This window comes from Gymnodraco acuticeps, unplaced genomic scaffold, assembly GCF_902827175.1.
Source record: "Gymnodraco acuticeps unplaced genomic scaffold, fGymAcu1.1, whole genome shotgun sequence".
Classification (NCBI taxonomy): Eukaryota; Metazoa; Chordata; class Actinopteri; order Perciformes; family Bathydraconidae; genus Gymnodraco; species Gymnodraco acuticeps.
The window spans coordinates 168,259-229,206 of NW_022991451.1; the positions used below are offsets into that span (position 1 = coordinate 168,259).

The 60,948-nt window shown below is 41.9% G+C and overlaps 2 protein-coding genes across 3 annotated transcripts in view; both read left to right on the forward strand.

Annotated features, from left to right (window-relative positions):
• LOC117532940 overlaps positions 1-11,849 on the forward strand; it is a 12,835-nt gene extending 986 nt beyond the window's left edge. The window contains exons 2-9 of one of the 2 annotated variants that reach the window (XM_034196554.1): positions 4,697-5,323; positions 6,407-6,519; positions 7,437-7,540; positions 7,704-7,878; positions 7,969-8,077; positions 9,131-9,216; positions 9,365-9,435; positions 10,075-11,849. In XM_034196554.1, the coding sequence (XP_034052445.1) occupies positions 4,856-5,323; positions 6,407-6,519; positions 7,437-7,540; positions 7,704-7,878; positions 7,969-8,077; positions 9,131-9,216; positions 9,365-9,435; positions 10,075-11,465 (2,517 nt within the window). In that variant the 5' untranslated portion in view covers positions 4,697-4,855 and the 3' untranslated portion in view covers positions 11,466-11,849. The remainder of the gene's footprint in view (positions 1-4,696; positions 5,324-6,406; positions 6,520-7,436; positions 7,541-7,703; positions 7,879-7,968; positions 8,078-9,130; positions 9,217-9,364; positions 9,436-10,074) is intronic. The other variant, XM_034196556.1, reaches the window with a different exon arrangement.
• A 22,786-nt stretch (positions 11,850-34,635) lies between these two features.
• Positions 34,636-59,142, forward strand: LOC117532927 (dolichyl-diphosphooligosaccharide--protein glycosyltransferase subunit STT3B-like). Its single transcript, XM_034196528.1, has 16 exons — positions 34,636-34,916; positions 44,427-44,535; positions 44,918-45,205; positions 45,486-45,551; positions 46,282-46,381; positions 47,115-47,213; positions 47,754-47,900; positions 49,252-49,300; positions 50,012-50,166; positions 51,070-51,281; positions 53,572-53,759; positions 54,381-54,552; positions 55,571-55,744; positions 55,919-56,032; positions 56,224-56,430; positions 56,841-59,142. Exons 1-16 carry the CDS (start codon positions 34,636-34,638, stop codon positions 56,919-56,921), a joined length of 2,442 nt encoding a protein of 813 aa, XP_034052419.1. The 3' UTR covers positions 56,922-59,142.
• The last annotated feature ends 1,806 nt before the right edge of the window (positions 59,143-60,948 follow it).

Here is a 60,948-nt window from a genome sequence, read left to right on the forward strand (position 1 = left end):
GTGGTTTGCAATTCGCCCAGCCACTGGGGCACTTTTTCCCCCCAGGATAGTACCACCTCTCTAGCAGGCACTACAAATGGGGGTAAAAGTTCCCGGCACTAAGTACTCCTTTTGGTGTGAACATAAGGGGTACTAACGGAACTAAAGGGGAAAGGTACGGGGAAAAGCACTCCGGGGTGAACGCGCCGAAGCCTGAAAATAAAAAATCAACCAGATTAATATTTCTTTAAACCTGACATGACTAGAATAGATAGTAAGTAAGTACATCTGTACAGGAAGACAAGTTAAGGGATAGAGGAGAAACGATTATGGTATAATTACAGAGCCTGTCAATTTATAAATTGAGGAAATCAATGTTAGTCTATTAACCAAAGTGCAGCCATCTAATAATGTACTATCTGTTATTAAAGATCAGAGGAGTCAATCCGGAATAAAAATAAAGAAGCAAAGAGATTGTAGAACAGTGAGAAGGAAAAAAGCTTGGTATGTCAATTCATTACATTGCGAGTATTTTTCGTTGTTGTGAAAAAAAATGTGCCCCCTCTGATTTTTTAACAGCCCCCTCAGTCATTTCATCCTGGAGCCGGGCCTGATTTAGCTGAGTATCTCGGTAGCTAAGCTCCCCCCCTCTTTTGTTTTTAAAGCTGAGGACCCAGAATCAGCACTTTACTAACAGGGCTGAAATAGAGGGGTATGAGGCAAGGCTTTAGAATGGGTGATCTGTTTGGTATTTTCATCAAAACACTCTGGACATGTTTTTTTTATAATGTTGTATATATCTGAGACCCATAATATATGCCTACAAATAGTGTAATAGGAGATCTTTAATCGCTTTCATAAGGAATACCTCTCACAGCTGCTGGAGTAAAAGTCTGGAGGGAATGCACGTCATTTGAGACTGCATTCATCCTCAGTCTAATGGTTTACCCTTTACCTCACTGCCAGGCATATAGTGCTTAAATCAGTTGGGGTTCTGGACACATTTTACTGGGGGGGGCCGTGATGGGGCCAATCATTTCATGAGAGGGGGCCATTTAATGCAGGAAGAAGGAGATTTTAACATGTTTAGTAAAATACCATTATTGTTTTTTGATTTAGTAACAGAGTTTGTGTCAATTACTTTGTTTTTCAGAATCAGAATCGGTTTAATTATCAAGTTTACACTTACAATTGTTTTTTTTTGTTACTTTAACCCAAGATGCAGAACACTTAGTTTGGGGTAATAAATACGTTATGTATGAAGCCAAACTTTGTTTTTTATTTCCTAATATTTGTTGCGATTTGTTTTAGTCACAACATTTGTTTCAGTAACTTACTTATTACATTACATTACTGAAACAAACAAATCCCTGTTAACTTTGGCCTAGGTTACAGCACAGTAAGTTATTATTTTACATGAATTGCATTATCATAGATGTATTCTTTTGGAGGGGGGCCACAGGGAGTCCAAGCTCCTTGTCAAAAAAACTAAAATATTTTACTGTTAGTGTTCCTAATCAATGCGCAAACTGTAGTGCATTTGGTATTGAAGAACAACATATCCTGTGACTAGTCGACATAAGGATTCTTTAAGAAAAATGTCAACAGAGGAAAGACTGGTTTTAGGCTCTAACAATCACATTATTACTGACACATGAAGAGAAGGGAACTCGATAAAATAGGTTCTGCATAATGTTTTCAATTTTTTACTAGATGGGATGGAATTGTGTTGGAGCAACACGTTCTCACTCCCAACCCGTCACACTTTGACGGACGGTCACGGCCCCTCCCCGTCACGGAATTACGGACAGGGTACCCCTTGAGAGTCAGTTTTCAACGGGCAGGGCGTCCCATAGACCTTCATATATCTCCCATAGCGTTGATAATAGACGCCATGAGAACGCTCCCCGACGGTCGGTTGTTATTGTCAATATTAATATAATAATTATTTATTTTTTAATAGTCACACACTCGATTTCGCCGATTTTCTTGTTGCCGCAGCTGGTCGACACCTCTTTTAGCAGAAACAAAGGCTACATGCATGTATTAAATCGATGTTAATCCATGTGTGTGGTTGTGGAATTAATGGACGTGCCGTTGTCCGTTACAAACTCTTCAACTACAACCCTAATTATATTTTAAAACATTTTAGAAGGCCTCACGAAATACTTTAATGTAAATTAAAATATAAATGTGAAGGGATGTGTGTGATGTGCTTACTCAAATGAAGAAGCATTTCAGTGCAGAAGAGACTTCAGAAGTAATCTTCCTCTGAAAGTGGAGAGGACACTGAGGGTCCGGCCCACCATCCACCACCACGGGGGGCTTTCTTCTCACAATCTGTGAGGACACCCTGGTTTTCCCCAGCTCCTGGGAGAACGACCTCCGTTCTTCTCTGTCCCCTCACTGTGGGCCGGACCCTCAGTGTCCTCTCCACTTTCAGAGGAAGGGTCAGAGGAACTCAAAGAAATGCTGGACTCCAGAGAGCATTCAGTGTCAGACCCCCCCTCGAACCTTGTGTCTTCTTCAGATGAATCCTGCAGCTCGCTGGCAGAAGAAGGCTGCAAGATTACTTCTGAAGTCTCTTCTGCACTGAAATGCTTCTTCATTATAGTTCCTTCTCTTTGCTCCAGGTCTTTCTCCTTCTCTGCTCACTAATGAAATAAACCCTTGGTCAAACTGCATGTTTATCTTTGGCAGCCAGGTGCATAAACACACTAACAATTGTTTTTTGTTTTTGAGTAATCAAGCGCCTCTTCAAAGACACATCAAATACATCCCTCAGAAGATGGCCTTGTTTTACCCATGAAATGATCTGTGCACGCTTACAGATTTTTATTTTTTTTACACACACACACCACACACACACACACACACACACACACACACACACACACACACACACACACACACACACACACACACACTGTTAGAGATTTGGAGGGATAACTGGTCCGCTTTTCAAATCTCCGCGCGTTCCTATGAAGCTGGTTATAATACAGGAAGGAATCCATATCTACAAAGTAACCGTTAACAATAATCTACTTTAATGGCAATATGACAATGCAATACAATCATTACAATACAACATGATATATTACAGTTATATTGCAATGCTTAAGGAGTAATGCCGGCTTACTCCTGCTCTAGTCCGCATACTACAGAGCTACTTTCACCCGAGGGCAGCATGTGAAGAAGAGGCCGAACGCCAGGGATCCACTGGATATATACCAGAGTAAGAAGGAGGGGTTTGGTGTTAGGTCAGCTGGTCATCTTTTCAGGTCATCTCATTGGGAGACGCAACGCTGGCCAGCAGGAAACCAAACAGGCTCACTTTACAACAAAAGGTCTCAAGGCCTGCATACCTACACCTCCCCCACAGAGCAATAAAACCCTGTTTACTCCAACCAGCCCAGAATGTTTATAGCCATTTGTAGTCCTTACATTTATGAAAGGATAAAACAGAGAAATCAATATAAAACACAAACACAGGTATTGTTTGAACAGTATTCACTTAACTGCTACTGTTGATAACCACCAAGAGAAACCCAAGAGACCTCTCTAATATCACAACCACTGTAGCTCGTTCTAAGTTGAATGCAATCAGGACATGCTCTCACCTTCCCCCATCTTCCTTTGTCCTCAAAACACCATGTCAACAGGCCCAATGCAGCTCACAGTTTACCCAAATTTATTCCCATTTTAAAGCTTATCCATAGTTTGCTAACATGAATAAAGTACAAAGATATACTCTACAACACCACACACACACACCACACACACACACCACACACACACACACACACACACACACACACCACCACACACACACACACACACACCACACACACACACACACACACACACATCACACACACACACACACACACACACACACACACACACACACACACACACACCACACACACACATCACACACACACACACACACACCACACACACACCACCACACACACACACACACACACACACACACACACACACCACACCACACCACACACACACACACACCACACACACACACACACACCCACACACACACACACACACACACCTCTCGGGGGCCCCCCTAAAAATGTAAGAATGCCATGCATCGGCCTACAGTGGGAAAAATGGTTTTAATCTGTTGGAATAGAGTAGAAATATCAAATATCACTACTTTTCTTCTAAATGAAATGCTGACATTACAAAATACATGGTTTTATACTGCAATGGCATTGAGATAAAAAAATGTGGTCTGAATGGAAGTCAATGAGGCATTTTTGAGAGAAGTGAAATCATTAAAATAATGAAACAGGCATTTAAAGGGTTAACATCCTGACAATTATTGAATGTTTAGTAGTTTTGAGTACGTTAGAAGTTGTTTAAGTGATTCATGAAAAAAAAAAGTAAAAAGAAATATTGATGTATGATGATTTAATAGCAGTTTTTTGGGGCATGTACATTTTTGCCACGAAGGTGTCCAGAGGGTGCAAAATGCATCACGAGAGTATACAAAACATCTAAGAGTAAACGACATTGGATTTAAAAAATGTGACTCAAAAGAAGACTTCGTGCAATAACCCATGCCAAAAGCTGTAACACAGCTGAAATGATAACCAAATAAAATTTAAAAAAGTCAGAAAAAATGTACAAAAATGCCCGAGGAGGGCACAAGGGCAGATCGCAGACCATATAACATTGTTTGTGATTGTAGCCCAGCTGCGTGTGATCCAATCAGCAGCAGGTGCAGCAGCAGGTGTGATAATGAAGGTGAGATAATGAAGGTGAGATAATGAAGGTGAGTTCAGAGTGAGATCAGACTACTTGGCTCTCCCGTCGCAGCACTCCAGCACGAGCTCCACACACCCGCATCATGTCGGTGTTCGCGTGGCTTCTTTGGATTGTGTTTCGTGGTACTCTAGGAGGTCCGGTTCAGCACGCGACATGGTCGGAAGGGGCAGACCTACATTCGGTACAGACACCACAGCATGAAGCCACGAACCCTTCGTTCTACCACCTGCCCATGTTCCAGCATGCACTGAGGCCACTTGTATCCCCGGAGCTGTTTCGTCCGGTCCTTCAGAAGAGCCCACTGCCCACCGGACTGAATGCTCTACTGTTCCCGCAAGCGAGAATACAGCACAGCCTCACGGGGACGGGGTCACGCGCTGTGCACGTCTGGTGCGGGTTCGATGATATCTCTGTGCGCGTCGACCGCCTCCATCTGCGCACGTGGACCGATCCATCGCTGTTTCGACTCGGCTCGTGCCCGGTCAGCAGGGTCAGCCCCCGCTTTCTCTACTTCCACCACAGACTGACCGACTGCGGCGGAGAGCCTCAGGTGGGAACACCTGACAGCATCATTACTTCGTGAAACAATACAGCAATATTATTGAAACATTACCTCCAACATCAGTGACACATTACAGTAACATTATTTAAACATTATAATAACATTAACAACATATTCTCAATGTTAGTGAAACATTATCATAACGTTACCAATATTATAACATTGCTGCAACACCACAACAGTATCATAACATTGCAACATTATTTAACAGAATTAATGAAACATTACAGCAACAATACCATAACATTATAGCAACATCACCTGTTCATGAATGAAACATTACCATAACATTATCATAACATTACAGCAACACGTTTTCAAGAAAGAAGCATTACCTTATCATAACAGTACTGCAACATTACCATGGTACAAGTAATGGTACAATGTACATTTACTCTAGTGCTGTACTTAAATGCAGGTAGACTGTACTGTGCCTTAGTATTTTATTTACAGCCACTTTATACTTCTACTCCACTGCAAATTAAAGGAAAATCTTGTACTTCACTACATTTATCTTACAGCTTTAGTTACTTTACAAATGTACTTCATTGCATACAAATATAACAAATGTCTTACCATTACCAGTTGCACAGTAAATACTGCCTACCCTTATACAGACATCTATTTAATGGTTTAAGTTTACTGAATTAATTAAAGATAATTGTCTCCTAGACTTCTTTACAATTTGACTAATTTATTGCAACCAGTGGAATTGCCCCTTGCTGTAAAATCTCACCGATGCAGACTGCCATAAAAAGAACTGTTTAAGAACAGCAAATCATATTATGCTGAATCATCAGCTTCTAAAATAAAGTAAGTGCTTAATTTTTATAATTCTAAAGTGGTCCTGCTGTTTAAACAATCAATCGTCGTAGAACAGCGTTGGTTTTAACATGGTGAAGCTCAACTACAAAATGTTCATAAGCTTGTTCAATCAACGATTGAGGCTGTTGCATTTTTAAATAACATTAGGCCTTAAGAATCCAGAATGAAATATGGTGTAGATGGATTGAAATGGCTTTAAATGTAGATGGAATGAATTCCTATTGAAAATGTCTTACTGTCTCCCAGGTTGTTGGCGGCCAGCTGGTGTACAGCTATGTGCTGTGCTATACTCCACCTCAGCAAGGCTACGTCATCAGAGTCGTACCACTTAACTTCCCTATCTATTGCAATTACAACAGGTAACTTCAGGACCTTCCACAGCATTTAAAGAAGTATGTTTTATCCTGTCACCACTCTGACCAAGAAAATCATCAAGGCTCATGTGTCTTAGGAGATGAGGAGGTTTCTACACATCTTTTATTGGACTTGCAAACAGAATAACATGTTTGATGCATAAAGCTCCTAATTTAAACATGAAGTGATTGTTGAATGGAGCAGACTTAAACTGACTTGTTGGAAAATAATATCTGGAAAAGAACTGGAAGGACCAGGATCTGATCATCTACTCTTTGGTGTGTGCTTGGTACATGTGCCTGGTACCTATACAAAAGTAATTGCAATTTAAATCATTTAGCCCTACCTACTAACTAAGTTTGTGAAGCAATCTGTGGTAGTGTCACTAGTTTTCTTCTGTATCGGCTTGATGCATATTTGATCTCTCTTTCAGTTTGTGTCTGATGTGTGGAAAGGGCCAGCATCTTCATTTATGCTTAGTGAATGAATGGCTGCTGAGCCACTGCATGAGAAACACCATTGTGTGCAGCGCATATTAGTCTTCTGGGAAAAACAGTTAGATCTCTAGATGATTTCCCCCTTTGTGACAACTGTACGGGTGTCAATTTTGATATCACTCATCAGATTTAATTTGTATCGATGATTAAAGTTATGGATTATGAGGGATGTGGCAGTGTTGGTGACAGGTGGGTGCTGTCTCAGGTTACGTGCTGTCTGTTCTGCTGTGTCCCTCGGGCGCCTCGCCTTCACCACCAATCCCTATTATTATTATTATTATTATTATTATTATGTGCATATTTTATATAGACATTGGTGGAAAGTGTTGGTTTAACCTTCTTGCAGTATCTTGGCATGTAATGTGGCTTTTTATCAGCCTCTGGTGGAATATATCTCATATTAAAATCCTCTTTGTCTGTCTCAGGTTCCATTACGCCTACCAAGTTGGCTTCAGACCTCAAATTCAACACACAACCTTAATGAAGAGCATCAGGAGTAAACTCAGCTACAGCCTTACTGTCTGCAATGGTAAGACACCTACAGAATAAAAAGTGTTTGTTATTATTTGCACAATATGACATGTCCGCTGTAAATATCTGAATTCAACAGTTGACATCAAGTGCTCAAAGTCTACACTGTCATTCTGATATTAATCGGCATATTGGTCTTGTCTGCATGTGTGTTTTAACAGCCCAGGGAGAGCCCGTCCCATCAGGCCATTGGTTCTTTTTAGGGGAGCCGGTTTATTTTGTTGCCCAGGCAGCAGCTCTGTTTGCTGGGGAGAGGCTTTATGTGGACTCCTGCTATGCCACAAGCTCCAGCGACCCACACAGTGAGCACAGAGCGGACATCATTACTAACTATGGGTGAGTCTCTAGTAAGGACACAGGTAGTTTACCGTCATTGTTTGTCACTCTACATGTCCTGATTGATTCGTGCTTTCATTTTTGATGCAGCTGCATGCCAGACAGCAGGAGGGTGGGCAGCAGCTCCCGCTTCCTGCTGGGAGGGGGCAGTGTGCTGAAGTTCTCTGTGGATGCATTTCTCTTCAGAGAACTCTCACAGGTAAGACCAATTTAAGTGTTTTTGCTGAGTTTAGGGTAGTATACATTTTAAGGTTAACATTTATTTATTGAAATATGAAAATAGTTTTTCTACTCTCAAAATAATGGGTACTGTTCATCCAGTGAATAACATGCACTTTTTCTGATTAACTGTAATATGTAAAACATCCCCCCACCTACACACTTAGTTGGCTGACCTTTACAGAATAATATTATTTTTGTAATCAAGTCTACACCCAAAACATTTGGGCCCCTGTAAAATGGTTATTGTAAATGACTATTATACCGTGAATGTAGTGTAAAATATTGTACATAATTTGTCAAAGCATGTGAAATGATGGGTGGAGCTGGTTGATGGAGCCTGCTTTAGAACCCACTTATGCTGATACATTCTTTGTGTGCTGAATGATATAATCAGTTCCTGCTTTAGGAGCTTATTTTACAGCAATGAAGTATCTCCATGTGTAATGCACTGTCGCATGCTTCCTTCAGTCTGTCCACTTTTGTCTTGGGTCAGGGCACTTATCTTCACCTTCCCATATCTACTGTCTAATGAGCACCAAGAATAGTTTTGCTATCACTGACTCTTTTTATATCGCTATTTCCGTGTAGCCCACTTTCTAAGAGTGTGATCATGGGCCTACGTGAGTAGGCACACACTCCAAGACCAAGTCTGTAGGATGTTGATGTGAACTTCCTTTACGTGGCTCCGAGAGATTACTCATACAGTACTGAATGTATCGGACCGATGTATCATCGCTTTAACTTGTATCGGTGTAATCTTTATTTTATAGTCTGAACCTTCTCAAATCATGTGCATAAAGGTCACAATGACTTGAGTTATTTTACAGATGAACAATGATTATGTAATTTTACCATTACATTAGGGCATCCTTTTACCAGAATCTGAAGACTGAAGACTAAGATAGCTATTGAAGAAGTGCTGGAAGGATCCTGCAAGCTGCACAGTACATACCTTAATGACATGTTAACTAAACTAGTGGATCTATAAACCCAGCAGTAACTTTATAATCTGCTGTGTGTCTGATTGTAGGTGCTGTACCTCCACTGTTCAATATCAGTCGGTCTCACCACTTCCTACTCCTCAAAGTCCTGCAGCTACGACCAGGCTGCTGGCAGGTGAGCAACGCTATTAACATAAACCACTTCAAGTGTAACGCAGTTAAATCAGAGTGATCATTACATGTAAATCAGTGTGGCAATATATTTGGTGTGAATTCAGTGGTTGATTGTGTGTTTGCATGTGCACTGATGTTTGTGTGTGCAGGTGGGAGGAGCTGACGGCCGCAGCCTCAGTGTGCTCCTGCTGTGACTCCATGTGTGGCAACATACACCAATGTAAGTTCTGGAAACAAATTTCTCCAAATCACATAACTGAAGATAAGTTAACACATCAGTGATTATGTGCAATGAAATAATAACACATTATTTTGCATTGTAGATACGACTTGGTCATTGATCTATGATAAAGGTTTTATTGTCATATGCACAGTAGCTACAGTGTAGTTAAGGCAATGAAAATCTTCACTTCCAGTCTACATAAATATATATAACACAGAATACATAAAAAACTGTGTAAAAAGAAACCTAATTAAAATAAAAAGTTGCAAGTGACCAATGTGCAAGTAATGCAGGAGAAGTAGACTATATACATGTCAAATAGACTAAGATTAGCTAAGAACAGAATGTACAATTAAATACTATACAATACTGCTTATTGTAACAATACATTTATATTTGAAATGCAAACCGAATGATGCTTAAGGTTATGAAGGCACTTCCCAGAGCTCATGAGTTTAGCAGTCTTATGGCCTGTGGGATGAAGCTGTCCCTGAGTCTGGTGGTTTTAGTCCTGATGCTGCGGCACCGCCTGCTACACGGCAGCAGACAGAGCAGTTTGTTGGTGGTGTGATGGGGGTTGTTGAATGACAGTATTGCTGTTTAATCTCTGGCTTTATGTTCTCCTGCTTCTCTAAGCAGCTAACAAGAACACAGTCAGCAGTCCAGGCTTGCTCATCAGACAAAGAAGTGAAGTGAAACCAAGGGGGAAGGAGATGTCTTTTCAAGCAGAGAAGACAAGAGACTGGGAAGATCCAGAAGAGAAGCTGGAAGAGGAAAAAGATGAGAACCATAAGGAAGTCCAGACTTTTCCACAGGAGACGGAGGAGGAAGAAGCCAGTCCTAAGAAGACTAATGAGACAAAAGCATGGAGAACAAGTGATGTAGTCACTCAGGAGGAGGAGGAGGAGGAGGAGGACGACGTGGGAGAGACGGAGGTGGTGATGGATGAGACGGACAGCCAGCTGAAAGAGTTCTCTACAGAGGACATCATGCCTGACCAGAGTACACCAGAGGAATTCTCAAGTACCGAACATGCTTCTGTGAGTGGTTTGTCCAGTCACAACATCAGCACTGATGCTTCTGGTTCCAGCGCTACAACTACAGCTTCCAGCTTTGCGATTGATTATGATGATACGAGTAATCTTGGTTCTGCAGAAAATGTTTCCACATCTGCACTTCCTACCAGTGAGCTTTGTGCTGATGGTGACCCAAAGAACTGCAGCACCACCATTAATAGTGCAGCAGGTGGGACACAAAGCTTCACCCCTGATACTGTTGTTGGAGTAACCAATAGATCTGGTTCTCTTTGGGAGTCAGATATTAGAGACTTTGAGACAGTTGGGAAACACTCTGACACCGGTGACTTGGGAATGGATGTTCCAGGTTTGTTTAATATCAGCAGGCTGGAGGCAAATCAGAGTGACTCGCTCCTCTGGTCTGACTGGATACAAGGCCAAGCAGAAGATGCTGATCAGAGTGAAGGAGATGATGATGGTGGTGGTGATGATGATGATGATATGCTTCACAGTGTTCAGAGCAGAGAGTCAGACTCGGAGCAGCACGCTCATCCAGCTGGCTTCAGGGACACCACCTTTGTACACGGGTCTCTCGGTAAGCCTGATTTTGATTCTGGAGCTGAAGAAGACGAAGTTCTTCATCTGAGTCCCTTGACTGGAGAAGAGCAGACAAAATGGCAGGAAGAATACTTTTCTGATGCCACTACAAGACCACACGGTGTCAGTTCTTTGAGTTTAGAGGACATGCATGAAGACAGCCTTAGTCACTCTGCTTTGGTGAGCATCTCCTCCGCCCTGCAGGGCTCTGTGAGCAGCCTGCCAGCTGATTCGGACTGGGCTGATCTGGAGCCAGCACCGGGCTTGTACAGCTTGGGGTTTGTGGAGGAGTGGCCAGTAGAGGAGTTGGGACAGAAGCTGATGGATGACTTCTATCAAGATGAGATTAATTATCAGAAAAGTTCTAACACTGGTTTACATAAGAATGGACACAATATTTCACTAGAGTTTTAAACATGTCTGAGTCTGACCTGACAAAAACAGCACATGCGATCCTGTGCTGCTGTATTTATTACGTTGTTTTGTACATGTTTCAATATTTATGAAAGTCTTAAGAACTGCTTTGCAGGGGGGAAAGGTAAAGTCAGAAGTCATAGTGGGTCATGTAGAATCCATCCAGCAACAGGAAATGAGGCAGTTAACTTTACAACCCTTTCTTTCAAATGCTGTAACTTTCCTATGATTGTAGAACCTCAGTAATTTTGAAACCTTTCTGTAAATGTCAAGGACCAACAGCTGTTAGTGCTCACATGAAGAATATGAAACCAGGAGAGACTTTCAGACAAACCTTTCCAAGACTGGAGGAGAACCTGATGTTCAGCTGCCTGTAGCCATGATGTGGACATGTTTGTAATGAATAAACTCCTCTGACTAAGCTCTTACCTACCTTTTGACTCGTTGTCATTCTATATACATGTGAAAAATCTATCGTGTAAAAAATACAAGGGGTTTAGATTGTTTAAAGTCATGTTTTATATTCTTTAGAAATGTCCTAAACAATAGGCGCTTTCACACCAAGTACTTTGCCGTACATAGTGCATTCACACCTAATAGTCCGCTCTCTGGTGCGCACCAGACCACCATTTGTTATATTGTTTCATTTTTCAGAAGGTTCGGTTTGCGTTCACACTGGCAAAACTCAAACGGACTATAAACTTTAAACACAAGTCATGTGCTCGGAAATGCTGTTCAACCATTGGTCAGACATTAAGGGGATAAAAACGCAAATCCCGGCAATTTCTACCGGAGCCTCCGCCATGGAGCATCGGCAGGTTATTCTCATGCTGCTGTTAATCTGGAGATCAACAGACTCTAGCGGTCCGCGCATATGATTATATAATCAGACAACGTCTGTTAAAAAACATTATAACACATAGGCCTACAATGAGACGTTCTGCAGTAACTCAGCCGTCTCTCAAATTTGCTTGGTCAAATGAGCAGTTCTTCATTTTTGAGAGCGCGATTTATAGCGCCTTTACGGTAATCGCTGAGAAGCGGCACTAACGCAAGAGTAACACAATGCGTGTCTTTCTGCTTCATGCGATACAAATTATTTTTACCATAAATTGTTAAAAAAAACAACACTGTTTGACTCAGTCCTAGTTTGACTGCTACCAACAATAAAATGAAGTACTTTTACTGTCTTTTTTCTGGGTAATACTCTCAAATTCCCCTCCTGAGAACAAAATCATGCCACTTCTGCTAAATTTGATGAGATAAAATTATTTTTAGCCATACATTCTTAATAAAAGTGATAGCCTACTGTTGGACTCAGTAGCCTACTTGTTAGACTACTACCAAAAGTACAATCAAGTACTTTTACTGTGTAGGGAGACCAGGGACAGTTGCAACACGGGTCGGTTGGAACCAAGGGCGCCGGAAGCGGGGGCGCCAGGGGGCCATTGGCCCCCCCACTTTTCAGCCACGCCCCACATTTTCGCAGCAGCAGATTTTTCTTTTTTTTTCTTTTCAGTCTTTATTTCGAACAGATTAAAAAATAACAAATAAAAAATAACAAATGTGAAAAACAGAATACCGTATTGTTATAATACAGTATTTATCCACATTCATGGTAATATTTGTATATTCAACAAAAAAACAAAAAAAAGTCTTCATATTAATAATAATAAATCATATGTGTCCGAAAGGGAGTAGGAGGAAGCAAATGCTTATTAATTCCCACCCCTTACTTGATCAATGATTGTCCTTTAAATCATTATGCAAGTTATTCCTACATACATTTACATTCATACATACATATACAATAATTTCTCATCTTCAATCACCTTTCTTCATTCTCATATTTTTACAAAAAAGTGTTTCTGTACATCCTTTTAAACTGAATTATGCTTGTGCTTTGTTTTAACTCCTGCTCCAAACCATTCCATAAAAGCACCCCACAGATTGTTATACTCATACTTCTCAGAGTTGTTCTGACCTTGAGTTGTTTAAAATGTAGATTTCCTCTCAAATTATACCCACCCTCTCTGTCTATGAACAATGTTTTTAATTTCCTAGGAAGTAGATTATGTCTTGCTCTGTACATGATTTGTGCCGTTTTAAATTTAACCAGATCAATGAACTTCAATATGTGTGACTTCAAAAATAATACATTAGTGTGTTCAAGATATCCAACATTATTGATAACTCTTATAGCCCTTTTTTGTAATGTGCATAACGGCTGTAGGTTGGTTTTGTACGTGTTTCCCCAAATCTCCACACAGTAAATCAGATATGGCAATATTAATGTGTTATATAGAGTATACAATGAGTTATAGTCCAGAATGCATCTGGCTTTTCCCAATATTGCGATAGTTTTAGCCAGTTTTGCTTTTACATGAGTGATATGAGGTTTCCAGCTGATTTTGTGGTCTAAAACCACACCAAGGAACTTCATTTCATATACTCTTTCTATGTGTATGTTATCTAGTATTAATTGTATCTGTGGATTTGTTTTATGTTTTCAACAAATTCAACAAATTGTTGTCTGTTGCTTCAATAATCTCTCACCCAGTTTAATCCCACCCCTCTGATGCCATACCGTTCCAGTTTTATCAGTAAAATATTGTGATCTATGGTGTCAAATTCTTTTTGTAAGTCTATAAATATTCCCACTGCTTGTTTTTTATTGTCCATGCAGTTTGCTATTTCCTCACTTAATTCCATTAGTGCCATAGATGTTGATCTATCTTTCCTGAATCCATATTGACTGTCGTCCAAAAGCTGATGTGTTTCCATGAAACTGTGCCGCGGAAAACTGTACAAATCCCGTTTCAATAATTCCCCTCTACTCTAAAGTCGCATCTAAAACATGATCTGATCTAGCTGTGTATATTTTGTTATTTTTGATTGTTATATTCAATCTCACTAGCTACAGGCATGTTTGAAGCTTGTGAAGGGAAGATGACAGCTCTCGCCACTCTGCTGTTCCTCAGCGCCGCCCCCCTCCCTCCCGCTGAAATTATGAATGTAAGGTGTATAGTAATCATAGATAACACGGCAGGGTCCGTTTGTTTTTATCTGATTTCAAATAAGCAAGGTCTTGGCTTTCAGAATATTAAACTTGTTTCGGCAAATTCAGATGATAAATACAACTTTGAAGCTTCGGCATAATTACAAGCGGAGAACGGAGTAGCTTAACGTCACAGCAGCCATAACAACAGCCGGTGTTTCTCGTGAGTGCAGTAATCCAAACGAAAATATCTTTCCTCCGTAGTATTTTGATCATTTGCTCCGCTAATAATCAATCATGATGATTGATGATGAGAAATTATGGATTCCAGAGAAGAGAAAACTTTAAAGGCCTTTTTCTCAAAATGATGACTCTGTAACAGTCATTATATAATGTGACATATTTTGCTTAATATTTGGAGTACAAAAACAATCCTGATATCATTAGAAAGCTAGGAATCAAAATATGTCTTCGGATCAATGCGACTGACTTCGATGGAGCAGCAGGTCACTTTGCATTAGGTAAAATAAAGCAGGCAGACATAACAGGAAGAATATGTACATTTTAACCCAATCAAATCAATCATTGTCACACCATTCAAATGTATCCATGTAAATTACAACCAATAAAAAAGCTTAGATTTGTTTATTTGTTACGTTGTTTACTTTATTTGTTACGTTGTTCTGTGTGTCAACCGTTAACCTAGAAATAATATATACACTTGCAAACATGTCAGAAGAACCAGCGCAGAAGAAAACTAAATACAGTCAATCTAAACTTAAATGTAACAACTGGAAGGTCACATCCCTGACATCCACATCTCCGGAGCCTGGACCTTCATCAATCATAGAAACAGCGAAGCCAGATGAACCCCAGCAGCAGCTCTGCGGCCGCAGAAACTGTCAAAACCACCGCCGCCCCCACCGCCGCCGTCGTTGAACCGAAACAGGCTGGTTCCGACTGCATGGAGGTTTGTTGTTGGGACATTGAGGCGGGTAAAGCTGTACAGCTAACTATCGGAAAAAAGGAGACCGCTAGTAGATTATTTGAGCAAAGAGAAGGTACTTCAACGCAGAATGGTACAATGCAGAGAGTGGTTAATTATTTGCAAAACCACTAAACGATAGTGATAAATTGCGATGTTAACAACCTCATGATAACCTCATATTTTTTTTAACTTAGGATCATACCTGTGTTTAGTCTAGAAAAAGGTAAATGTGTGCATTTTATTATAAAGTTGTGTATATTTACAGACTATTGCAAAAACTAAGAAGCTTATAAACATCAGGTTTAAAACGAAAAGAGCAATTAACAATATAACCCAATTAAAGATGTTTGGAGTTTTATTTGAGTTATTAATTTACATTTTTTGTCTGAGATGCTGATTTGAAACCGTTGTTAGGCCTACATACAGTTACGCATTTCCTGTTTCTGCCGGAGAGAGGGGAGTTTGTCCCAAAGCTTGCTGCTGTATTTACTCCCTCCATCTGATAGGAGGGAGCCTCATGTGTCACTCCACGGAGTTCACTCCGTCACGGAGGGTGTGTGTGTAGGTGTAGGGCGTGGTTTGGGATTGGGCCATACACACGCACTTTTTTTGGCCTCCCCACTTCTAAAATGAATCCGGCGTGCCTGGTGGGTATAGCCTCATGCTCTCAGCCTAGTCTTGCCCTTTTTTGTCTTGACAAACTGGTCTGCATCAAAATGTGCCTGCGGAGTGACTTGAGGTTACTTCACACACAGAACAACTCAGTTTTGTCTGCCCACATACATATTCCATAGTGGTTGAATACACAGTATTAGGAAACACTTTATACTTACTGGACATGTTACACTCATTACATACTGTATATACAATATGACCAAGAATGTGAGACAACTTTATAGAAATTCATATCACATCTGTTACTGATGCCATTTGTCATACTTTGTTAAACTCACAAATAATAAAGTTCCATAACTTCAGTTGGGAACAAAGACCACACCTTATCTCCCCAAGGCAATTTCCCATCCAATAGGTGTGCTATATAGGTGTGTATAACCCTTTCTCCTGTCTGTTTATCCCTCTTTCAGCACAAGAACCAGAGGGGGATTCAATGGAGCCTGAATACCTGCACTGAGACCCTCACCCTGCACCCTGAGTCTCAACTCTCAGTGTTTTTCAAGCCTTTCCCTGTTTTTTTGTATTAAACAAAACATTAAGCTTTCCCAATGGTGTGGTTTCGTTTTGTGAAAAAGTGCAAATGCAGTATTTGTATATAATTACATCACATATTTTGTTGCTGTTGGTTGTGAAATTGCTCCTGCTGACTTGAGCCAGCCATTTTTTCCTCCGCTCTGTGTCAGTGGGGAAGCCGTACATTTGTACTCCTTTCTCTGAGCGATTTGAGCATCCCCAGGCAGCACAGCAAACCATGGTGGCGACTAGGAGGCAGCACAGCAAACCAGGACAACACGGAGGAAAAGGCACAGACAAACTGCATGATATGCTATTAAATGTTTATTGAATTCCATGTATTTGCAATGGATGTTCCTAAAACAACACATTTAACATCATCATCATCATCATGCTGCTGCTGCTAGTCCTTTGATAGTCACCTGTCGGTCTCCTGTCCTTTCTGAAAGCCATAAAGATGACATTAGTCATTTAGATAACTTGTGTCCTCAATTACCATGGGATTACTGAAACTACCATGAATTTAAGAAAATGGTAGAAATGAATCTAATCTGAATTTTAAAGCATTACTTTAGATCCCCTCCCTCTAAATATATCAATAAACATTATAACATGATGCTCCTGACTACCATACAAGTTTAAGAAGATAATATTGGTTTTAAAGAATTCAAAGCTATAAATAAACAGCAACAGGCTCTTTAACCAAGGCACTGTTAGCCTAACAGTTGTTCACACTAATCCTAATATTATCACTTAATATTAGCAAATTCTATTTTATTTTTTAAAACATATTGATGTAAATACATACACATATCGATTTGTTGTATAAATATTGAAAATCAAAACCTTTATTCACTAATAATTACCAAAAATCGTAGTTCTATCTCCTGTTATCAATGCATTCACTTTGCCCGCCATGAACTTCCGGGGAACGATCCTCTTCTACATGAACCACGTGACGATAACCGTTTTTGGACTTCCGTTGTCGTAACTCTTCTATTATATGGCTCTGGGCCATGGATGTATAATAAGAACTGGATACAGCTTGGGAGGCGGGGCCTCATTCATTCCTATGAGAGCTGCTCATTAGCGCATGATGATAAAATGGCCCACTGTCACTACCCGATCTGCAGCTCTGCCCGATCTGCAGTGCGCATGTGCGAGATGGTCCGCCATATTGGACAACTCCGGACGGCAACCCAAGATGGACACTTGACACAGTGGATTTTAGCAAAGCTCAAAAATAAAACGAGAGAGAGATGAGTTATTGTTATTACGACGTGACTTCACTATTACTTAACAACTCTTTTTATTGGGTTCTTTTATTTGGGGTTAAGTACATTGTCAGAATAAGTGATAAATGAATGTAACTTCTGTTAGACAGCCATATGCCATACATTTTTGCACACATTCACAGTAAATATGTATTCAGTATGATAGCTGTATATATGTATAGGCTGCCTCACAATCCAATCAAATCGCATCAATTTAGTGTGGCAGTGACGCATCCTAAAATCCGGAAGTAAGCTGCGCCCGGTTTCCCTCATGTTTCCCTCGACAAAAAAGCAATGGAATTTCTCCATAGGATTTAGGAAAATAGCTCGAAATAAGGTCAGTGGAAAACGAACCTGTTAGATAAATGCAAGTTTTGTTCAGTCGGATAATATCCACATGTCTACCCTACTTTTATAATTTTCGAATCATAAATCTAATCGATAGAAGATAGATAGCATCACTCTCACCGCCGTTAGAAAGTAGCAAGCAACTGAAGCAAGTGCAATTATGGAGGGTGGAGATTTGGAGTATTTCATCAAAAATAATTGTACTAAACTTCCGCTACAGCAGCAACAACAAAGTGTGTGTGTGTGTGTGTGTGTGTGTGTGTGTGTGTGTGTGTGTGTGTGTGTGTGTGTGTGTGTCGGAGATCGTTGTGGTTAGCATCTGGTGCTAGCTAGCCAAGCTAACGGATATAAGGAGCTTTTTCAACAACAAGGTGGAGGGAGAACTCTCTCCTGTCAGACTGAGAGTCTCAGATAACCTCTGCTCAGGTGAAGTAAAGGACTCTCTCAGTGTTTAGATAGTTAACTTTAGTCTAGTTATCTCAGTGGGTCTCAAACGGTTTGTTTTAAAAGGGTAGTGATTTGTAAAATGTCTATAAAGAGATAGAAAATCTGTTGACAGTTCTGTTTCATATGGGTGTTGAGAGATGTATCCATAGATATCTTAATGTTGCTCTCAAAGTGCACCAGATTGATGCTTTTAACTTCAATATTTAAAAAAAAATCTTCCCGGGGGAGCATGCCCCCGGACCCCCTAGAGGAGGTGAGGACCCTCCTAGAGGAGGTGAGGTCCTCTCCCCACTTGTAAAAACTACTGCAACTCCCTCCTGGCTGGTCTACCTGCATGTGCCATCCGACCTCTGCAGCTCATCCAGAATGCAGCGGCTCGTCTGGTCTTCAACCTTCCTAAATTCTCCCACACCACTCCGCTCCTCCGCTCCTTCACTGGCTTCCGGTAACTGCTAGAATCCACTCAAGACACTGGTACTTGCTTACCATGCTGCGAATGGAACTGGCCCTTCCTACATCCAGGACATGGTTAAACCGTACACCCCAGCGCGTGCACTACGCTCTGCATCAGCCAAACGACTCGTTGCGCCCTCGCTGCGAGGGGGACCCAAGTTCCCATCGGCGAAAACACGTGGGTTTGCTGTCCTGGCTCCAAGATGGTGGAATGAGCTCCCCATTGACATCAGGACGGCAGATAGCTTGCACATCTTCCGGCGCAAACTGAAAACTCATCTCTTTCGACTCCACTTCGAGCGTTAGAACTATTAACGAAGCACTTTTATACTAATAAAGGGCTGGCTTACCTAAAGCCAGTTGAGTAGCACTTGAAATGTTTGGCTCTATGAAACCTGATGTACTTATATGATTCTGTTTTCTTCAAGGTTGTGTCTTCCTGGTCGAATGTACTTATTGTAAGTCGCTTTGGATAGAAGCGTCAGCTAAATGCAATGTAATGTAATGTAATGTAAAAATAGCACTTTACCCCTGCCTATATGCCGTGAGCTGATTATCGAGCCTTCATTGTAACAGTCGCGGGTGCACTGTGTGTGCGTGCGTGGGGAGTGTTGCAGTAGAAAATTCAACTGTAGCTCTGGTGCATTAATGGGAAACCCTAAATGTTTGAGCACCCTCTATGAAACGTCAAGCTACCCCACAGCACCCCCTAGAGAAAATCTCTGGCGCCGCCACTGGTCAGACTATACAACCAGCACAGCACAACACTTTTTATTTTTTATTATATATTTATTTTTAATTATATCATAACTTAGTACTTCACTGCCACCCGAAGTCCCCGGCCGGAAGTCCGAGTAAATCGCCAGAACGCCGACATCTCCTCATCACTCCACCGCTCCCACGTTTTATATTGTATTGCCAAATTTAGTCTCTCTCCGTTGGTGCGCTGGGCTAATGCTAATAATGCTAATGCGAGGAAAATAAAATGGCGGCTTCACAAAACTTTTTGGGAGTTTTACGGGGGGTGGTTTGCAATCAGAAATGGGAACCTTTTTCTCCCATGAAAGTACCTGCTCTCAAAAAGGGGTGAAAAGGTTCTCATGAACTAAGTTGTAGTTCCGGATTTTTTTGGTGTGAACGCAAATTTTCTGAACTATATCGGAACTATATACTGGGAAAAGTACTCCGGTGTGAAAGCGCCTATTAACTTCCCATTTGGCTCCAACACCATGATTAATAATGGAGATGTAAAATGCTGACCCTGTTAAATGTTCTTGCTTAATTATCACTGGCAATAATGGATAAAAGTGCTTTTTATGGTATAAAGAGTGAACAGAACATTGTCAAGTGGGCCCTAGCCCCTCTTAAGTGCAGGACAGTGAGTTTGAGGGCAGTGATAGTGAGAGAGAATGAGAACGGGCCAACAATCAGGCTCGAGAGGCAAGGAAAAATGCTCTGTTCTTATAGTTAAACCAATAATTATACATAATGTATTTAGGGAAATGGGAGAATGGGCAGTTACACACCCACAAATATACACGATGCTTAAAACGTATTGACAAATGTATAAAGAATATGTGACCCTGAACTACAGCATCTCTTCAGGATGAGTGATCTGGAGCAACCGAAACCATACAAGCTTTATCACACTTTCATTTAAATGTATCACTGGTTCCACTGCACTGGCGGCAGGAACATGGCTCACCACAAATTGCGTCATGTGTTTCAATTGTTACTGATTTAGCAAGGTGCAGAGACGCTTGAAGTGACATCAGAATCAGAATCGGAATACCTTTATTAGTTCCACGGAGGGGAAATGTGCGTAGTTACAGAAAAAGAGCCACAGACAGCTTAATATTACATATGCAACAAAACAAGAAGATTAAATGTGGTTTTTTAAACATAAGATCTCTAGCATCTAAAGCAATATTGGTAAATGATTTAATATCAGATTATAATATTGATATATGCTGTCTCACTGAAACTTGGTTGAGACATGAAGAATATTTCAGTATAAATGAGGCCACTCCACCCAGCCATATCAATAATCATATTGCCCAAGGCACGGGCCGAGGAGGTGGAGTTGCAGTAATCTTTGACTCAAGTTTACTTATCAATACTAAACCAAAATTAAATTATACCTCCGTTGAAAGTCTCGTTTTTAGTCTTACGCATCCGACCTGGAAAACTTTGCAGCCAATCTTATTTGTTACAGTGCACCGTGCACCAGGTCCTTATTCAGAATTCTTATCAGAATTCTCTGAGTTTTTATCAACTTTGGTACTTAAAACAGATAAAGTAATTATCGTAGGTGACTTTAATATTCATGTTGACGATGATAAAAATAGCCTTACTGTTGCATTTAACTCTATATTAGATTATGTTGGTTTCCGTCAGAGTGTAAATAAACCAACCCACTGCTATAATCACACCCTCGACCTTGTTCTGACTTATGGTATTGAAATTGAGCAACTATTAGTCGAACCGCATAATCCTGCTTTATCCGACCATTTCTTAGTAACTTTTGAAGTGCTGTTACTAGACTTCTTCTTATCGTGTCCACAAGGCAGTCAGTTACAGGGCTTGGTTAGATGTGGTTCAGCCACAGCTGAACACATTGCTGTCCCTTCTCATTAAACTCTGCCAAGTCCGCTTGCTGCATAGGTCGGCTAAGATGGTTTGTTTTGCAGAGGAGAACCCTTCAATGTTCACAGATATGACTGTCAGTGCCGGTCTTGAAGGGGTCGCTCGTTTAAGGCATCGTCCTTTGTGTCTATCTCCAGGCATGATGTTTTCTCTTGGTGTTCTGTGGCTTACTTACAGCGCTTTCAGCGTAGCTTGTAGCGTAGCTTGTAGCGTAGCTTGTAGCATAGCTTGTGCAGACTAGCTTGCGGCTAGCATAGCTTGTGGCTTGTAGCGTAGCTTGTGGCTGTTTTGTAGCTTGTAACTGTTGCTTGTAGTGGTGATAGGATTAGCAGTATCTAGTCGATCTTGTCGATCTTGTCGATCTTGTCGATCTTGTCGATCTCGTCAATACTCCCAGGGCCGCGGCGTGGACGCCCCTTTCATGACCCCAATTAGGGGTTACTAGACTACAAAGCATTAGTCAAAAGCTCCTGCAGCAGAAACCTATCTGTTAGTGCTATAGCCAAATTTAAGGAAGAGATTCCACCAATACTTAACTCGATAGCATGTCTGCATGTAAGGGAGGAAACTTATACAAAATGTACACCACCCCAAATTGATCATGTTGTTGATAGTGCTACAGATGCGCTGCGAATAAAATTAGACTCTGTTGTTCCTTTGAAAAAGAAGAAAATAAAACAACATAGATTAGCTCCATGGCATAATGCCGAAACCCGCAAAATAAAGCAAAAGTCGAGACAACTTGAAAGGATATGGCGTTCCACTAAACTTGAAGAATCTCGTTTAATTTGTTTAATTTATTATCAGGCTATGTTCCACAATCATTAAAAGTAGCAGTGATAAAACCGCTTCTTAAAAAGCACAACCTCGATCCAGAGGTTTTAGCCAACTATAGACCTATTTCTAATCTTCCATTCCTCTCAAAAATTCTTGAGAAAGCGGTCGCAAAACAGTTGTGTGATTACTTAAAAAACAATGATTTATTTGAAGATTTTCAGTCTGGCTTTAGAACACATCATAGCACAGAGACAGCTCTGGTTAAAGTCACAAATTACATTCTAATAGCCTCAGACAAGGGACTTGTCTCTATTCTTGTTTTGCTCGATCTCAGTGCTGCATTTGATACTATCGACCATGATATCTTATTGCAAAGACTAGAGCACGTAGTTGCATGGGCGGATCTAGACAAATATTCATGGGGTGGCAAGAGGGTGGCAGGAGATTTTGAGGGGTGGCATTCCCTGATAGAAGTATATGCTGATTTAAATCGCAATCATATCAATCAATTAGGGGTGTAACGGTACACGTACCCGCACTGAAATTATTCGGTACGGGCCCTTCGGTTCGGTACACGTGTGTACCGAACGAATATAGCGTTAAACGTAAAAAATTGAGAACATGAACAACTTTCTGGAAGTAATCTATATCATAGAGCGACCAAGTCATTTAATTGGACGAGAGGCATACTATGAGAGCTGGTCACAGGGATGCGTTCAAATGTAGTCAGTAATTTGAGGAACTGTCGAAATGGCGAACGCAGATAAAGTTGAGCTGAAAATCCTCCAGCATCATTGAAGTCTCCGGTTTGGGAACATTTTGGTTTCGCAGTTACGTACAAGGATGACGGACAAAGACAGGTGAACCGAACCAAAGCTGTTTGTCGGCATTGTTCAACTAACATTGGTTACGCGGCTGGCAATACATCACACTCATTTGAAAAGGCATCACCCGAATGTGAATATCACCGGTACCAAAAGAAAAAAGACTGAAGTGCAGACCCAACTCCCACTAGCATGTAAGCCTCCACCACTCGCAAAGAGTTCAGACCGAGCCAAAGCTATTACAAACGCCAAATATCCTTATGTTGCCATGTTAGCAAAGCGCTACCTGGCTGTATCTGCTGCCACTGTCCCTAGAGAGGGTGTTCTCCACAGCAGGAGACATTGTTAGTGCCAGCAGATCTGCCCTTTCAGCAAGCAATATGGACAAGTTCATCTTTCTTTAAACAACATGAAAATACAATGACAAGCAAGTCCTAATGTCAAGCTGGCTGCTTAGGTACTAGTACAGTTCAAATACAGATTATTTCAGTTCATCGAAATGCTGCACCTTAATGTTTATTTTACTATATTTTGTATTTATTTGAATACATTAGTCACAGTTTAATAATAATTAAAATATATATATTTAATGTTTTGTGATAATTTTTTCTGCTGTACCGAAAACGTACCGAACCGAACCGTGACCTAAAAACCGAGGTACGTACCGAACCGAAATGTTTGTGAACCGTTACACCCCTACAATCAATGTTAACTTGGAAAGCCACAATATTAATATTTTAACTCAATCACATAGGTGATATTATTGTGGCACATCAGTAAAGCCTTACATATAAGGTGGCAGACGTAATTTAATGAATTTTAACTGAACAATAACTGAATGAGTTTGTCTCACTCTTAGACCAGCAGGGGTACCAAATCTATGCAGACTGCTGCAATAAGTACTTTAATGAACTGTCTCATCGATGTTTGTCTGAATGAATATGATACTATTAACAATCATATTATTCCTATCAGCTGTCAATCACTGTTAATAAATAATAATAATAATAATAGATTTAATTTGTTAGCGCTTTTACAGGTGCTCAAAGACGCTTTACAGATATAGTGAAGAACTGTTATGATTCACATATTCATTTATTATTGAATAAACTATATTTTTTGGAGGAGTTAATGATGAATGTTCATCAAGATGCTTGCTCACCCTCCTTCAAATTTGAAAAACAAGTAATTATATAATTATTGATATACAGTTACAACCTTGACTTTACATCAGAAAGAACAAACATTAAAGAAGTGACTAACTGCATCAGTTAGGGTTAAAAAACGTGTATTCAGCTAAAACATAAACATCGCTGCAGTTATTATCCAGTGGAAGGTCCTTACCTACTGGCCTAGTTAAATCAAAGTGGTTACTTTCTGTTGGCTGGGCAGTGTAGTTTTACACACCGTCTTATTTTACTTTCTCAGGACTTAAAACTGTTTTTTGGGGGCAGACCCCCTCAAAGAAAAAAATATATACACGCATACAAGGTCATCATCTTAACAGTTTGTTATTCTCATCGAGTCATCCGTGAGCAGAGCATCAAGTTGGCATGTCTATTGTCTATTGTCTAATGCGGCGATTACTATTTTGTTCAGCAAAACGCCTCACAAACTTATTAAGATCAACAGCTGTAGTGCGTTTTGATTCAATGCTGAGTACAGCCAAACTTGACATTCTCTTCTCTGTCATTGTAGACCGCAAATACCTCATTCCTTCAGTGCTTGGGTCCGAAAGGCTTCTCGTTTTGCGCCGTCCCCACGTTCAAGTGAATTCGCCACCAATCATATTTCCACTCTTGCGCCAGGACCGGGGAGGGGTTACATGACGTGCATCTTGTGCTGCATTCACTTGCACTCGGACATTAGAGACTTTCTCTCATAAATGTCCGATGAGCCACAACTTTTCTTTCAAAACAAAGATGCCAACTGGGGTGGCAGCTGGGGTGGCAAGGCTATTGTTTAGGGTGGCAGTTGCCACCCCATGCCACCCCGGTAGATCCGCCCCTGCGTAGTTGACATACAGGGAACTGCTTTAGGCTGGTTTAGTATGGCGTTATATTTGTGCCTCTATCCTGAGCACGCAATGAAACATGTTGAGCATAGAAAATGCGATTTAGCGCGCACTTGAACATTTTTGAGCACAGAGAAATATATTTTCTCTCATAAAACTCCTGCTCCGTGCGCAAGCAGACCGCTGCACACGCTCTCTCTCCCCCGCTCGCTCGACCTCTCCAGCCTGTGCGCGCTCAGCTTTGCCTGCGCTTGCTCAAGTTGTCACAGCGTTACAAATGTGCCACAAAACCAACCAATCGGAGAACTCGAGAAGGTCAATTCTGATTGGCTGGTCCAGCGCCATGTAGAGAGAAGAGTTGCTACAGCGGAAGTCCAAAATGCTTGATCGTCACGTGGTTCAGAGAGACTTAGAAAGTTCCCGGAAGTTCGTGGCGGGCCATTTGAATCACGTTTTGAATGCATTAATAACAGGATAGAAATGCAATTTTTGGTAATTAGTGGTCAATAAAGGTTTTGATTTGCAATATTTATACAACATATCGATATGTGTATGTAGTTACATCAAAGTGTGTGTGTTTTTTTTTTTTAAATGTGCTAATATTTGAGGATTAAGATAAAATAAGAAGTAGCCTACTTTATTGATACCAATTGGGGAAATGTTTACCCTGCAGCAGCAAAAGACAAGGAGGCATTGTACATTAGACAGTTAAAAGACTATAATTAAACAATCGAAAATGTAAACATCTTAAATAGAAATAACATAGCATTACAACGTAGAAAGTAGAAAATATACATAGTGTGAACAGCTATCTTACCTGTTAACATACATGTTAGGCTAACGTTGCCTTGGTTAAAGAGCATGTTGTTTATTGCTTTGACTTCTTTAAAACTAATATTATCTTCTTAAACCTGTATGGTAGTCAGGAGCATCACATCCTAATGTTTGATATATTTAGAGGGAGGGAAGGAAGGTTTAAAAATTCAGATTAGATACATTTCTACCATTTCTTTAATTCATGGTGGTTTTAGTAATCCCTTGGTAATTGAGGACACAAGTAATCTAAAGTACTAATGTAATCTTTATGACTTTCAGAAAGGACAGGAGACCCACAGGTGCCTATATCAATGATTGTCAACTGACAGCACAATGAGTCAAAGGGCTAGCAGCAGCAGCATGACGATGATGTTAAATGTGTTGCTTTAGGAACATCCATTGTAAATAAATGGAATTCAATAAACATTGAATAGCATATCATGCAGTTTGTCTGGGCCTTTTCCTTCGTGTTGTCCGGCATATAGTCTCCCCCATGGTTTGCTGTGCTGCCTAGGGATGCTCCAAGCGCTCAGAGAAAGGAGTTTGAATGTACAGCTTCCCCACTGACACAGAGAGGAGGAAAGAATGGCTGGCTCAAGTCAGCAGGAGCAATTTAACTATCACAAAAGACAACAACAGCAACAACATATGTGAGGTAATCATATTTTTCACAAAACGAAGACCACACCATTGGGAAGCTTAACGTCTGTTTAATCAAAATAAGGAACAGGGAGAGGCTTGCAAAACTCTGGGAGTTGAGACTCAGGTGCAGGGTGAGGGTCTCATTGCAGGTCTTCAGGCTCCATTGAATCCCCCTGGGGTTCTTGTACTGAAAGAGGGAGACAGGAGAAAGGGTTAGATACATCTAGCAATAGGGTGGGAAATTGCTGACCTATTTTAAACTTACCTTGTGTTTTCACTCTCACTTAAGTCCCTCTCCCTTTGCCATCAATCCAAAATCAGCTGAGCTGCAACATAATACAGACAGGTAATAATCAACAGAATTACAAGGACATTATATGGCTCTGCTAAAAACACTCACCCATAAGTTACGTTTTTGTTTACTGTTTGGAAGTTTCAAATATCCACTCTAAATCCATATCAATAGCGATGTATCACACAAATAGCTCTCTTCCTTATTATTGTGTAACGTTAACTATATTATACTAGCTTGAACTCCAAGATGGATATCCTCATTTCTCCACCCACTACAATCACACGCCCCAATGTTATATTTAACTAATATGTAACTCCCTCCACCCCGGATAAAAGCATGTTAAGAAGCCCCTTTTCTCTAATTCCACAACGTTGGAAGAAATAACATTAAGAGAACGGATTAATAGGCTGTTCATGGTTAACGTGTGTTGCTAACTTTAGCCGGTATCCTAGGCTCATCTGTCCGGTTGAAAATTAACGCAAGCATATGCCCATTGTAGAACAGGAAACAGAAGTTGGTCCAGGTTCTGGTCAACCCAACATTGTGATAGAGAGAGAAACATGTTTTGTCATTCTGCCACCTCTAATGCTTACAGCAAGTAATCAATACCTCAGAAGGGTTCATGTACATGTAGGCTACGGTTTGTTAGCTGTTTGCTTAAACTACCCCTATAGCTATGTTGCCGGCTAGCAAACTCAGGCATTGCAAACAATAACGTGATATCAGAAAACTAGAAATGTATTACTCACCTGACACTGTGGCGTGCTATTCTCTTCATTCGAGTCTGTCATGTCCTGTAAATGTCAACGATGGCAACCGAAAATCCCTCTCTCATCTCAGATAGAAGATATGATTGGAGACGACCAGCCAATCAGAATTGACCTTCTCGAGTTCTCCGATTGGTTGGTTTTGTGGCACATTTGTAACGCTGTGACAACTTGAGCGAGCGCAGGCAAAGCTGAGCGCGCACAGGCTGGAGAGGTCGAGCGAGCGAGGGAGAGAGAGCGCGCGTGCAGCGGTCTGCTTGCGCACGGAGCAGGAGTTTTATGAGAGAAAATATATTTCTCTGTGCTCAAAACTGTTCAAGTGCGCGCTCAATAGCATTTTCTATGCTCAACATGTTTCATTGCGTGCTCAGGATAGAGGCACAAATATAACGCCATAGTTTAGGTCCTATCTATCTGAACGCTCTCAGTTTGTACGTGTCAACGATGAATCCTCCACGCAAACCAAAGTTAGCCATGGAGTGCCACAGGGCTCAGTGCTCGGACCTATTTTGTTCACATTATATATGCTTCCGTTGGGCAATATTGTAAGGAATCATTCTGTACATTTTCATTGTTACTGGGACGGGTGGCGCAGTGGTCTGTGCATCCGATCATCAGATCAAGGGGGAGTGCTGGGGAACTCCAGTTCGAAACCCGCTCCTGCCGCCACTGCGTCAGGCCGTTGTGTCCTTGGGCAAGACACTTCACCCGGATTTGCTCCTGTGGGTATTGTCCACAGTACATGTATAATACTAATGTGTACCTGTAAAAGCACCTCGATGACCTCGAGGCGTGAAGATGGACGGTGTGGCGCAGTGTGCTGTGCAATGATCATCAGATCAAGGGGTGAAACCCGCCGCTGCTGCGTCTGTAAAGCCGGTGTGTCCTTGGGCAAGACACTTCACCTGAACTTGCTCCTGTGGGTATTGTCCACAGTATCTGACCATTGCATGTATCATATATGTGTAATGTGTGTATATGTAAAGCGCTTTGAGTCATTGATAAAGCGCTATAATAAATGTAAGGAATTATTAATTATTGTTATGCGGATGATACTCAACTATATTTATCAATCAAGCCTGACGAAATTAATCATCTAAATAAAATTCAAGACTGCCTCAAGGACTTAAAAACGTGGATGACCTTAAACTTTTTGATGTTAAACACGACCAAAACTGAAGTTATTGTACTTGGCCCGAAAAATCTACGAAACAAATTATCTAAAGATATACTAACTATGGATGGCATTAATTTGGCCTCCAGTGAGACTGTAAGGAATCTTGGTGTTATATTTGATCAGGATTTATCCTTTAACGCCCACATAAAATTAATTTCAAGGACCGCCTACTTCCATCTACGTAACATTGCAAAAATCCGGCATATCTTGCCTCAAAACGATGCAGAGAAACTAGTTCATGCATTTGTTACTTCAAGGCTGGATTATTGTAACTCCTTATTATCAGGGTGTACCAAGAAGTCAGTCAAGTCGCTTCAGCTGATTCAAAATGCTGCAGCTCGTGTACTAACCAGAGTTAGGAAAATGGACCACATTACTCCTGTTCTGGCTCCCTATAGAACACAGGATAGAATTTAAAATTCTTCTTCTCGCCTATACAAAGCCCTTAATGGGCAGGCGCCATCTTACCTTAAAGAACTCATTATACCCTACTGTCCTACTAGGGCATTGCATTCCAAGAATGCAGGGTTGTTGGTTGTTCCTAGAGTCTCTAAAAGTACAATGGGAGCCAGAGCCTTTTCTTATCAAGCTCCACATTTGTGGAATCAGCTTCCAGTTTGTGTTCGGGCGGCAGACACCCTATCCGTTTTTAAGAGTGCACTTAAGACCTTCCTTTTTGATAAAGCTTATAGTTAGGGCTGATTAGATTCAGCCCCTAGTTTTGCTGATATAGGCTTAGTTTGTCGGGGGACATCTTACTTCTTCCTTCTCTCAGTCTATACCTGTGTACTCTCATGTTACGATTAACCCAGCGTCCCCAAATGTCTTTCTTTTTGGTGTCTATATACGCTGGGATCCGGAGTCATGGATGATCCTGCGGTCCTGGATCGCGAGCCCTGGATCTTGAGTCGTGGCTGTGGTCCTGGATCATAGGTCCTGGATGGATATCCTCGTGGATTCATCTTCCTATTATACACACATGCATTTCCAAACATTTGGACTACCTATGTTGCAAATGTAACAATGTAATTTACACACGGCATCTATTGCACGTCTGTCCGTCCTGGAAGAGGGATCCCTCCTCTGTTGCTCTCCCTGAGGTTTCTCCCATGTTTCCCTTTAAACTGTGGGTTTTCTCCGGAGGTTTTTCCTTGTACGATGTGAGGGTCTAAGGACAGAGGGTGTCGTATTGTCATACTGATATTCTGTACAAACTGTGAAGTCCACTGAGACAAATGTAACATTTGTGATATTGGGCTATATAAATAAACATTCATTGATTGACATATGTTAAATATGTGACATGCATTTCAAAAAAAGAGTACTAAGTTATGATATAATTGAAAAAATATATATAAGAAAAAATAAAAAGTGTTGTGCTGTGCTAGTTATATAGTCTGACCGCTGCAGGAAGGAAAGACCTGCGGTATCTCTCCGTGAGACAGCGGGGATGCAGCAGCCTATCGCTGAAGGAGCTGCAGAGTGAGGACAGGGTGTCCTGGAGGGGTGGGACACATTTTCCAGCAGGGAGGACAGCTTGGCTGCCATTCTCCTGTCTCCCACTACCTCCACAGTGTCCAGAGGACTCCCCAGAACAGAGCTGGCCTTCCTTACCTGTCTGTTCAGTCTCTTCCTGTCAGCAGCCGAGATGCTGCTGCCCCAGCAGGACACACCATAGAAAATGGCTGATGCCACAACAGGGTCGTAAAATGTCTGAAGGAGTGCCCCCTGCACCCCGAAAGACCTCATTCTCCTCAGCAGAAAGAGTCTGCTCTGTCCCTTCTTGTTCAGAGCAGCAGAATTGTCAGTCCAGTCCAGTTTATTGTTCAGATGAAAACCCAGGTATTTGTAAGATTTCACAATCTCAATGTCCGCTCCCTGGATGTTCACTGGTGTCGGGGGGAGTGTTGGCGCCGTCTGAAATCCACATATTAATGAATTTGCTTCAGCTGCAAAGATCACTCTTCAACACTTCATTCATTACTCTTATTTATATAGCTGCTACAGTGAAAACATAATGTAAAATGAATACAATTTTTATTCATAGCACATTTATTTAAGCATGTAATCGTCTTTTCATGTGGGCAGCAGCAGAAGTGATGGACTGATGAATGATTGTTCAAGGTTCAATGTTAACAATGGCTCATTCCGATATTTGACTTCAGAGTCTGCATAATGTAGAAAAGTAATATTAAATCCACAGGTGATATAAAGAACACATCTTCATAAAGAAACAATAGTTGCGAAACTCAAGTTGAATAGGTTTGGTATTAACAGAAGAAGATAAAGCTTTAAGGTTAAGGACGAGGCCTATACAAATACAATGTTTAAAACACAAACATATTTACTGGCCATTGATGTGAAAATCAAGCCAATCTATCTTTGGTGTTATACTTTCACATACAATACATGCAAAAAGAATGAATAAGAACATGTTGGGTAATTTAGTCCATGTCTTCCTTTGAATGCAGTCTATGGTGTATAACACATGTTCTAATGTTTTTTCAGAACTCTCTTTCAGTGTTATGTGTCACACAATTGCAGTTATATTGTTTAACCCCTAGATTTCAAACTTTAAGTTTTCTTGACTTTATATGATAGCTTTCATATTATGTGCAGAGTGTTTGTGAATTAAGATTATACAAAGAAAAGGTCAGCCTTGAAATTCCTATCCCCTCTGTGTTAGGGAATAATTTGCTTAGGTATTCAACCTTCGACCCAGTTCATACTTTTCTCTTCTCACTGTCTCCTTTCCCATGGCATAGGTCTACGGCCTTGGGTATTGCTGCTATCTCTCTTAAGGAGGAGCAGCTTGGGCGCATTGTTGTTGCCAGTCTATGACAGAGCACAAGCCGCCATGAGGTAGTTTACTGTTCAGGGACGTAGGTTCCCTGGCGCGCATTCTTTTATGGACGAGAGCTCTAGTTAGATTCAGGGTCCATATTGCTTTAGTCTCACTGATGAAGAATGTTGATTATTACACTCCGAACTAGTTAAAACCTCGAACTGCAGAAGAGTTCTTCAGAATTGGTTTGGCAACCGCTGTGTCAACTCGTGACACACCACCTGTCAATTCTCCGGCCGTAACTCCAAATAAACCATCAGTGTTTGCCATCAAAGCTCCAGCTCTCCTCGTGCCTCTCTGAGTCCTGACTCTCCATTGCTACAGAAGTTTCCCCCACACTCTGCAGTATGTCATGGTTTCTCTGCATATGAGGTATTCATTCGGTACAGGAAGTTATGTTCTTGAATGTTTGACTATGGGCCCTATCTGACAATCATTGACTCATGCGACACATCCGGGTCCTTTTCAAGTTTGGGTAAGCTAGCAGACTACGTACTCTGATAACTCAGCCAGCACCGGCTTCACCCCGTTCTCCTGATGCTTTGCTGGAAGTTACGTAGTGGTGAGTATACCCACCCAGAAACATTGTGTTGGCTAACGATGTAGACTCGGTTATATATCGTGTACAATTTGGGATTTTAAAAGGGGGGGTCCATGGAAACCAGACCCAAGAGGTCATTTTTTTTAACACTTTATTCATTGGGTATTTCACACATAACACAAGAACAGGAGAAAATAGAGAGTAGCAGAGGGGTTCTGCACTCTTTCATACAATACAGCTATACATGTGTTACACCTTATTCCTTTTGTTTGAAGGGATGTCAGAAATGTCGGCTAACAGGGCTAATTTAGGTGTACAAGGAATCACAAAACCAGAAATCTCTTTAAGAATCTCCCATATTGACCTCCAGTAATGCTTTAATTTATTACATTCCCAGAACATGTGAATTAGGCTACCTGTCTCTGCAGTACATCTAGGACAAAGATCTGAAATTGATTGATTTATGAAGTATTTCTGGTGTAAAGTGGTTCTGTGAATAATGTTAAACTGCAAAAGTTTATGTCGGTTGTTATATGAGAAAGTTAGGGCCTCCTCACATAATGAGTCCCATTTTAAGTCTCCAAAAGTACAACTCAGGTCTTGTTCAAGATTACCCAAGAGGTCATTTGATGAAGTGCAGTTTCTGGCAATTCCACATTCATTACTCAGCCCATGGATGTTATGTGGCTTGTGCTTGACCTCCTGCAGGACAAAAATGGGTCTTACAAGCTTCTCTCTGCTGCATGTCACAGAGAATTCTGAATTCAAAACATATTTAGCGTTTTGGAAGTGCTATATTCTTATGAGTTCTGTAATTAATCAAAGCATTATATGATTATAAAAAAATTGCTTTATGTAGTGACAAGTTGCAATGTGTAGTTGCTGAAAGGTAACATCTATTGGTACCGATATCAGTAGCCTGCATATTAGACGTTCAGGGAACAGCATCTAAATGTCTACAATAAGATAAGGAACATTCATGTAGAGAAGGCCTAAGTCTTCTGTAGCCTAGATTAATCAGAAATATTGATAATAAAGTTGACTTTGACCGGCTGTCCCTGTGAATATATAAATAATGGATCTAAAAAGGGAGCGTTGCCATTTTTTTTTCAGGGGGGTCAAAATGGAATCAAACATGTTATTCACAGCGGCATGAAATAGTTGCAAGTGTCAACTGGCTTAAAGGAATACTTCACTTCCAGATTGATCTTTTGTATATTAATGAATCACTCTGTGTAATATCCCATGTGCTTAGAAATCCTTTCTTTCATGCGGTGAATTATTCTTAAATGAATTTAGCCTAGTTTTGCTTCTGTAAAACACATCCACTGTTTACTCAATAAAATGTTTTCATCTTTTTGGGATATTTCCTCACTGTGTCGAGGCATAACAAATCTAAAGAATTAATGATCATTTTGGGTGTAAAAGTGCCCATTTCTTAGATATTGCTATCTACTGTATCTCCATTAGGAATGTTACTTCCGATGTAAATAAAGTAATGGCTTCAATCAGGGCCTAAAGTGACATAAAGCCCTGTAATGTTATATATTGCTTTCTCAATATGTTCAATATTTTTAGCAAAATTCATTTAAATAATTGGCTTGTGCGCCCCTGCGCTGTTCGCCTGCTATACGGCCATCCCGCTGTCTGTCACCCGACGTCTTCGCATAGCGTCTTCAGCGTCAGGCGGCTCTTTTGTCATTGGTCTTTTTTGTTGTCTGTCAAACAAGCACTACATTGGGATTGGCTCTCCCACGGAGCTGTGTTCCTTTTCGCTGCACCTGTCTCTCTGTGAGAGGCTGAGAGCGCTTCCTGCTTCACGCGAAGCTCCCGCCTCTTCATTCAGCTCCAAGGAAGAAAGGAGGAACTGCCCCAACCGCATGTGACACTTCCAGTATGCCGCAAAACCTTGCTGCTATGTGACTCCTTGGTATTATTTAGCTGCTTCTGGACTTGGTAGGAAGTAATGTTAGAAAGTTTGTAATTACACACGGTGTTTTGGGGGGTGCAGGGTGCTTTCGGAAAGGTGCCAGTGGGTTCGGAAGTGGAGCGTGGCAGCGAAAAGGGAAAAGGTTTTTTTCTTTCCTGTTTGATACCAGATAGCTTGACACGACAGGGCTGACATAGAATATGGCGGAGCATCACCTGGTTTCCGACAACAAACACAAATCCTCACTGAACTCCGGAGCGTCGTACTCGGGTAACGGGAGCAGCAACACGGCGGTGGCGGAGAGAGATTGCAGCGCCGCGGCGGCGGGAGGAGGAGGTCTGTCCGGCGGCCTGTCGCAGCCGGCTGGGTGGCAGTCCCTGCTGTCTTTCACCATCCTGTTCCTGGCCGGGGTGGCCGGGTTCAGCGCCAGGCTCTTCGCTGTCATCCGCTTCGAAAGCATCATCCACGAGTTTGACCCCTGGTGAGTTAATCTTCCCACACACCAAGCATATTCAAATTGATGTTTTAAGATGGACTGCTAAATATATTTTAAAAAGATGTCCTTGCTCTTTGGGTTTGGCTAGCAATCACTCAAAAACGCGTACAAATTTGAGCAAATTGTTATAAAAATAGATTAACTTACTAACTGTGTTAATTTATTAGAGTTAAGCCACCAGGAAACAGCTTTCAAAAACACGTATTGGCCTTCTTCTGTCTCTTTCCTGAACATCATGCTTATTTTACACACCAAAACATTTGGGCTTCACTTTAGAGTACCAAGTGAAACCTGCTAAGACTATCTAATATATTGTAGTACTTGTTCATTATAAGTGCGACGTTGTAACGGCCAGTGGGGAGTAGGTGGTGTCACACTAGAGTAAACGAGCGGTGACAGCTTCATATTACGCGGTTTGAAGGCGGAAATAAAATCCTCTACCAAGAATTTCTCCCTCGATCAACCAAAGATCACCTCTGCTCTGATCTGTTGCCTTGCCGCTACACTACCACTGATTTCAGTGTGCCACACACAGGTGCCTTAATCATATTGTACCTTTTTATGCTGCACATTATTCCTGCAGGTTGTAGTATGACCTTTGCTCAGAATATTGCTAAAGGTGATTCAAAACTTTATTTGTACTTACTTTGCAATGTGCTCCTTGTTCTGCATGACAATATTCAGTATTCAGATTTATAAGGACTTTTAAATACTCGTCCCAGAACAATTCTGGTAATAGTTGAAGTGCAAAAAGGATTTCCTCACACTGTCTCGGCTGACAGTTGGGCCTTTGCCACAGCGACATTAGCAGACTTTGCTGCACGATAAGTTCTAAGGAGGCCTTTAAAACAATTACATTTGGTACTATTCCCCTCAAACATGATGTATGCACATGCATGTCTAGGCTTATCCAAGAGAAAGTGAAGCACCTCAGTTGTAACAAACAAACCAGTGCTTTTCCTAACCAGAGCAGATTTAGTTAGTGCACTTTAGTTTGTGTTTGATTCCAAAATCTCACGTGAGTTCTGACAAATATTGTCCAATCTCTTTATTTGTACTCCAAGGGACTGTTGCCTGGCCCGAGCCTGCATTGCATCACTGAAAGCATTTCATGATTATTCTGTGACCAGCCGTGTGGATTAAACTGTCAGCTTCATTTCTGTCTGCTGAATAAAAGAGGAGTCTTGCAAGCTTTGGCTTGGGAGAATCCTTCAGTTTTTGTGTGTCACTGTCTGGACGCCTAACATGGCAGTGAGTGAAATGTATTCACTCACTGCTTCATTGTTCTATCATTCTCCCTTTGCTCTCAGACTGGCAACATTTAGTACATTAGACATTTGGATGGTGTGTTTCCCCTGCAGGACATCTGATTATACATTACACTTTATGTTGAAGTTCAATCGTTTTTGCACATCATGACTATCAGTTTCAAAAATAGTGATGACAATGTTTTAGGCTGTATTGCTTCATATTTTGAAAAGGATCCCTAATGTGTTCATTCCACTGTTGTCCAACTAGTAGTAGTAGTAGTAGTAGTAACCCCACTGCAGTCAGCATGTCGTTGTGTCCCTGAGACTCCTCACCCCACATTGCTCCTGTGGGGATTGCCCACAGTATTGAGTATGTGAGTCGCTTTGGATAAAAGCGTCTAACAAGTGACATGTAATGTAACAGTACCAGGCTGTGCTGCTGTTGTACATCTGTCAGGAATATCTACTTCTTCCCCTGTTTTTTCTTGAGAGAGAAATGGTGCTTTTGGAGATTTCAAATAAAGTGAGGGGGGGGCTTGCGCAGAGGGCTTGATGCACATTAGGAAATGTATTTCTACATTTAGCCTTGTTGACATCTATTATACTGACTGTTTAAACTTATTTTTGCTTAAACAATTCAATCCTTTCACTGTTGTGAGTCAGTTAGATTCCTTGTTTTCGGTTTAATTCTCAGATGTAGGTGACAGTAAAACACAGCGTAAACCAAACATATGTTCCGTCAGCTGTGCAATGAGAGGTTATGTCTGGATTTTGGCTGATGAGTCACGAGAGTCCTGCTGCCCCCATTAGGAGCCTTCAGTGGTGCACTCTGCTCGGTCAAAGGTGTCACGACAGTTTGTGCCTCTTGTTAGTTGTGTTAACAGATAGATGTGGTCCACTGAAACCTAATGCTAACGTGCCACTGACTCTGCTAAACACCAGCGCTTCCACTGGGCAGGGGCACATGTATTCAGTCCTGCTGGCAGCCTGCAGCAGGCAGGAGGTGACATGTCAGATAGGCTGCCTGGCTAACACACTTCCTGGCTGCAACCCTTGTGCAGTTTGGACTTTACTTAGTGCTTGTATTTGTTAGACTAATGCCATTTTTCCAATTGCTTGCCATTATGGTGTTTTTCTTTTTGTCTGACAAACATTGACACAAGATAAGAGAACCCCTCTCATCATTCAGGCATTTCCAACGGACATGCGATATTCTTTCCTTTTTAGGAAGCTTTTAAACCATTTCTGTTGAACTACTACGGCTGGGCTTGCTGTTGTATTCCTGCAGAGAAATGGGGCGGCTGTGGCTCAGGAGGTAGATGGTTGTCCTCCAATGGGAAGGTTATGAATGTTTCCCTGAACAGGTGGCGGCTGCCTCTGAATGCATGTGTACATTTCTTCTGTAAATGCAAAAGTGCTTTTAGGGGACTGGGAAAGCACTGTATAAATGCAGTCAATTGAATTACCATCAGTAATATGATGCCTACCACAGAGTTGAACCCATTATCGTCATGGCTGCTACGACTTACAGTAATTCTTGCCCTCAGCCTCATTGTTTATTGTATTATGATATAATGATATCAAATGTTTGTAGGTAAATCTGAACAAACAACAAACAATGCTGGGATACCTGTCTGCTCTGGGATGTGCTGCCCTATCACCATCATGTTAAACTCCTGCTAGTGTCAGACTCAGCTTATTGCAACATTTTGCAACAGCAATGGATTGAATTGCACTAAATGGAATGATGTCTTTGTATCAGTTTTCCACTTAATTTACAGATGGCCCTGAGCCCAATGGAGATTGCCCTGAAAAATACGCGGGGACGAAATGACGCACGAAGGGTTTGGGGGGGCCTCCCCCTAGAACATTTAGATGTTTGCAGGTCTTAGATGCTGTCTGGTGCATTCTCTACACTGAATTATAAGATGAACCACCATAATATTATATTGTACAATTTCATGACAATCCAGTAATGTTGTACAGACTGCATGTCCTGAAATTAGGGAAACCTAAAAATAAGCAATGTAATTTTTTGGGGTTTGGGGGAAGTCGAGACATGGACAAAAATAGGGCAGAACTCCCCCTGTACATAGTGACATTTGGGGCCAGAATAGGATTTTTTCTAAGTCAAGAACTGAAAATCAAAAGTACATAAAAAATTGCATAATTATATAATAATAAGTTCATACATACTTATCACTGATGGAAGGGACATTTCTGCAAGGCTCACAGAACATTTCATTCTTCTCTTTGTCAAATCTCAGCCATGGAAACTGGTCCAGCCAAGCTAGGATGAATGCCCTTGCCCTCTCCTTCTCCTCATAGTCTCTGGCCTTCTGGATTCTCTCTTCTTCTGACTGGGATTCTCTTTTTTGGGGGGGGGGACTGCAGCTCAGTCTTTCTCTTCTTCTTTCCAGGTTGTTCACCTTGCTTTGGTGGACTAAGAAACATTGTAATACACTGACTTTAAATGATTTGATCGTTAGGTATTCAGCATCAGAATCCGTAACAAATTGAAATTCCCGCGAAAATGTGGTTGCATTCGATTCATTGTCCGGGTAGTATTCATTGTATAGAAATCGTATTGACCGGGCCAGCCCGAACATCGCGAAGTTGGTCGAACGAATGCCTCCTCATCCGGAGGCTGACCGAGCAGACCCGAGCAGCAGTCGAGAGGAGCCGAGCGCATCCGCGAAGCACACAAAATGGCGACGTCCATGAAGAAAGACGGGTTGACCGACTTTTGGCAACTTTTTCATCGTTTTCCAACCGATTTGACCGCTGTCAGGCACTGACACGTCTCCAAAATTGCCATAATATATTTCCCGATCGGGCAACCAGCAGGTGAGGCTTCATTGCCCGAGCTAAATATTAGATTGCCTCGGGCCATCGGGCAGTCGTTAATGTCGAGCCCTGAACTGGAAGATTTGGTGTATCTACGTGCTACTGAAGTGGACATTTCAAACTCAGAGTAGGAGAAAAAACTAATTTTGAGAAAACTACCTTTTTAAAGATTACTGTGAGGCGCTAGTTAAACCCTCCTGTTCTTTGGATGACAGCTTGCGCCTCGACGCACTTCGTGAAGGTATTTCGTAGTCAGGGTCATTTGTTTTTTGTCTAACATTGCTTCGTGAAAGTGACAATTGTTGTCGTCTTCTCTGTGAACGTTTTTATCGATGTTCTTTTGCCATTTTGAGATTAAGGCCCAATCCCAAACCGCTCCCTACACCCTACCCCTACACAGTACCCCTCCATTTGCGCATTCGCACGGAGGGTCCACCACATTAAGTGCTGTTCCAAACCAACGAGTGTTGAGCGGTGTGGAGGGGGAGTGGGCTATCAAGCCCTCAAACAGCGAGTCTGCATCGGTGCTGACTTGAGACCGGTCTCTACCTGACCGGTCTCAACGCTGTGTCCGGCCGTCAGGAAACACGCTGTTTACAAGTAGTTCCAGCAAACATCCACTGATAAACTGCAATGTTAACAACCTCATGATAACCTCATATGTCTTTAACTTAGGATCATAGATCATCATACCTGTGTTTAGTCTAGAAAAAGGTAAATGTGTGCATTTTATTATAAAGTTGTGTATATTTACAGACTGTTGCAAAAACTAAGAAGCTTATAAACATCAGGTTTAAAACTAAAAGAGCTTTACAAAAAAGTAACACAATGAAAGATGTTTGGAGTTTTATTTGATTTATTAATTTACATTTTTTGTCGAAGAGATGCTGATTTGAAACCCTTGTTACATACAGTTACGGCATTTCCTGTTTCTGCAGAGAGAGGGGAGGCCGTCTCAAAGCTTACCGCTGTATTTACTCCCTCCATCTGACAGGAGGGAGCCTCATGTGTCACTCCACGGAGTTCACTCCGTCACGGAAGGGGAGAATGTAGGGCGTGGTTTGGCATTAGGCCTTACATTTTTAGCGGCAAGCTAACCAAGAAGTGTTTTAGCACACCACGTGACGCATCTGAACGAATCACGTTGTCAGAAATTGGCACCAGCCAATGAGATTCAGTTTCTTGGTTTAAGACCCATTTGTACTTTCACGTTAGGTTGCTGATACAAAGGAAATGACCATATTTGGATCCGATGAGATTGTGCAGGAGAGACGGAGCTTTCCAGCGATATCTCTGCGGTACTTTGTTACGTTAGAATTAGGGATGCACGATATTGGTTTTTTTAAACCGATACCAATACCGATAACTTCCTGCTTCTCAAGACCGATACCGATAACCGATAATAAAAAAATCTTTACGCCACTAATTATTTTAACGCGATTAACGCATGTGTATTTTTTTTCCTCGGCCGCCCGGTAGTTTCAGAGCGCATCGAGTTTAAAATACCATCTACAAGCTGATGCTGACAGCCCCGCTCCTGTCGCTCGCTTGTGGCAGATCACACTTCCACGCTCACCGGCAGGCACCGACTGGCCATCTGGAGGACCGGGAGGGTGTGTGTATGTGTGGCCCGAGCGAGCGAGAGAGAGACCTTACGTGCATTGTTGTTGTTAGCATCTGGTGCTAGCTAGCTGCGCTAACGGATATACGGAGCTGTTTAGATGAAAACAGAGGAGCGACATTTCGCCACAACTGCGCCGAGCACTTGACTTTATGCAGGAAGCCAGACAGTGGGACATTGTACGAAAAGTGTGCGCAACATGATTGCAGCTTCGGTTCGAGCATATGCCTTGAGTTGCGTCACAGCCAGGCATGAGTTAGGGAGCGCTGGATTTGTGAAAAACTCTCCTCTTCCTAAACCACTAATACCACAGTACTGGCAAAACGGGAGGAGCCGAGTGAAAAACAAGCGCCCCTCATCCCAATCCACCCACACCGCAGTATTTTTTCTTTTTTTTTACCCAAAAAATATATTGTATATTATCGGGGCTATTCATACTGGTATCGGGTTTATCGGGATGAGGTCATAATTCCTAATATCGGACCGATAATTATCGGGCAGATAATTATCGTGCATCCCTAGTTAGAATCAGGGCCGCCAATCACGCAGGCTGCATGGGGCCCCACCTTGCGCAGGGGGCCCCGCCCAGAGGGCCTCAGCTGCTGTGCGCAGTTCTCCGCTCAGTTCTCCGCGCACCCCCGGCTGACACGCGAGAGTGAGAGGTGACAAGGGGAGCACGTCTGTAACCCGACACCGTTGCAATGAATCGACATCTGACCAATCACGGCTTTGATACGGCCACTAGTGCAGGTGAAGAGATGTCGGTGAAAAGACAGTTTCAGTCCGGAGCAAGCAAGAGGGGGAAAAAAACAAAACATGAAGAAACTAGAGCATCACTCGAAGGTGGGTTATTGTATGAGTCAAATGTACAACTTGCGAATGTTGTATAAGTCAAATTGCCAATTGCCATATTAAAACATCAGCTGCAATTCACGACATGAAGAAGGCAGTCTCTGCAGAGCATATAGGCTAATGGAGATGCAGTTATTTCCATCATTCTTTATTTAACATTCATTCAAGTATGTGATGCCTTTTATCTGCTAATGTACAGGAGGAAGAGTGATACACTGTCTGTCTAGTTGGCTTACATAACAGTTAAAGTTTACAGCCTAAAAAACATGGAGCATTTTTTCCCCTTTTATTCATTTTTATGTCAATTTGCACATTTCATGGTGATGCTCAGCCTCTCCCCTTAACTCCTAACAGTCATCATCATGTCAACCACAACACAGAGAAATACTGATAGAAATGTGTGTGTAGTTGTTGGTACATTGCTGACAGAGGGAACTAGAATACAGATTTAAGAAATATTAGTTTTTGAGCATGTCATAAGCATGTTTTGTCTTGACTATATTACAACTATATTATAATACAATAATATAGTATTTATATTATTGAATTGATTATGATTATTATTATTAGTAGAAGTTGTTTATTTGCATTAATTATATTTTAATCTTTTTGAGGCTAGTATTTGGCAGGAAATGCAGACGTATTAACCTGTAAACGCATACTGAACGACATACATGCACATTTACCATTTACCTCACTGTATACAAAAGTGTTGATAATAATAATAAACAGGAATTATATTTGCAAAGTACTTTGTTTCCAAAAAAAAATTGTTTCACTCCTGTCGGTTGGGGGGGGCCTCATCTCACAATGTCGCTTGGGGCCCCAAGTTGGCCAGGGGCGGCCCTGGTTAGAATGCTAACTTTTGGTGAATTTAGGAGAAATCTACAGACGCAAATAGACAAACTATAGTAAAATAAACACCTAATTGTGTATTTTGTACATTTTCCTTCCAAAAGCCTGAAAGAAAACATGTTATGGGCTCAAAATAGAACAACATATCAAAATTGACCAGTACTTGAAAAACAATGTTTTTGCCTGGGGTGTCTCGCCTTAATGAGTGAGACACGGGGGAGTTGAGGATCTGTTTGGGTTTGCATGTCGATGTATGGGAAACACTGTTTGTATTACTATTATTAATAATAACGTGTGCATAGACCTTCTTCAGGGGCGGACTGGCCATATGTAGAATGTCTCCCCACGTTGACAATCCACTAACAACCCACCCTCCCCGCCGTTGACAATTCATGTGGCGGGGGGTCGCCAGTCTCTGGCACAGTTATTTTGGGGGTCGCGGGCTGAAAAGTTTGGGAACCCCTGCCCCTAGACTACACTTTCATTGTATGACTCCTTGATTCACATAGAAAATAATTCTCCAACCTCCCATTTACACTAAGAAAAGAAATAGGAAAAGTGTAATCACTAGCTTGCTTGAGTGAATGCACCACAAGTCCTACAGTGGTTAACCCCAGTGCCTGGAGTCCATGAAGATGAAACTGTGGGTTTTCTCCGGAAGTGTTTCCTTGTACGATGTGAGGGTCTAAGGACAGAGGGTGTCGTATTGTCATACTGATATTCTGTACAAACTGTGAAGTCCACTGAGACAAATGTAACATTTGTGATATTGGGCTATATAAATAAACATTGATTGATTGAACCAACCAGTGAGGAACATTTATTTATTTGCTTCAAGTCAACTTCATTGTCTGCAATGCTATGGGAAAAAACGGAGTCTCATAGGTGCCCCTCACCAGCTACTGCTAACATGCACAAGCATTGGTCTTGCAGTTGGTGTCTATTCAATGTCTTTGTCTGGCACAATAATGGCTAGTTAGCCATTACTGGTGAGATACATGAAAACTCTTCCCAATGTTTTTTGAGCTGGATCCTAAGGATGACACAAAATGTAGTTTTCTCCAAGACCCAGACTAGAAACCGTTTACGAGCCTATTATCCAGAGATGTAAGTGTGGGCTGTGAGTGTTTCTTCTGACCACTTACAATTAAGATGCTGCAGGCTTCCTAGGGCTCAGGAAAATAAAAGGTATTCTGTCAATACAGACAGGAATCGGAGCACCCAATGGATTGTGGGTTGTGTATGTGTGCAGGCACTTCCCCCCCCCTTTTTTTTTTTTCAATAATGTACCTGAGCCTCAAGAGGGAGCATGAGCAGCCAGCACTTCTCTTCTCAATATAGCACTCACTCATAAGCAAGCCATATGCTGCAATCCCTACATTATATTTCAGCTTTTCACCAGGAGACACTTACTATTGAGCTCTTTAATAATGAATAAAAGCTCAGGGGACAACACACTAACGGCTGTGTACCAGCAGAGTCTCCGTCGGAAGGCTAGAGGCAGCACTTTATCTACCAGGCCTGTATAATCTTAGACAAGTCTGTGGTGGGGTTGTTTCTCTTAAAGTCTTGTTGGCTGTTAGCTTAAGAAATGGAAGGCTGGAATGGATGGAAAGTTTTATACCTGCTACTTTTTCCTTTGTCTCTAATGTGCCAATGAACAGAAATGGTGTCCTAATGTAGACCTGCCTTGACATTAACCAACTTCAATGACAATTCCTAAATACATAAATGCATTTATTGATCTCCCGTCACCATGCCATAGGTCGACTGTAAAGATTGTGTTTCAGTTTCTAACTTTAGGGCTGAGGGCATGCTAACTTGAACTGGTGTGCTGCATTTTGTTAACTAAATCATCCAGTCATTTTCAGAGATCAAGGAACATTGCCTTATTGCCTTGTGTATCTCAACAATGTCAGATAACTTGTAAGTGCTGCACAACAAAACGATTCCAACATGAGCTTACTTCCTTCAATCTGACACTGCAGTCCTCTGAGCTGCTCTCTGTGGTTTCACAGGTTTGCCCTCTCTGACAGCCCCCCCATCTCTCTGTGTGTTCAAATGTTTCAGGTTCAACTACAGGGCTACTCACCATCTCACTACCAATGGCTTCTATGAGTTCCTCAACTGGTTTGACGAAAGAGCCTGGTACCCTCTGGGTAGGATAGTAGGAGGCACGGTGAGGGTTCATTTGTTTTATTCAGACATGTGTAAATGAAATCTGCTCTGTTCATTTATTATTTTGGATCAGGTTAAGTCTTTGGTTGAATTTGACTTTATTTTGTTTCTGGGAGAAATTCTGTAAATAAGTCGCTGTCTTATTTCGATACAGAGATTTGAACATGATCAGGAGTGTAGCAAAAACATGGAAGTGAAAGCAGCACTGTGTTTTTAAATGCATGATTGAAATAAATATATTTTGTGTCTAAAATCTGTTTAATAATTGTTGCCATAATTGTGCAGCCCTATGTGGGAGATAGGCTGGCTCTTCAGACTTTAATAATAACATCTGACGGGATAATTACTGCAAAGTCACCTTTGTGTCTCCGCTCCTTCCCCAGGTGTACCCAGGCCTGATGGTCACGGCGGGCCTCGTCCATTATATTCTCAACCTGCTGCACATCACCGTCCACATCCGGGATGTTTGTGTGTTCCTGGCTCCGGTGTTCAGCAGCCTGACCTCCATCTCCACCTTCCTGCTCACCAAGGAGATTTGGAACCAGGGGGCAGGGCTGCTGGCAGCCTGCTTCATCGCCATCGTCCCCGGCTACATTTCCCGCTCTGTGGCTGGCTCCTTTGACAATGAAGGCATCGCCATCTTTGCCCTGCAGTTCACCTACTACCTCTGGGTACGCCCATACATACTTTATTAGTGTTTAGACTCTCCTGAATGCAGCTATTTATAACCGTTGCCATTGCTGCTTGAGGTGGCTGCTCTTTGTTAATAGCTGGGTAATACACTTGAATAGTCAAGCTGCATGGGCTGCCCTGTAGCTCATCTGGTAAAGCCTTTCATCCCTTCTGTCTCCCAATTTCAATACTGTCACTTCAGGAGAGGCACAGGTGGCCTGATAACACATCTCTGAACTACAATGACTTAAAAACTTGTTGTGTGTTGCTGCTCATCAGGTGAAGTCGGTGAAGACGGGATCTGTTTTCTGGACCATTGGATGCTGCCTCTCCTATTTTTACATGGTGAGAACACATACCCCAACTCATTTATCATTACACTATAAGCTGTGACACCTTTTCTCTTGCAGCTGCTTATCCACCAATAATTATGTTACACTTATAGAGAACAAGCTTGAAAATATGTGCATGTCTGTTTTTCTGTGTTCGTGTGCCTTTGGAGGGTTTTTGAACCAGCAGCATAATCTGAGTAGTCTTAACGCTGTAACAGAGGTGGCGTTAGACTTTTTCGGACAGGATCCTAACATTTCCGCCATAATCCATTATTACCCGTCGGGTCTGAACCCGCCACTAACGTGTCGTGCTGTTCCGAGTTTGTTCTAATCCGTCAAAATGACAGACTGCTTTCAGATTTTTCCGTCATTGTTAAACAAAATCCGTCATAGACGGAAATATTTGGTTAACGTGACCACTGCGCTGTAGTCATAATATATTAGTGGTAAATATCGCAGCTCTCAGGTGGGCTGTGCAGCTGTGCCCCCTCCCTCTTGGTTTTACATCTCCCTTTATGAGAGAGTCATAGAATCACAGCCACCTTTCATTTGGCAGCCTACAGGGACTCTGATATTATGATTCTGCTGCAGAAGCATGGCACATATTTAGCAGAGATCTAAATGGCAACTGTGTATGTTCATTGTGTGCATACATAAACCAAATAGTTACACCTCTTATTTCTATTTTGAGAACTGCTGGAAAAGCTCTAAATGAATGAGAGAATACTCTGCTTGTTTCACAGGTGTCTGCTTGGGGTGGATACGTGTTCATCATCAACTTGATTCCACTTCATGTATTTGTCCTGCTGCTCATGCAGCGCTACAGTAGGAGAGTCTACATAGGTGAGATATACACACACACACACACAGGTTTCTTTTGACATTCAAAGTCATGAACGTACACACATTGATTTGGAGGTAACAGAGTAGCTGTTACTGATGATGAATAGCAGCTGATGCTGTGTTTATAATGAGACAGACATCAAGCTTACACAAGTCCCACAGAGGAGAATAGACATGTGATGAAATTACTTTAAGATATATAGAAAGTGGCAAAGCACGCAGGGAAAGAAAATCAAAGCCGTCTCACTTTCAAAGACTTTGCCTTTCTGATCTTGAATCGATTCCTGATCGAAGGCTCCAAGGTCCGTAATGATGCTGTAACACATTACCATTGTTTCGCATCCAGATCAATAACCAACACATACTATACCAGATCATTATCCTGTGGTAATAATGACATATCAAGGTGCGGAAAGTACATGCACAGGCTAGGTTCTCTTTAGCTTTCTGATGAAGCACAAATACTGTACTGGAATATCTTTAAATGATCGTCTGAGAAGCTGAAGAGACTTAAACAATTATAATAATCTCTGGTCTGGAGACTCATTTGTTGCTGTACCCTAGCAAGCAGGGACTGATCCAATCAAGCGCAGCACTAAAATGAAATGATTGAATACCATTCTGTTATTGTGGACACATTTTATGGGTATAAATCCAATGAATGTGATCACTTGTCAGTAAGTAGATAGTAGCTTGTCTTATACTGTTCTTAACCATTTGTTTCTCCCACCAGCCTACAGCACCTTCTACATCGTCGGCCTGGTGTTGTCCATGCAGATCCCTTTTGTGGGCTTTCAGCCAATCAGGACCAGTGAACACATGGCCGCCGCAGGTCAGTAACCAGCGACCTGTGGTCCCATTCAAAAGTTCCAATTATTTGTTTATTGCAGTGCAAAAACATGGGTTCTCATTTTTCAAGTCTCTCTTAACACAGTACTCGTATTCAGTCCTCAGAAAGTGTGATTGTTTGCTGTAATAAGTGATCGTCATTGTGGACACGCATGTTCACAGATGCAGGAGGTCTTTCCATACCATGAAGACTACATCCTCTTACCCACTAGACTAACTCAGACTGCCAAAGCTTTTAGCTGATAAGCTTCAGCTGAACTTCAGAACTGATTGATGACACAGAACAAGGACAGTGGTTTATGCCTCTCCATTTCATTACATCAAAACGGAATTAGGAAGGGGTCTCCTATCCATACTGTCCACAATTACATCAACCAACAACACTTTTGATGTGTGCGTGTCATTATCGTTTTAAGATAAACTTGACTTTTTTTTTTTTTTTTAAAGCGTCGGGATATATATGTATTATTTTCCAATCTGGGTCATAAAGATATTTTCTACAAAACTAAGTGTGTCTCTGCAGGAGTGTTCGTGCTGCTGCAGGTCTACGCCTTCCTGCAGTACCTGAAGGACAGACTCACCAAGCAGGAGTTCCAGACTATGTTCTTCCTGGGAGTCTCTCTGGCTGCTGGAGTGGTTTTTTTCTGCGTCATTTACCTGACATACACAGGTTGGTTCATATTGTCTTCTTCTGAGTAGCTCTTGCATACATTTTCTGCACAGGGAAAAACGTACCCAACCCATCTCCCTCCACACATGTATGTATCCATATGTGTTTGTGCATGTGTTAATTAACAACAGAAAGGCAATATTTAATTTCCCTTTGTGCAACCAATTCAAAGAATGCTTTCCGTCTTCTTTTACTCCTAGTAACTGAAAGCAACCTTTTTCTCCCCGGAGTCTCAGTCTGAGGAGGCTTTCACAACTGTAGCAGTTAATTTAGTCCATAACATGGGAAGTTAGTCCTGGTCTGGTTTGTGTTCACACACAAACAAACCACGAGTATTAAACAAAAGGTCATACAGACTGACAGGTTCCTCTGACAGTTCTAGTAATTATCATCTCATCAGTGCATTATCAGGACATCTGATGTGTAGTTCCAGTAATCCAAAATTCGGTTCACAGATAGCAAATAAGCTTGACTCGGACAAGATACGTCTCAGGATAGTTTGTTTTTTACTTCCACAAAAAGGTATCAAATACAAACACATATTCTCTCAGGTCAAAAAACGATGTTGCTCGGTGCTTCTTTCTCCTTCTCACCCCCCAATCACCAGCAGCTGCCGTCGGCTATAACGTCTCGTAATCACGAACAGCTGCGGTCGTCTATGCCGTTAATTTCACACGGCTGGTTCCAATAAATGATATAATGGCACTAACAACAAAGGATAATAATATTCAAAAATATCAGACTATACATTTTAACATATGGCTCCTACATGATGTGTATTTATGTTCTATGGTTTCACAAGAGCTCACTATGAAATAGGCCTAACGGATGATTTTGTCATTATTGGACATCTTATTTTCATAAGATGTAACAGGATGCTACTTGGCCATTAGCCTAGAAGTAAGTATTGAGGTCTAATTAGTGTGGGATTGCTGTCACACACTCTTTAATACAGATGACCTGTACAATGGAATGAAAGTGAATAAGTAGAATTGAAATACTACATGTCAAGCAATAGCTTGTTATGATTCAAATCAGCCATCCATGATCTGCAGTGTGTGTGTGCTCGGACCACCTGCAGCCTTTATAACTACAAGAGATGCAGGTCAGAGAGCTCATTACAGCTGATCAGGTCTGCAGCACTGCAGTACAGGCACATGAGAGAATGGTTATATGATGGGTACATCAACCAATCAGCAGTCCACTGATGCCTGACAGAATACACAGATCACAGAGCGTGCGAACAAGGTTGGTGTGTGTTGTGTCTGTCTGTGTTTAAATTAACTTGTAAGTATATTCTTACTGTGTGTGTGTGTGTGTGTGTGTGTGTGTGTGTGTGTGTCACCCTCAGGTTACATTGCTCCATGGAGTGGGCGCTTCTACTCCCTGTGGGATACTGGGTAAGGCCTCACAGTTGTTATACTTTTGCACTGGGGTACCTTACAGTAGTACTGTACATAATTAGATTTTAATTATGTGCAGTAGCACATATACCTATAAATCTTTTAAACTGTTCGAAACAAAGTGGCATGGTGGATGTCCATTTTGTAAAGATGTATACCCGCATGTTTACTTGCTGATGGAAGTCTTAATGTTTTGTTTAGTAATAAACACATGCTCAGAATAATTATTTTATTCTCGTGCCCAAGTGAAAGAAATACAAATAATGAATTAATTATCCTTCCAATTTTTGAATCAACAATGTTTCAGCCAGATCCTAAAGTTATCATTTGCATACAAAGATTATCTCACTCTGTTTAGCTGCAAACATGTTCTCATGGTCAAACATGCAGTCTCTCATCAAACCCGGAGCAGATAATGCTCCCTTTCTCATCTTTCAGGGAACTGTGAGACTGCAGCATCAGTTTTTAAACCCTACAACTCTCCCTCAGTGTATGTGTCCATATCGTTGTGTGTTGATGCACACACCTTAATATTGCTTTCTAAAAGGATGTCAAGTTTTGCTGCAGTTCAGTAAAAGTAACGAGGTCAGCAACAGACCCAAGATAACTGACATCAGCCAAACCTGAATAAAAGACCATTGTTTTGTGTTCCTTTGCCTAGGCATGCTTTTCCTGTGTTATCTGACTGCTCTTCCATGTTCTCCACAGCTATGCCAAGATCCACATTCCCATCATAGCATCAGTATCAGAGCATCAGCCCACCACCTGGGTGTCCTTCTTCTTTGACCTTCACATCCTCGTCTGCACCTTCCCAGCAGGCCTCTGGTTCTGCATTAAGAACATAAATGATGAACGTGTTTTTGGTGAGAGCATATCATGGAAAAAGTAACTTGCAAACCATGTTTGATACAAAATACACAAAAACAAATCTCGAGGTCCATCTTAAAGTGTTTTCAGTGAAATCCCTGCTCTTTCTCACCAGATGCACTTTGCATTTCCCAGTTATCATGATGTCATCACCCAACAGTAGTAAGGGACTTAAATGGAGGGGAGAGGAAATAACCCTATCTCTCTTACGTCAAATGCCATGATTAACTCTTAATGCCGGAGCTTCCCACAATCTCAAAAGGTCAGCTGATGGTAGTTGAGATCAGAAAGAAGAAAAACAATACAGACAAATGATGTATTTATTTATGAAATGATTTGAAACCAATGGGCCATGGGGCCATGCCCTGATAGTGTGTGAACTCTTGAGATTTATTTTAACTTCTGCTAAAACACAACAAAAAGAAATGAGTAAGAGTAATCAAGAGAAGAATAATAACTTCCTATATGTCAGATTATTGAATTTGGTTGACTTCCTGTTTTATAAAATATGACTTAATACTCCAGAAAGTTTGATTGTTCCATCTTCGTATTTGGGTTATTACAATATCTGCTAGTCTGTTACTTCATTAGAATTGAATAACACTTGATATAGTGATAAAACCTGGCATTGGAAGTCCAGACGTCATGAAGTCAATATCAATGATCGATGTGACGTGTGCTAAGAAAGGATGTCCTGTCAGTGAGCATGTGGGAAGTATAATCAGCCAGTGGAAAGGGCTCAGAGGCAGTGTACCTGCCATATGACTCAACGGCACTAAATGAAAGTAAATTGAATAATGAAGTTATGTTTCAAATGAAATCTAATTCACAGAGCTTGAATGGTACGGTCCAGGTCAGCTGGAACCTCATTATCTGTCTCTCTGCTCTCCGTCCACCAGTGGCCCTGTATGCCATCAGTGCTGTTTACTTTGCTGGCGTCATGGTGCGTTTGATGCTCACGCTGACTCCGGTGGTGTGTATGCTGTCGGCGGTGGCTTTCTCCAGCGTCTTTGAACACTACCTAGGAGACGACATGAAGAGGCAGAGCCCTCCAGTAGAGGACAGCAGCGACGAGGACGACAGGAAGAACGCTGGAAACCTCTACGACAAGGTGAGCGGCCATTGCAAAGTGTGTGGGATGTCATGTTGTTTGATTAAACTTGGTTGACCAAAATGCACAAAAGCATTACTTTATTACATATGTGTTCCATTCCCCGTACAAAAGAACGATGTCCTTTCAGAAGTTAGAATGTTGCTGTCGCTCTTTTTTTAATAATTCAATAAATATTTAAGAACAAACTTAATATACAACGCAACTCATACCTAACTTGTTTGAAGCTCCACTTATCATTTTTTTTATATTAATCAGAAGACAATGGGTGTTTCTCAATGTCGAGTAAAGCTGCTCCAGAGCCACTATTTCAAGCATGCTACGTCATCAAGTGCCGCCAAAGGACTGTTCCAATGTCCAGCATACTTGGAATTCTACCGAGCCCGGCGTACTTCGTTTGGAGACATTTCGAGGCTGCACATGTGTAGACTCCGCGGTCTTAAAATCCCCACAATGCTTTGCGCACGGACCAATTTCCCCAAATCTGTGGCGGAAAATGTAAGGCGGGGCCTCTCATATGACGCACACCTGCACACTTGCTCACCTGTTCCACTCTTCGTTTTCCGAATGCCAGGAAGGATTCTTGCCTCGCTTCTGAAGCAAGTGACTCGGAAGACATGTGCTACCAAGCAAGCGTCCTCGATATTGAGAAACACCCATGGTGTACTGTGAAAGGTGACAGACTCACAGAAAATGATCACCCTCAGCTGCAGTTGAACTCAGCTTTATTAAGAGTTTCAGAATCTGTCAGCTCCTGGTTTGGGTTTGACTGCCCACAGCTTCAGTGCAGTGGCTACATCAGCAGGTAGCACTGAACAGAGCTTTGATACCCACTGTGCACTGCCTGCCCAACAAACAGCCATCAGGGTAGGTTAGCGGATTGAAATGAGCAGCTGAAGAGCAAGATATTTTTCTAAGGTTGTGTAAATAGACAATTGTTGACATGTTTGCAATAACTTTATAGAAGCACTTTATAACATAGTGGAAGTTGTAAATATTACAGTGACATATTACTGCTGTCAAGTGTCATTCTTTTACAGCACCAGTTTATCGTGGTAATATTTAGCTTCCTTTGTTTATTTACCGTTATGTCTTCTATGATCAAATCATTCTTGTCAAACAAATGGGAAGTACCTGCTGTCGGTCCTATACCCATTAAAAAATGTATGCACGTCAATATCTGGTACACACTCTTCTTACAAAAGAGGCAAAGCACTACATAGTTCAATAAGCATTTTATAGAGCCATGGTTTGGATTATGAAACGCAAAGCTAGCCTTTTGACATCCAACCAACAGGTAACAACATAACTAACTAAACAACTCAAATAAATGCAAGACATCCAAATGTCACTCCTACAAAATCTACATTTTCTATCATGTTCAGACCTGTCTGAGCAGGACTTGTCATGTTGGTATTATCTGTAATACGTTAATTCATTGTGTTTTGGTATCTGCTTTTCCGTCCTCAGGGAAAGTTGCACTGCAGTCTGGGTTATTATTGATGTAATTTTTCTCTGCACATGAATACAATAGGCGCTTTCACACCGCAGTACTTTTCCCACAAAGGCTCATGGGAACTTAGTTCATGAGAACTCTTTAGTTCTCATGAACTAAGTACAGATCGCGTTCACACCGGAATAAGTCCCTGGGGAAGGATTAGCAAACCACTTCACGGCGTATACTGCCACCCGAAGTCCCCGGCCGGAAGTCCCCGGGGTTGGGGGACTTCCGAGTAAATTGCCAGAACGCCGACACCTCCTCATCTCCACCGCTCCCATGTTTTATTTTGTGTTGTCATAAGTTAGTCTCTCTGCGTTTCTGGGCTAATGCTAATGCTAATAATGCTAATGCGAGGATAATAAAATGGCGGCTTCACAAAAGTGTTTTGGGAGTTTTACGGGGCGTGGTTTGAAATCCGCCCAGCCAATCAGACATAGGAACCTTTTTCTCCCACGAAAGTCCCTGCTTCTCTAGCAGGGGGTAAAAAGGTTCTCATGAACACATTTTAGTTCCGGCTCTTTTTGGTGTGAACGCAACATTTCGGAACTAAAGTGGGAAAAGTACTGCGGTGGGAAAAGTACTGCGATGTGAACGCGCCTAATGGGAATAATGAACTGCAGGTATCCTGAAAGGCGGTGTTTAAAGTAGACGCCATAAAACGGCCTGAGAATTCTCTTAATATGGACCATAATCATCTTCTGGTATATTATCGGCTCATTTGAACAGAGCTCCTGTCTTGTTAGAGTTCCAGTAAGCTTACACATGGTGTCCTGTTGGTGTCCTCTGCAGGCCGGTAAGGTGCGTAAACATGTGTCGGAGCAGGAGAAGGCTGAGGAGGGCCTGGGCCCCAACATCAAGTCCATCGTCACCATGTTGATGCTGATGCTGCTCATGATGTTTGCGGTCCACTGCACCTGGGTCACCAGCAACGCCTACTCCAGCCCCAGTGTAGTACTCGCATCATACAATAACGATGGGTGAGTCATACAACACAATGGGCTTTTCCCAACCATATACACACATGTTAAGACATCATGTACCTGCCTCCATTCTAACATGATTGAAATACCACTTGCTTGAAACTTTACTATATAACAAAACAATGAATAAAGTATGTCTGATTTTCATTGCACTCTAGAATTCTGCCATCAAAGTTTTTTAAACTGCTTTTCAAATATAAGTTAGCATTACATTAGCATAAACTGTACAGTTGTATAAAGAAAGAAAATAACAAAACATTTGAGCAAAATGTTATCAGATCCAGCTTGTTACCAGCAATGACTCTATGAACTGATATGGACACTTGGGAGTGTCCAACAAGAAAAGCTGATAATGCTCAGAGAGAGGCTGTTAGTCAGGGTCCAACACATCCTTCTGCTGAAAGGCAGACATCTCAGAGATGGATGTCAGGGGAGCAACTTGCCTAACACAGGCACTGCATGGACAGGAAGCGGTGAAGGGCTTTAATGCTGTGGTTCTAAAGAGCTCATAGAACAATTGTACAAAAAGTTCCTTACAATAAAAGGAAAACTGATCTCTGATGTAAATAATCTACTCGAAATACTTCATATCTCTTGTTTTACAAAACCTTTGTGCAGGTCCCGTAACATCCTCGATGACTTCAGAGAGGCGTACTACTGGCTGAGGCAGAACACAGACGAGCACGCCCGAGTGATGTCATGGTGGGACTACGGCTACCAGATAGCAGGCATGGCCAACAGAACCACGCTGGTGGACAACAACACCTGGAACAACAGTCACATAGCACTGGTGAGAGCTGCTCCGCCTGTATGCCCTCTGATCACACGCAGTTACTGAGCTAACGCTGAAACTGTGCGTGCAAAGTTACAAACACATCAGCGTTGCTCTTTGCTGTCTCAGTTTCTATACGGAAGTGGCATGTCCCCTTCAGTTCTTCCAGCTTTCACGGCTCGGATAAGTTATTTGCTTCTGATGTACAGAATCAGTGAGATCCATGCCGAGGAAGATTATTTCAGTATTTGGTTATCTTGCTATTCAATTGTGTTGTGCTCTATAAACACTTTAATCAAAATCACATTAGTTATAAAAAACATATATATAAATCTAATCTATCGCACACACGGATACAAATACATATCACACTGCACGCTCACAGACATTAGCTAACCTCTTTCCACGTTGAATTCTGCATGGATCTCTCTGTTGTACTGTAAGTTGCGTGCACATAGTGAGCCAGAGCAGCTTCCACTTCACATTGGGCGGCTGGGCGTTAAAATGAGTCAAGCCACAACGTGGCGCCACAGAGGAAATTAGCTTAGCAGTGGCCGGCTAGCAAAGCTGCCAAAAGGTGTAAAAATATCTTGTTCTTTTTCAAAATTGATGCTATGAAAAAGACGATTGCTGGCTGCCACAGTGTTAGTGGTTCACAGGAAACAGACCAGGTGGACATCATATCTCAGTGCACTGCGAGCAGGTGGAGGGGAGATCTCAGGACTGGACCTCTGTGCCACTGGTACTCCCTTGATTTAGACATTCATTGTTTTAATCCAAAAGAAAATGAAAAGTTGCAGCAAATCCACACATGTTCTGACTTTAAGGCACTCAAATAGGTCAAGTTTCAAGACCCTTCAGTGACATCATCTTCTCAGACCTGATAAAGCTTGGGCTCCTCCAAAGCCACTGCTCAACTGAAAAGTACTAAACTGATCTTGGTGAAATCACTGCAGTGCCCCTTTTTAAATATTCACATGAGTTCTGTTGAATGGAAAATGAAATGTAAAGTTGCTGTTCCTTTATGTTCCTACAGGTGGGGAAAGCCATGTCATCTAATGAGACGGCAGCCTATGAAATCATGAGGTCACTGGATGTTGACTATGTCCTGATCATCTTCGGGGGGGTGATTGGCTACTCGGGGGACGACATCAACAAGTTCCTGTGGATGGTGCGCATCGCAGAGGGGGAGCACCCCAGGGACATCAGGGTGAGAAAGGTCACACCACCCGCTCAGAGAAGTGCTCTCTGAGGGAGCAAACTGCTTGGGGAAATCAAGGATCTCTTGTGTGCCAAATAGTTTGGCTGCAACATCAAAGGAAATCACGGACCAAAGTGTGTGAGTTGACTTTTCTCTTTCCATCTGTTTTGCCTCTGAACCCAGGAGAGTGACTACTTCACCCCCCAGGGAGAGTTCAGAGTGGACAAAGCTGGTTCCCCAACGCTGCTCAACTGCCTCATGTACAAAATGTCGTACTACCGATTTGGAGAAATGCAGGTTTGTCATCATGTATGATCTTTCTGCGCAACATGCTTACCTATTCCACTAGGAACGTATCTGTACTGTTTTCTTGCATACGTTGTGTTTCATTGCAAACACAAATGCTTGACAAAATCGTTTTTAAGTGGAAAATAGATTAAATAGGATTCGGACATAGACAAGCTCACTTGTCTTTATTTCTGTTCTAGCTGGACTTCCGGACGCCGCCGGGCTTTGATCGAACTCGCAATGCTGAGATCGGAAACAAGGACATCACGCTGAAGCACCTGGAGGAAGCCTTCACCTCAGAGCACTGGCTGGTCAGGATTTATAAAGTGAAGAAGCTGGAGAACAGAGACCGTGTGGAACACCAGCTGAGAGGCACCGACACCAAGCAGAAATACACCTCCAAAAAGGTACCGCCCGATCCTGATGCTATTCTTCATCTGGTGTTTAACCGTGCAATCCATCGTAACCTGGCATATTCTTTTATTCACGTATTTAGCCATATTTAATGGCATTAAATGGCCATTCATTCACTTAATTTGTACAACAGTGATTATACAGAACAGGCTTTTAGGTGATGCATGAATAAGGGTGCGTGTGCTCACTTTTCATGTCAACACACACAAAGCAAATGAAAGATGTTTTCCCTGCAGTGAAAGAAAGGGCCTCTAAAACAACAAGCACATATTAACACTGTTTTTGTACAAAATGACACCGAAGCAATGGGGTCAACGTGACCTCTGATGCGGCCTTACTTAAGATGTGATTACAAAGGTTGATTATGTGTCAAATCTCGGCTTGATTTGTCTTCTCTCTGCAGACATCCAAGAGGAAGAGGGGACACATCAAGAACAAGCTCTCCCTCAAGAAGGGCAAGAAAGTGAGCAAGAAGTCTTTATAGAGCCCCCCCAACCCCCCCCCCACCCCCCCCCCCCCCCACCACCACCAGAGGCACATTGAGAGGAGGAACATCTAAAACCAAACTTTCAACAAAAACAAGCAGCAACAGTAATCCACCAACAAGATGAATGAGGAACACCGTCACCCCAGGCTCCTGATGTTTCCATCAGCTGAGAGAATGTGTTGACCCCCAGCTGACCTTTGACCTGATAAGTGGGGTCAAAGTGCAGAAAATGGGATATTCTACCCACACTGGTTTTAACCTGAGGAACCTTTAACTGGCTTTTCTTTTTGTACTTGAATGTGATGAGACAGAGAGCTGTCCTCATTCCGGGGAGCCTGCAGAAACACACCTCTGTTCTCCCACGGCCCCCACCCAGAGCTGCTCAAAGGGAGGCCCAGCCATCCAAGCAGGAATGGAAGTGTTTGCTCTTGGAAATGGAGTATTCAAATGTTCATAGATATTCTATTTCATGCAAAGGAGAGAAACCCAAATGCACCACCCTGCTTCTTGAGTTTTGCCTTTCGGAGATTGAGTTTGTGCTCAGATGCTTTTGGAAAGTTGAGGTGGTGGAACATATACAGCAGTATGTTTTTATGCGTTTCATTCAAACCAATTATTAATAAGAGTATGCATGTACACATATGTGCCAACATGAAAAGGCCATTACTACTCATACGGCCTCGTCCTGCTGCGCTGTCTTCAGCGTTTCCATCAGGAAAGATAACATCCTTTATATGGCTCCAGATCCACGTGCTCTTACATTTCCCACAATTCAGGCTTGCTGCTTTTAAACTATTATTTGTTCAGACTTTGGAAGCTCCTCCTAGCAACAGAAGACGTCATAATATCTAACAGTCCAAAGCTCATGTTTCTTTCCCTTCAGACCTTTGTTAGTAATGCCCAGAGCTCAGCAATGAGCTAAGTAATACAACCTTACTTTAGATGATAGAAATGACTTCTCAAGCTATGAATCCACTCAACCAGAAAAATCCTTTAAACTGTGTGTGATTGTGAAAGCTGTGTGTTACTGTAATCTGTATCATTCACACACTGAGCTCAGGACAGAGCTCAGTGTCGGACCTTTTTAAGATGCTCTCTGGAGGCCAGCCATGTACCCAGGTTTACATTTGATTGGTTAATGATGATTAATCAAAGACTCAGTCAAATGAACACATCTCAATGTGTAGGCAGGGCATGTTACATCCTTCAATACTACAGCAATGGCATGTCCACAAGAGTGCATGAATGTTGAGATGCGTGGCAGTAGTGTGTGTGTGTGTGTGTGTGTGTGTGCAGTCTGTTAGAATGGTGTTTTCAATGATCACTGGCTGCAGGTTTATAAGGTATATGCAGTAACTACATGTGAGTGTAAACAGATCATTTCAGTCTCTACCACTTTGTGTTGCTAGTAGAATATGCTAGCAGGGGTTCATGTCCTGCCTGCCAGTGTGATCATTAAACACATTTGGAATGAAGCACTCAAATGTCAAACCGCTGGAAATCTATCGGTGCCTAGGAGCATTTCAAACACTATGAATGGAGAGCTCATGTCAACTCCTCGAGCCATACTGTTGTCTGCAGGACTGTCAGTCTGTCACATTCCCTCCATGTCTGTCTTTGATCCACCCCCCTTCCCAGGCGCAGTATCCGCTTCAGACATGCTTCACTAACACTGAGCGTTTCCTCCTGAATCTGGAGAAACAGGCTCTAAAGTGCTCCGAGGTTTCCACACAGACGGTGGACACTCTTATTCTTTGTTATTGGCTGAATGGCCACTGTTTGATCTTTATTTCTGTCATGCAATCAGTTTGACCATTTCTCAGAATAACCAATGAATTTAGATTTGAGTGAGGTTTTTGCCCTATGATTTAATACTTGTTTCTTGAAGACATCACAAGAAGCAAATGACTCCTGCTTGAGCTGATTTTGATTCTGTTGTGGTGTTTTGTCACAAGAACACCGTCTTCAATAAACCCAGGTGGAGAGGATCACATTGACCTGAACAGAAACAAGTCTCTTATTCCCAGAGCTCTAGTCAGTGAGCTTATTTATTTCATGGACGCTGGAGTCAGATGACCGAAGCTGGGCAGCGTCCTGTCAGGAAATGCAAGGATTTGTTCAGCTTTGATTTTCTAAGTCAAGGTTTCTTCCTTCAATTGTAATGTAGATGCAGGTGTGAGAATGAAACATGCCTTTTCAAATAAAGAGGTTGAAATAACTTGGTAATATGTCTTAATTACAATGTGCACAATGCATGTGATGTTATACACAGGGCCGCCCCTCCCTACAGGCCAATCACGCAGGCTGCATGGGGCCCCGCCCAGAGGGCCTCAGCTGCTGTGCGCAGTTCTCCGCCCCTCCCCCGCGAGAGTGAGAGGTGACAAGGGGAGCACGTCTGTAACCCGACACCGTTGCAATGAATCGACATCAGACCAATCATGGCTTTGATACGGCCACTAGTGCAGGTGAAGAGATGTCGGTGAAAAGACAGTTTCAGTCCGGAGCAAGCAAGAGGGGAAGAAACTAGAGCATCACTCGAAGGTGGGTTATTGTGTGAGTCAAATGTACAACTTGAGAATGTTGTATAAGTCAAATTACCAATTGCCATATTAAAACATCAGCTGCAATTCACGACATGAAGAAGGCAGTCTCTGCATAGCATACAGGCTAATGGAGATGTAGTTATTTCCAGCATTCTTTATTTAACATTCATTCAAGTATGTGATGCCTTTTATCTGCTAATGTACAGGAGGAAGAGTGATACACTGTCTGTCTAGTTGGCTTACATAACAGTTAAAGTTTACAGCCTAAAAAAAATGGAGCATTTTTTCCCCTCTTATTAATTTTTATGTCAATTTGCACATTTCATGGTGACGCTCAGCCTCTCCCCTTAACTCCTAACAGTCATCATCATGTCAACCACAACACAGAGAAATACTGATAGAAATGTGTGTGTAGTTGTTGATACATTGCTGACAGAGGGAACTAGAATACAGATTTAAGAAATATCAGTTTTTGAGCATGTCATAAGCATGTTTTGTCTTGACTATATTACAACTATATTATAATAAAAATAATATAGTATTTATATTATTGAATTGATTATGATTATTATTAGTAGAAGTAGTTTATTTGCATTAATTATATTGTAATCTTTTTGAGGTTAGTATTTGGCAGGAAATGCAGACGTATTCACCTGTAAACGCATACTGAACGACATACATGCACATTTACCATTTACCTCACTGTATTACATTACATTTAGCTGACGCTTTTATCCAAAGCGACTTACAATAAGTACATTCGACCAGGAAGACACAACCTTGAAGAAAACGGAATCATATAAGTACATCAGGTTTCATAGAGCCAAACATTTCAAGTGCTACTCAACTGGCTATAGATAAGCCAGTCCTTTATTAGTATATAAGTGCTTTGTTAATAGTTCTATCGCTCGAAGTGGAGTCGAAAGAGATGAGTTTTCAGTCTGCGCCGGAAGGTGTGTAAGCTATCTGCTGTCCTGATGTCAATGGGGAGCTCATTCCACCATTTTGGAGCCAGGATAGCAAACCCACGTGTTTTTGCCGATGGGAACTTGGGTCCCCTTCGCAGCGAGTCGTTTGGCTGATGCAGAGCGTAGTGCACGCGCTGGGGTGTACGGTTTAACCATGTCCTGGATGTAGGAAGGGCCAGATCCATTCGCAGCATGGTACGCAAGTACCAGTGTCTTGAAGTGGATTCTAGCAGTTACCGGAAGCCAGTGAAGGGAGCGGAGGAGCGGAGTGGTGTGGGAGAATTTAGGAAGGTTGAAGACCAGACGAGCCGCTGCATTCTGGATGAGCTGCAGAGGACGGATGGCACATGCAGGTAGACCAGCCAGGAGGGAGTTGCAGTAGTCTAGGCGTGAGATGACGAGAGCCTGGACCAGAACCTGCGTCGCTTTCTGGGTCAGCTGGGGACGTATCCTCCTGATGTTGTAAAGCGTGTATCTGCAGCAGCGGGTTGTAGCAGCGATGTTTGCAGTGAA

Bases quoted from the DNA above. Each gene is read 5' to 3' on its own strand.
- LOC117532927 (XM_034196528.1), top strand. From the start codon at position 34,636: ATGGCGGAGCATCACCTGGTTTCCGACAACAAACACAAATCCTCACTG. The intron at 45,206-45,485 runs GTACGCCCATAC...GCTGCTCATCAG, and splicing joins AGTTCACCTACTACCTCTGG to GTGAAGTCGGTGAAGACGGG. The intron at 46,382-47,114 runs GTGAGATATACA...TTCTCCCACCAG, and splicing joins CAGTAGGAGAGTCTACATAG to CCTACAGCACCTTCTACATC.